A 70,363-nucleotide genomic window follows, 5' to 3' on the forward strand; every position below is an offset into this window, starting at 1 on the left:
ATCTTTGTCATAGGTGCAAAAGTTTCCTCATAATCAATCCCATAGCGTTGTGTATATCCTTTGGCAACCAACCTCGCCTTGTATCTATTAATAGTTCCATCTGTATTAAGCTTCAGAGTAAATACCCAACGACATCCTACAGTCTTCTTTCCAACCTACATAGGTACTAGCTCCCATGTTGTATTCTTTTGAAGAGCTTCCAATTCTTCAATCATCGCCTTTGTCCATTTTGGATCCATCAATGCATCCTGCACGTTACTAGGAATAGATACAGTAAATAATTGATCAACAACAAGTACATGTGACCCAGAAATTCTATGGTTAGACATAAAATTAGCTATAGGGTATTTAGCTTTGACTTTGATATCGATCTGGTTCATATTGTTTCTTAGGAATTCCCTTGGTAACTCTTTGTGATTTCCTAGGTTCGACATTGTCTAACCCAGAGGACTCATTAAAGTTTAGGGGTACCTGAGGTGGATCATTCTGACTGGGATCTTCAGTTGGTGATGCAGAACGGGGAATATCTTGTGTGTGAGCTTCAGATAAGTCTTGATTTTGATTCAAACTATCCAGGAAAGTCGTCTATTCTGTCTTGGAATTCACAACACTCTGTTCGGTAGTTACATTTTCTATTTCGGAATTCGCAACACTTCATTAGGCAATCGCATTCTGTTCGGCAGTCGCATTTTCTGTTTCGGAATTCGCAACACTTCGTTCGGCAGTGGCATTGTCTGTTTCAAAATTCACAATGCTCTGTTCGGCAACTGCATTTTCTGTTTCCGAATTTCTACCTTCAAATCTATCCTCCAAATTTTCCAAGTCTTCAAAGACATCAAAAACAATAATAGAATGAGGATTCCCTTCACAACCTCTCTCTCCCTGAAGGGAAGACTGAGAAGCTCCCCTGAGTAATAAGGCTCGGATTCATGAAAAGCAACATTAAGAGAGACATGTATAGTGCCAGTAAGAGGATCATAACATCGATAACCCTTCTGGAAGTCAGCATAACCAACAAAGATACACTTACGGGCAAGGGGATCAAGCTTGCTGCGTTGAGGCTTGGGAATACGAACATAGGTTGTGCACCCAAACACCCGGGGTTCCAAATTAGGCATAGAAGGGATGGTCAAAAGTGTATGAAGCTTCTGATGAGGAGTCTGAAACTCAATCACTCGTGAAGGAGTACAGTTGATAAGATATGCTGCTGATTTCACTGCTTCTCTCCCCAATAGGACCGAGGTATATTCATGCCAAACAAGGAAGCACGAACAACTTCCATCAACTGCCTATTCTTCCATTCTGCTAAACCATTCTGTTGAGGAGTATAAGAATTGGAGGTTTGATGACGAATTCCATGTGACTGGCAAAACTCAATCATAGGGCCATTCACAAACTCTCCACCATTGTCAGACTGAAACACTCTAATGGATTTTTGATACTAAGTTGCCACTATTTTGTGAAATTTGGTAAACATCCCAAATACATCACTCTTATTCTTCAGTAATGATACCCATGTGATGCGAGTACAATCATCAATAAACGTTACATAAAATCAAGCTCCAGAAAGAGAAGGAATTTTCGCAGGACCCCAGACATCAGAGTGAATTTTCATAAAAGGAACATGACTTTTATTAAGACTCGGTGAAAATGAAACACGGTGGCTCTTGGCTAGTTCACAAATGTCACAATGGAAATCCAAATCACTGACAATAGAAAACAAATGAGGTTGCAGCTTCTTAAGATAACTAAAAGATAGATGACCTAAACGGCAATGCCATAACCATACAGCTTCCTTGGCATTCTCTACCCCATTGATCTTATTAGCTTGCCCCAAAAGATGCTTCTAGTTCTCTCCAATCTCTGTCAGATCCAGGTAGTACAATTTCCCCATTCTAACGCCATAACCAAGGATCTGCAGAGTCAAAATGTCCTGAAACACACAGAAAGACTGATAGAAGGTCACAATACATGCAAGAGCTAAAATAATTTGACCAACAGACAGGAGATTATAAGCTAGTGATGGAACAACTAAGATAGATTCAAGGGTTAATGTATTAGACACTACAAGAGAAAACGAAAAATGTGATGAATAGAATTCCTCACAAAAAGTCTAAATTCCTCGCTTAAAGTGATGAGCGAGGAAATCAAGTCATCGCAAACTTTCCTCGCTTAAACCCCCTCACAGATTACTATATGCGAGGACTTTTGATTTCCTCACAAATGAACAATTGCGAGGAATGCATATTCCTCACAAATTAAGAATTGCGAGGAACACATATTCCTCACAAATTGAGAATTGCGAGGAACACAAATTCCTCTCATATTAATATTTGTGAGGCTCTTGTATGCTCATAGTTAAGAATATGTTGTTCATTTCACAATTCTATTTTTTTTTTATATGCTGTTATTTTACTTGCTGGAAGCCTTGAAGATAAACAACAAATAAAAGGCATAACTAAAGAATTACCAATAACACTTTTGGACTTATATTAAATAAAGAATAATTATTACATATAGTTATTCAATTGCAAGAACAAAAGATCTTGGAAGATGTTTAGTTCCTTAATAACATATACAAAAGATACTCTCTAAGTAGAGGTCCATGAAAATCAAGGCATCAATTTAAATCCTCCATATCAAGACACCTGGGAAGTCATCTATGCCTTCAACATTATCAATCCTGGTGCAAAGCATGCCATTGTTTTTGCTAGTAAAATAGACCCTATAATTTGTTAAAGATCATCCACTAAAAAGATTTTAATTTTGCTCGACTATTATTGGAAGCTTGTCACTCAAAGTCACTTGTATGACTGAAGATGAGTATCCAATGATATATATGCCTCTTCAACGAGCTTTGCCCTGAAATCTTTCATCCTCTTCTTCATTTTCTCCTACAGCAAAATGAAAAGAGATGACTACATAGCCGACAAACAAATTCATAAAATTTATATCATAAGTTTAGTAATAATCTGACATTGATCAACCCACAACAAAAGTTATACCACCACCAAAAACCTATCAAAACGTAGTACTTTATGGATGATATTAGCTTGAACAATAAATCCTATTCAACATAAATGAAAGCAGCACATTGAGGAGCTTGTATTGCATCTGAGCGTGGAATGGAACATTAGCTACATAACCAATAAAGCTTAATGACTCTAATGCATAGTATGAGTCTTGCCACCAACATAATCACACAACTAGCTAGCAGCAAAACAAATATCATAAGCAACACAAAGGTACGCATGCCCTGCAAATCAAAAGTATAATCTGGACTTACTTGAAGCAATAGTAGACAGCCCATTTCTTTCCACACAATTTAATAATATATTGTAAACTCATAGTCTGCTGATCAATTCAAAAACATGATCTGTTTTCTCTCTTTTTCTTTTTATTCACCTACTTAACTCTTGTTTCCCTTGCAAGAGAACCAACAAAAGCTTTAACTTATAAAGCAGCTTTGCATCTGGTCTTAACATGTGCATGCCCTATATATATATGCTCAACCACGTAAATTAAATCTAAGTAAATTTCCAAATGAATGAATAAAGCTATCTTGCACCAAACTACATAAAGGAACATCCAATTGAAATAGCAAAGATAATTAACATGACCGTTGTATATAGATACTAGCCGTGGCATATTGATTTTGAAACATTTTAGAATAAATCACCATTCACGTTGACACCTAACTCTCTAAGGACATTACAAGACATTTATAGTTCCAAAGTGTTGCAAAGAGTCACAAAGCAAGAAATAAATAAATAAATGAGCAGAAAAGCTAATACAAAGTCAAAAGAAAAATCAAACACTATGGCTGAGAAAAAATCAGCAAGAGGGAATCAATTAACTCAAGTCTCACTCACACATAAATACACACACACACATACCAATGTGTGTATATATTTCAGTTATAAGCCATAATTAGAGCATACCATAAGAGGTTCTCCCAGGTAGAAATGCCATGTTTCTGCACACAGTATGCGATGAAGGCTTGAAACATTCCTAGTTGGCAGCAAGAAGTAAATTGTTGTACTCACAGGGTAATCAACCTTGTTTGCAAATAAACCACATTTCTGTAACTAAAATGAACACCAAACTTTATGCAACAAACCAAACAAAAGAAAAGGAAATAGTTTAATAAAAGCAAAGCATTAACAAGCTCTATCAGGATTCATGTCCATCTATCTATATTGGCATAACCCTCCATATTTCAGATCCAATATTTCAGAGAAATCTGATACCCACAAAGCATAACAATGCAAACTTTATCCCACAAGAAAACTACCTCTTGCTATATTTGTTCTGAACTCTGAAGAATGATTTTCTCCAAAAAATTGTAGCTTTATTCCTACCACGGACAACAGTTCTTAAATCAAAATTATCCTGCAAATTCAAAACCACAAACCACAATAAATTGATTGAATTCAAAACAAGCCAATATTCAACACACTTGATTAAAATAGCAATGTCCAATATCTTCACAACCTTAATTAAAATCTGATACTTTCAGTATATGAGCGTATCAATCTTGCTAAACTAAGACTAACAATGTGCAATTATCAACCTAAACTTCAACATTAACTTAAACCGTTCAAACCCCTGCAGCAATTCACAAAATTAATGGAGAACTAGAACGAAATGGAACGGGAGAGAGAGAGAGAGAGAGAGTGTGTGTGTGTGTAAGACCCCGGAAATTCGTTATTAATGTCTTGGAATTTCCTTGAATTAATAAAGTGTTAGTTAGTACGATTTCATGGTTCGAGGGTGGAGTGAAGTTATTTTCGGGCGAGTAATTATTCGAAATGCACATTTTAGAGGGGTTACGAAGTCGACTTTTTATACGTATGGAATTTGAGGAAACTTTCTTCACGAAAGTTGTAGAGCTCGTCGATATGAGTTCGTGGATATGCGGAACGCAAGAATTAGAGTTCGTATGAAGAAGTTATTGCGTTTGGAAAAGTTTCCATTTTGGGTATATATATACCTAGCTATTTTTCCAAAAATAGTAGGGTTTCTATTTTTGGTGCAGTCGGCCTCTCTTTCTCTCTCCCCGACCCGAGTTGCCGCCTCTCCTTAGCCGGCCGATTTCTCCACCGTCCGGCCACCTTTTGCTTCGATTCCAAAAGGAATCCTGCTCTCCTCGGTCCCCTCTACACGTCTGTGGTGGTGATTCGTCGTGGGAAGCACCGTAGACGATGCTACAAGGCCGAGAAGTTGCATGACGGAGCTGCGAATCGCCTCAAATCGCCGGCCTTGGTTCTCCCAGCTTCGGCCACTATAGCTCGAGTTCTTTGAGGGCTTTTCTAGTCCAGAGGAATTAGAATCTACATCCAAGAAGGCTTGCTGCGATTTGATCTGTGGAGCTCGAATTTTGAAGATTGGGAATCTAGGGTTCTTTGAATTTCTTAACTTGCGAGGTAAATTCAGGCCAAATGGCTTTAATTCTGACTTTGTGCTAGTTATGAATGTTTCAATTGGAGTTGAGATGAAGAACTTTCATGTTGGAAGTTTTGTCAAATTTTAACTTTGGTTTGGTGGCGGTGCCACCACTGTGGTGGTGGTGTCCGGCGGCTTCCAGCCACCTCTGGGGCAGTTTCTGCTCCTTAATGCGATCTACTCATCGATACGAGGATTTTGATATATAGTTTGTAATTTTTGGAGATCTTATGATTAAGTTATGAATTTTACGATTTCGATCGATTCCGATCGTTCGATTTGTGATATGTGAGGATCCGACCGTTGGATCATCGTTTAATTTTTGTTATGAGTTGTTGGCTAAATTCAAATCACATTTGATTAGGTGTTTGATGGTTTAATTTGGCGGACGATTTGTGATTCATTTTTCGAGCTGTTAAGAAGACGCAGCGGGATTAGAGGTGAGTAAATCTCACGTGGTTCATTTACGAACGGATTTATTTATTACTCGGAATTACTTGTTTAATTGTTAAATCATTTTCGAAATAAATTATTTATTTTTAAATATATGAACTTGATCGACAACGGTTCATGGGTAAGTTAAAACAATGTTTTGATATAAAATGATTTTCGAGAGGAATAACTTATAAAACTATAGTTGGTATTAGTAGTCATTCCTGCGTGAATGACTACGTTGTCTACGTATATATATATTTACGTGGAATCTATATATTGGATGTCTTGATATTGTGATATGAGTGAATTGTGATTTATTCAGAATATCCTTTTGAACTGTTGCTTATTGTGTTGAATGAGTAGTTGTGTTGTTGAGACGAGTTAAAAGTTGGAGTTGAGTGTGTTTGTCGTGTCAAGGATTGAGGCAAGTATTATCGTAAAGGTGAACCTTGGCCAAAGTGACACATTACGATTCAGTTAGAGCTCTAGTCTATCTGCCAATGTACTTCTTGGGGAATAACTTTGAGTTATTGTGTGCCCTTTAGTACAATGTACTTCTTGGGGAATAACTTTGAGTTATTGTGTGCCCTTGAGTACAATATACTTCTTGGGGAATAACCTTAAGTTATTGTGTGCCCTTGGGTATATTTGTTTAAAAGAGAGTGTGGGTGTCATTTCTTTTGTCGTCGACCTTGTGGGACTTGGTTTCGAATGAATTGTGGAGGTGATATTATTTGTGAGATTGTGTATTCAGAATCGAAGGGTGAATTCTTGGTTTTAGTGTGAATGTTTGATTTATTTATATATGCATATATTTTCTTTTGCATTTCTATCGTGTGATTTCTTTATCTACTTTCTTCTTCATTTCAATTGTTTGATTTTAATGTAATCTCCTGAACTAAGTTTCTATGCAGGGATTACTATGATTTCTTTTGTTTGATTTATTTATATATGCATATATTTTCTTTTGCATTTCTTCATGTGAGTGATTGATGTAATTGTATGAGTGAGCGGTTTACAATTCATCATTTGAGCGATTGATGGAATTGTATTAAAATAGTATTTGGAGTTAATTGTGTAATTGGAGTTGTGGGAAAAGAGATCAAATGAATTGAGAGACAGAGAGTGTGGGTGTTAGTTGGGTTGAAATGATTGAGCATGATATTGATTATTATGAACTTGACGTTTGTGTTATGATGATTGCTTATTGATTTTGTTAGACAGAGATAGTGAAAGCATGTTTTTGTGGAATTAAATGTTAATGCTTTAATTGTCTCACGAATTGAGGAATTATAAGCATGAGTGACGTGAGTCACTTTAATTGAGTTTACTCATACGGGCTGAAAAACTTACCGGGTTTGTTTTGTTCATTCCCGGTGCACCATTTCTATGGTGTAGGGGTTTTTGTGTAGGTTAGATTATCGAGTGACCGTTATCGAAGCTGAGGTGAACTTTCCGTCACGTGGGTGTAAAAGGGCACTTATACTTGTAGTCTTCCGTTGTGCAGTGAGTTGGTGAGTGTGGTTACAGGTTGAATTGATATTCAGTTTAATTTGTAAACTATTGTAATGTAATATGTGACTCTAAAGAACGAGTCGGTATTAACATTGTGAGTTCAGTTTGGTTGTTGCTTGGTTTTAATGAAAAATTTTCTATGTGTTTCCTTGTGTGTTTTCGCGTTTCGAATTTGAATTACTGTATTCAAAATTCTGGGCGTGAGAGAGAGAGAGAGAGAGGAGTTGATGGAGAGGAAAGAGATCTGGTTGACCTTGGCCGGAAAACGGGTAATCAAGATCACAAACCCTGAAAATCTAGAAAGAAAATTGAATCAAAATTAGATCTTAAGTCCTATACAGACCCAAACTAAATCCACCTAAATCGAATCAAATTCGCACAAAACCAAATTACAATCAAAGATAAACACAATCGATGAGATTACCATAGATCAGAAAACAATGCAAAGTATCTCGAGATCTAACTAGTGCCAAGCAAATAAGGATTTAGAGGAACCAGAACGATGTCGAAGCCCTGCCACAGGTAAGGCAGAAGGACGTCGGCATCGAGAGAGAGAAAGAGCTACGGTAAATTGAGAAGTCTGAACCGAGTCCCCTTTTTTTTTTTTTGAGAATGCTGAACCGAGTCCCCTTGAATAAGAGAGTGCCCTTAAATTGAGAGAGACGGAGGGATGAGCCAATAGAGAGAATAGGTATAGAGAGTGAGATAAATTTTGGGTAGCGCCATCTTGTCCCGCCCAATAGATTGGGACAAATTTCAAAATTATTTGCAAGGATTTTGTGAGGAATTATAAACTTCCTTGTAAACTATGAGAATTTGTGAGGAATTTTTCCTCGCAGATTTTTAACTAAGCAACAACCATGTATTCCTCACAAATTGTAATTTTAGGCGAGGAATTATCGATCGTCGCAAATACTTTCCTCGCTTATGACCTGATTTCTTGTAGTGAGATAAAACAATAGAACCTTCTCCAGTGACCGGAGTTGGAGTACTATCAGCAGTAGAGACAACAACTTGAGGGGAATGTCTAAGGTTTTTCACAAGATTAGGGTCATTGGTCATATAATCAGATGCACCTGTATCAATTATCCATGTATTATTCAAAGTACCGTTACCCTTCATACCTGATTGCGCTACATTAGCGGAGACATTGTCTAGACGCTCTTCCTCTGTAGTAGCAATGGCGGCCTTGCCGAGATTCTTTCGTGGTTTCTTGGTGAAGTCCCACCAATCATTGTAACCAATCACTTCATAGCACCGCTCTTTGCTATGACCTAGTTCCCCACACACAATGCACTTTCTATTTGCATTTGGATTTGGTTTACCTAGAGGATGATGTGAAGAAGGACCTGAGAAGCCTGGAGGAGGACCTGGTTTGCATTGGACAACCATAACAGAAGATTCGGTAGGTATCGAATGCCCCATAGCCTGTTTCTCTGATTGCACCTTGCAAATGTAAGCATAGCTCTGCTCCAAAGAGAATTTAGGTTCCTTGCGCAGGATTTCTCTACGCACCTAATCATACTCTAGGTCAAGTCCACTCAAAAACATGTGAACACGCATCAGAGACATCGCTGAGGTCTCTTGAACTACAGCTGCAACATTATCATTATGAGAGGCCACCCTTTGATCAATCTCCTGGAACATCGCCACTAACTCATTATAGTAGGTAGGACTAGGCCGTCCATCTTGCTTTGCTTCAAAACACTTCTTGTTCAATTCAAAGATTCGGGTTTCATCAGAATCATCATAAAAAGTTTTCTCTACAACTTCCCTAATATCTTTTGTAGTAGGGAGACGAATATACTGGTTCATAAGAGAGGACTCCATGGAGTCAATGAGCCAACTTTTCACATTTTCATTGTTCGTGGCCCAAGCTTCATACTCTGCATAATTTAGGGCTGGTTCAGCCTTCACTCCGGTCAAATAATCAACCTTCCCTCGTGCTCCAATGTGCATCCGCATGAGAGGAGTCCATATGGTGTAGTTTGATTCATTCAAGACAACACTTGTTGGGAACGCAGAGTTGTCTTGTTGGGTGGTGTAGTGGTGATGGATGACTTGTGAGGATGACACCATTGCCTTCTCGGGATTTGACTGTTCGCCTTAAATTACAGGTCCGGCCATTAAGGAATTCGGGATTTTTGCAGGATTGGATTTTCTAGGGTTTCAAGATGGAGATGATTTTTTTTTGTTTTTTTTTCAAAAAAAGGTAGGGTGATGGTGGTTGGTGGTTTGGAATTCAATGGTGGTGATACGCAACGATTTGTGGTGTTCTTCAGGTTTCAGGATTCAAAGGTTGCAGCGCAAGTTCAAATGATTGAACCTGCTTTGATACCAAGTAGAAAAGAATACTTCAATACAGGGTTAATTGAATAATTCTATTCATCCTACAATGATGGTATATATACAAGTACAAAGGAGTAGTCTAACTCTAATAGGAAACAATTTTTCCATAATTACAGGATATCCTAATTAAATAAAATCCTAATTACATACAGATTTACAGCGATTCTACAAATTAAACTTATTAACAGCGATTTACAGCGATTCTACAAATTAAACTTATTAACTAAACAGAGTTCAAGTCGTCACAGTTACAGCACAAAAAAAAAAAAAAAAAAAAAAAAAAACCGTCATTATCGTTGAAAGAGAGGAGAAGAGCTATTAGGTAGTCTCTTGTTAAAACATAGCTATTCCAGGTTATTTTCTTCGATCGCTGTATTGTTTTGATATTTGAGGAACAATGATTCATTAGTGGCTTTATTAATGACTCCTAAATTCTATAATTTTGTCCAGTTCCGTTGGAAAAGATATGGATAAAGTCGTTGGAATATATGAAGATACAATTACCAGTATTTCCCAAACACTATTTTCTTAAGAATGAGTGAATGATCATGCATCCATCCTTTCATTAATTAGCTTTTGAAAATGTGTTAGTCCTTACTATTGTGATTTGAATAAGAGGTCCAATATTGCTTGAAGTTTGATTGAGATGATTAATTATTGGATTAATCTCTTAGCTAATTTTAGTGCATGAACCCTAACTGCCTTACCGTATAAGGCATTCACCATTTATGAAACTAATGATGGGGAAGTTAGATTTACTTCTTTCGTCAACCTTTCAACAAGATGGGTTTGAAAATTATTCCTTCGTTAAAGGAAAAAGGACGTCCTGTGTCTTCGTCAACAATATATATTATTGTACCAATTGCAAGTACCGCCATGCATAGTATCGGCTCCAGTGTTTCATCTCCTGAATTCGTCGTATGGCTCTCCTAGCCCATTTTAGGTCATGGTTTCAATAGTTTCGTTGATCGGGTTTGCGTAGGAACAATATCCTCATCCATACTTGAGACACCCATGAGTCCACAACTACCATAACTACTACTTCAACAACTCTGTGCTCTTATAATTAAGGAACGAGTAGTAGTGCGGCTGGGCGACTTGATAAAAGGATAACTCAAGATTCAGGCTACCAATACCAAACTTTTACAGCGAAAGAAGTAATCCATAGAAAGATTTGGCACCATAAATTCTGTGGTTAGTGATATCTGTAAATCGGTGGTGTCTGTCAAGACTCAAGAGAAGAATGAACAAAGTAGTTAATGGCATGAAAACATATCCAAGGGAAGTTCAACGGTAAAACCGTAAATTAATATGCTGCCTTAATCTTTCTTTGTCTCGAACCCCATACCCCTATCAGAGTAAGTAAAGGGTGATCCCAAAACGGAATTCACCGGTGGTGGTTGGTTGAAGCTCGGCAAGGTTGTCGCTCCCTTCTTGTCAAGTTCTAGGCTGAATGAGCGGTTAAATTGTACATTGAAGTTGTATCGCTCGCTCGGTATCGCTCGAGACAATGTGAAATTAAAAAGTCTTCATTATGCATTTTTCTCTTGATAGTCTACTATGGATTTAGAAAAGAAAATATAATGTTTCTTACAATCCATGTAGGAATTATATAAAGCCGTCTTGGCATGTTATTTCTTTTTTTTGTACGTACATCATATTTTTCGTGTATAATAATCCAAATGATTTGCACTGCGTACAACATATGCAATCAACGATTTAATCAGAAAGGGCAAAGAGTAAAAATAATCACGTTTTTATTCTTCTTATTATTTTTTTTTATGAAATTTGAGGTTTGATGTAACAAAAATTTTTTTGATAGAGCAAACAAACTTATCATGTGACGATAACATACTCATTGTTACTCATTGTTACTCTTTGAGTTTGATAACTCTATTATATCAAAAATGTTTCAATTTGAGTTCGTCAGCAGTATTAGAAACACTTTTAGTATTCATGTTCTTTTTGATAATTACATACAACCACAATATTTTGCATTCATTTTAGTAAATGCCTCCAAACTGTTTTTCATTCTCACAACAATTCATTGCTTCTTCCCACAGCAAAACCAAAAACTCTTCTAGCCACAGTATTTTGGCCACAATCATACTGGGGCCTTAAAGTTTCTGGATCCGGTGGATCTTGTGGGCCAAAAAGAAAAGAGGCCTCATTGTGGGCAGAAAAAGATGAACGATCCAAAAAGAGAAACAAATAGCAGGCCAAGACCAAAGAATTGGGCCCATAAACCGCAGAAGGTCCCAAAAACCCAGGCCCATATCTCCCTATGTTTACCCTAAAAACGAGTATAAATTCCACACAATCACTTCCACCCATCAAAGTGTTAGGGTTTACATAAGAGCGCAGGCGATAAGAGTTTAGCACACCAAGCTTGTATCTCTCGCCGCCGACTCTCCACCGCAACCATGGTACCTCCTCCTCCTCCTCCTTCTCCGTTTCAGTTCTCTGCTCCTCTGTTTCTGATCTCTTTCGTTGTTTGCAGATCATTTCAGAGAAGAACCGCCGCGAGATCTCCAAGTACCTCTTCCAAGGTTGGCAAGCAAATCTCTAATCTCAATCACTGCTCGCGCTTCGTGTAATTGAAGTGATGGATTAATCGTTTTGATGTTTTGATTTTGGTTTTGGTCAGAGGGAGTGTGCTATGCGAAGAAGGACTACAACATGCCGAAGCATCCAGAGATCGACGTGCCGAATCTGCAGGTGATTAAGCTGATGCAGAGCTTCAAGTCCAAGGAGTATGTGAGGGAGACCTTCGCCTGGATGCACTATTACTGGTACCTCACCAATGATGGCATTGAGTTCTTGAGGAACTACCTCAACCTGCCCTCGGAGATTGTGCCCAACACTCTCAAGAAGCAGGCCAAGCCCGCCGGCCGACCTTTTGGCGGCCCACCAGGCGACCGCCCTCGGTACTTGACCTATTTCATCATCCTTTTTAGGGTTTTTTGCAGATTTATATTACTGTGATGTGGTTTTGTGAATTGTGTTGAATTACAATGTAGAGAAGCGATTTGATACATGATGGCTGTGCCTTTGAATTTGTGAATTAGTTCCTTGGTTCGGCTTATTTTGAAGTATGAAATGATAATTCAATTTGTGCAGTTATATAATGGCAACTAGATAAGATGACTGATGAAATTTGATACTATCTAAACTGCGAAACTGTTAGGTTTGTATTGGGAATTGGAAGGTTGACGTGTTGGTTTGTTAGTTGTTTTGTAGGTTTGATACTGGTCTAGTTCTGTGTTCAGTTTCATTCGATTGTTTTAGGTTTAGTTTCTGGTGCATTTGTTCAACACTGATCGACTGGAATTTGATTTGGTTTTTGTTGATGTGCATTAGTGGCCCACCTCGCTTTGGTGATGGAGAGCGCAGATTTGGAGGTGACCGTGATGGTTACCGTGGAGGTCCTCGTGGTGGACCAGGAGGTGACTTTGGCGGGGACAAGGGAGGAGCCCCTGCTGACTACAGACCTTCTTTCGGGGTAATTTTTCTGTTGCTTAGTTTTTTCCTTGTTAGTTTCAGGTTCTATTTTTGTTTGCCAAGTAATTTCATGAACAAATAGTACTTGTTGGTTATGGTGAATAGAAAAGCCTAGTTGAATCATATCAATACAACTTGAAACAGTATTGCTAATGAGAATAAAATGGCTTTTGCAAGATAATCTACTAGTTTCAGATAAACATGGAAAACTAACCTAGAGATGGCTATAACATGGGTATAATACGATTGTTTTTGTTTTAGTTTCTGATCTAACGTTAATATGATGACTTGGGGACAATTGATAAGTCATTTGAGAAAATCTCTTAATACGAAGTAGTATATAGTTATTCATATCTGTTTGCTTTAGTTGTTATATTCTACTTAGTTTTACTCACTCGGTTTTTTTTCAAAATCTGCAGGGTGCTCCAACAAGACCTGCCTTCGGTCGTGGAGCTGGTGGTTTTGGTTCTGGCTCAGCAAGCTCTAATCTTTCTTAAGATAGGATGTTGCTTCAACAGTTGCTTGGTTTCCTGAGTTTGTATTTCAAGAACAGACAACTTTCTTTTTTAGGAAACAATAGCAGTTTTGTTCAATTGCTAGTATTGGGATTGTATTCGAAGTTTATGTTATTCTACTTTGTCTTTTGAACCCAACTTCGGGAAAGCAATTTCATCTTGGCTTATCTATAATATGTGATAAATTTTATTATGGTTTTTCTGCTTGATCAATACCTTGGCTCCCAATTTTTGGTTTTATTATGGTTTTCCTGCCATCATTTTTGCCTCATTAATTTTCCATGTCTTAATAGTGTTCAGATGTGTACTATGTAGTTTCAAAATCCTTTCAACTATGTTTTATGAACCTCATTATCTATATACAAAGTGAAGCAGTGCTTGTATTACATGTCCTTGCATAATGAGATGTGTAGTTTTACATTTGGGAAGGTCAAAAAGAAAGAAAAAGGACAAATGATCTGCCTTGTGTAGCAGCATTGGCAAATGTTGGCCGTGGATTGTCACCCTCCTTTGCCCAGTAATTGCAGACCCATTAGTTTCTCCCTCTGATTGGCAGTAACATGCTTTTCGTTTTGAAGTACATGGAGACCCCCTTCCCACTCAGGCCATAGATTTAGATTTGGCAACCGAACTCGGGGATTATAGCCTCTAGTAGTAGTAGAGTTGATCATCTTTGATGAGTGCTGGCGTATGCAATGTAATGAAATCAAATTGCCAGTCCTGTCACAAAAAAACGGAAAAAAGTCTCCTCTTCCCGTCTTTCTTCCTTCTCTCTAAAACTAGAGAGAGAAGGTAGACCTCGTCCTCTCCTCCCCCCTCTAGCTTAGATCTAGATCTCTTTGGATCTTGATTGCCGGCTAGAGAGTAGGGGGAGTGTGTTCGTCGTTCGGGCAGCTAGTCTCGGGTTTTGTTTTCCTGTTTTACGGCTTGTTTCCCAACCCAACCTCAGAGATCTAGGCTATGTTTGGTATGGCTGTTCTTTGAGAAAAAGCTAGCTTCTGCTTATTTCTGAAAATAAGTGGTTGAAAAGCAAAGCTGCTGAGTGTTTGGTAAACTAGCTTTTTAGAAGTGCTGTCAGTGGCAAAAGCAGTGACAAAGTGTTTGGTAAACTAAACTGGCTTATACTTTTTATTTGTGGAATGACTAAATTGGACATTATAGATTATTTTGCATTAATTATTTAGTAAATGATTAATATTTGTATAAATTTCATTAGAGCAATCCTGGCCATCCATTTCCTCCACCATTTGATTAGGGTCGTCCATTGTTAATTGCAATAATCTATATATATATGAGCCTTGATCAATAGGAACACCAGAAGGATCGAGAGAGGGAGAGAACCAGAGTTGGCCCGAGACGCACCGCTACCCGGCTGGCTCTCCACCGCCAGGTCACCTCCGGCCGGCGCTCATACACCATCGTCTTCGTCTCGCTGTCGCCAGCAGCCCTCTGTCCTTAGATCGTCCATGCATTGAACGGAGATGGAGAATCGACGACGAGAAGCCCCGAACTTTCTCCGGCCACCACTGCAACTTCCGGCGACCGATTAAGCTGAATTTGGTATGGAAACCCATCTCCTCGTCATGCTTAACACCCCAGTATGATTAGTTTTCCGATTTAATCAACTTTTGACGAATTTGTTTCTGGGTTGCTTCTGCCTCCGTCGCTGTTCCTCGACGCCGACAGCTTTCCGAGCTCTTCCCGGCTTCATTTTGGCTTGGTTGCATCAGTAGGAGGAAGCTGGCCACAATTGGAGTAGAAAGCCACGAACTTGCTGGGTTGCAAACGTCGAACTCCATTACCGGTTGAGCTTGTAGGACGGAATTGATCAACTCGGCGTCGACTAGGCTATCTCCGGCAATTGTGTTCTTCGTCATCGAGGTTTCATCTGCAAATTCTACCCCAGAAGGTAAATTTGAGGTTCTGTACTTCTGGGTACCCTTGATAGATTTGTTGAACTGTGATGAGGGAGAGAGATGGGGAACAGTGACGAAAATGGTTGAGCTGAAATTGTTTCAGCTTGGAAGTGCAATTTTCGGCATTTTGGAGGTTTCATTAATCTACAGTAACTATCGCTACAGTTTTTCGGTGGCTTCTGGCTTCTGGAAGCTGCATTCTTCAGCTTCTGCTTATCTAAGGAAGCCACAGCAGCTTCTGAAAAAAGCTGCCAGAAAGCTCAGTTACCAAACGCCATTTTGAACTGGGCTTATAAGCACAGGAGCTGAAAAGCTCCCCCAAACATAGCCCTAGTCTGATTCATGAAGATCGTCGCTGGAATCATCACCTCAATCCTCTTCTCATCCTTTTTCTTACTTTTCTTCAACCCACCCTACCCACATCCAGAAATCATTCCTCCTTCCTTGGCCAATTGCAACAAGTCTCATACCTTCTATTTCGCTAGAAGAAAGTCCCCGAAACTGTACGGTGCTATGGACTCTAGAATGACCCAGTCCCTTCGAGGGACAATTGTGTGGGGGGATCAGCCGAGATTCCACCATGGGTGCTGGATAGAAGGCTTGCAGCTTCATGCTACCGAGCAGGGGAAGGAAGACGGCGAAGGATCCATCTCAACCTCTCTGACAGCGGCGTCTTCCCTAATGGCGAAGATGTGTTCTATGTGGTTCTCGGTTACCACTGACCTGGGCTGGGCCCATGTATTTCTAGGTTGTTTACTGGGCCATGTTTGGACCCATTGTTTCTGTTGTATGTGTATCCCTCGTGGATTTGTTTGTATCTCTCTGGGCTAGTTGTCCGTTTTAATGAATTTTCCTTCCTTTGATAATAAAAAGAGAAAAAGAAATCAAATTGCCAAATCACGTTTTGGTATCTTACCAGTCGGCTGTCAAACAATAAATGTCCTAGTCAATGGCACTGTTGCGTTTCCTGATGACCTTTTTGTTGGGCCGATATTAAGGCCATCACTTTCATAGTTTCATTATATATTGGCCGGCCAATATTATAATTAGAGCTGCACAATGCTGGTTTTGTTTAAATTCTCGGTTCTGTAACCTCATTACCAATTAATATGGGGATTTTTGGCAAGAAAGCAGCATCTGGATTCTCTGCCTCTTCCACAGCAGAACAAGTTACTCAAGGAATTGATGGAACTGGTCTTACTGCCATTGTTACAGGTCATAAATTTTCTACTACTGTGTTTTCAAGCTTATTATGTCATTCTGTATTTTCGTTCTTTCTATAGATGAAAAGGCTCAAAAGCTTATGTATCCAAACAAAATTAGAATAAGAATTCAGCATGTCACAACTAAACTTAATTGACATCAACTGATATATAGAATTCAGTATGATTAATATCAGTATCTTCCCCTGTATGTATTATAAGTATAATACTAGAAACCAGTGAATTTGAAATATATCTTGAGTTCTATTTCTCCTAATGTTTATTGCTTTACAATTACAACATCTACATGGTCTTAAACTGCTCGTTAGCCTATGGATGCCCAAATATGTTTCCTTGCTTCAAAGTTAGGCCGTTAAATGTTCAGTGTAATCTAAATTTTTATTCAATTTTAGGAGCCACAAATGGTATTGGCCTAGAGACAGCGCGTGTTCTTGCATTGCGTGGTGTTCACGTAGTAATGGCAGTAAGGAACATGGATGCCGGTACCAATGTCAAAGAAGCAATCCTCAAAGAAATCCCTGATGCAAAAATTGATATTATGGAGTTAGATCTCAGCTCATTGGCATCTGTCAGAAAATTTGGAGCAGAGTTTGATTCCAGAGGCCTTCCCTTGAATATCCTTATGTAAGATCAGCAATCATGTTCTGATTTTTTCTTTCTTACATTGATTCTCTTATATGTACTCAGTGCGGTGAAAAGCTCGTATAGAAACAACTTATATTTCTTCCTTCGTTCCCAGTAACAATGCAGGGGTTATGGCAGATAAGTTCAAGCTATCACAAGACAACATAGAACTCAATTTTGCGACCAACCATTTAGGTCTGTTGCCTACAAATTTTGGCATGGTTGTTTTCTACAAGCTCTAATGAATCTATACATTTGTTAATTGAACTATCCAATATGCAGGTCATTTTCTTCTCACAAATCTGTTGTTGGAGAACATGAAACACACATCGAGAGAAAGCGGCATCGAGGGGAGAATTGTTAATGTATCATCTCTTGGCCATACATATGTATACAACGAAGGAATTCGTTTCGATTGTTTCAATGATGAATCGAGGTAACACCATCAATAGCAGCATGTCTTTGATCAACCATCTTGCGGCGTTTGTTGGTTTTAGATCAGTTAAATGTGTTTTACTTGCTACTTGACAGATACAACAAGTATGTTGCATATGGAGAATCGAAGCTGGCTAATATATTGCATGCTAATGAGCTTACAACGCTCTTCAAGGTATTGACCTTAAGCTTCAAGTACATACTAGCTTCTTGGTTGAAGAGATATCTTATTTTCAAAATATTGTCTAAACAGGAAGAAGGAATTGAGATGACTGCTAATTCTCTTCATCCTGGAGCAATTCACACAAATATTATACGCAATGATATGTTTTTAAAGTGTAAGCTAGCTTCATCTGCTTACTTTTCCAGTGTGAATGCGTCTGCTTTTTAACTGATTCACCTATTATTCGGCTTCACACAGGTCTTCTCAGTGTGTTGGGTATATTTGTGGCCAAAACTACTCAGCAGGTACTTCTTTAGGCTTCACAGTATATGTAGCATCATTGTTTAGGTGCAACGCTACGTGGAGTCATGAACCACATCTATGATAGCATCACTCATGACATGATCCACAAAGACAAGGGGTCTCAACTCTATTAGAGATATGATCTATGATGTGATTCAAATAATTAATTTTCATTGAACCTGTTTGTGCAGGGAGCGGCAACCACATGCTTTGTGGCACTGAATCCACAAGTGAAGGGAGTAAGCGGAGAATACTTTGTGGACTGTAACATTGCCAAACCGAGCTCTCAGGCCAAAGATGCAGATTTGGCTAGGAGACTCTGGATTTTTAGCTCGAATTTGACCAATCTCAAGTAGCATACAGGTTCTAATGTCTGTTGCATCACTGCTTATGAAAATCAATTGGCAACTCGTGTGCATCATAGTTGTAATTTGAAATAGTGGTCAAGAATCTGTTTTTGCCAAAGGCATTGTTCCATGGTATAAGGAGACTGACCAAAGAAAAAAAATGTATTAAGGAGAAATCAAATACTAGAAGCTGAGAATAAAAGCAGAAGCACTTCTGCAACATTAGACACTATCCAATAAAATTCCAATTTCCATAAACTAATGCAAGTTTACAGAAACTGAAAGAAGACTCCTCCGATCTAACTACACATAAAAAAAATAAAAAAAAATAAAAAATAAAGGCTAAAGTTGTATTACTGGGGTATCAAATCAACATATGATGTATGGAAAACGCAAATGTAGAAGAATATTAGTGCAGCTGGTCTCGGGTACATTAACTTCAGTGATGGAGATATGTACACATTCAACACCGGTGAACCAGCCTTTTTTCGTTTATATATATATTTTTTGTCATGTTGTGGAACAGCAAAGTTAACACTAAGAAAAAGGATTCAACTGTGGAATATGCTTATGATCTAGATCTACAAAGTAAACAGATGCATACAGCATTTACGCTACTAAAAGACACATAGCATTTGAACAAATAAACAAAAATACTAGCAATGGACAAGATAATCATTGAAATTTCACAGTAAACTGATACTGACCTTCGAAGTACATGAAGACTCCAACCTTTTGGCACCATGGCTTGCACTACCTCACAATGACAACAGGCATGACCTTCTTCCTCAGATTAAGCTTACCCTTCTTGACAGTGGTTGACCATGTCACTAACACAAGAAGATGGAACTAGTTCAGATGACCCTTGATTCCCTTGACTGAAATGATGTACAGGTTCTTAGATCCTGTATTGTCAGCACAGTTCACTATGGCTGCCACTGGTAGACCAACAAGTCCTAAATAAACTTTTTTGAGCAGACCACCTAATAATCATTATTTAGTAGGAGAAAACTCCCCACAAATTTATACAGACGCTTTGCGCCTTTGCATTAGTTTCACAATATCTAAATCGACAACTGGTATTAAGAGTTACAAAACCACAACTGGAAGACACTACTGAAGGAAATATTTCTGTACATGCACATTGCATTGTTCATGTCACTACTAACTCTAGACAGTACACACATTTTTAAAGGTCTAACAAAAAGAGTGTTTCTCAGTCAACTTCTTCCATCTGGCTTTCCTCAACCTTATTCTCCTCCAATGGAGGCATGTCGACATCATCAACTAGTTCAGGGTCATCATCTTCATCAATGCTGAGACCCAGTTTCAGCATCCTGTGAATCCTCCCAGCAAACCTGTTGGGATCATCAAGGCTGAACCCCGAACTCAACAGAGCGGTCTCATAGAGCAGCAGCACAATGTCCTTCACCGACTTGTCATTCTCATCAGTCTCGACCCTCTTCCTCAGCTCCTCCACTATAGGATTGTCTGGATTAATCTCCATAGTCTTCTTGCTAGACATGTATGCTCCCATGCTGTTGTCCCTCAAAGCCTGAGCTTTCATAATTCTCTCCATGTTAGCTGTCCACCCATACTCTCCGGTCACCAAGACACAAGGTGAGTCGACAACTCTGTCAGAAACCACCACCTTCTGCGCCGTATCCCCAAGAAACTCCTTGGTCTTCTTGCACAGCTTCTCAAACGACTTCTTCTTCTCCTCTCTCTGCTTCTTCTCCTCTTCCGACTCATCCTCAAGCTGAAGCCCTTCTTTCGTTACAGACACAAGCTTCTTCCCATCATACTCCTTCAACTGTCCAACAGCATACTCATCAATCGGCTCAACCATAAACAACACCTCATATCCCTTCTTCTTAAGCCTCTCCAGAAACGGCGAGTTCTCGACAGCCTTCTTGCTCTCACCGGTAATGTAGTATATGTTCTTCTGGCCTTCCTTCATCCTCGTGACATAGTCCTTAAAGCTGGTCATCTCATCAGTGCTTTTGGTGGAGTAGTACCTGAGCAAATCAGCCAGCTTTGCCCTGTTCTGGCTGTCCTCATGGATACCCAACTTGAGGTTCTTCGAGAAAGCCTCATAGAATTTAGTATACTCCTCCTTATTTTCTGCAACCTCATTGAACATCTCGAGGCACTTCTTCACCAGATTCTTCCTAACCACCTTGAGAATCTTGTTCTGTTGCAGCATCTCACGCGAAATGTTGAGCGGCAGATCATCAGAATCCACAACGCCCTTCACAAATCCAAGGTACTCCGGCATCAGCTCCTCACAATTTTCCATTATAAACACCCTGCCACTATGCCAAAAAGGCCTTCAGACGACACGCATCAGACGACATAAGTTTCGTTTTATGTCGTCTGAGTTTTTCAGACGACATAATTTTTTTTTCTGTTGTCTGAATATACACTAAAACCATACTGGTTTAATTTGGAAAAATGGTGAGCATTCAGACAACACATTTGTGTAGTTGTAGAAGGTGGTGATTTCCTATCTCAAATTTGGATAAATGGTGAGCATTCAGACAACACATTTGTGTAGTTGTAGAAGGTGTTGATTTTCTATCTCAAATTTGGATAAATGGTGAGCATTCAGACAACACATTTGTGTAGTTGTAGAAGGTGGTGATTTCCTATCAAAATTGGAGGGATATCCAAAAATTGATTGAGTCTTTTCCCTCTCAAATAGCCACGCTCTAGTTGACTAGAATTTGTGACATTCAGACAACATTTAAATGTCATCTGAGTGTGGAGCTTGTTTTAAAATTTTCCAAGTTATTTTGACTCGTGCTTTTGGACATATATAGATCCCTCGTGTTTAAGTATAATGTATTTGAGAGAGATTGATGAGAGAGATGTGTTCTTATTATTGAGAATAGGAGCCCTATATATAGGGATTACAAAGTGCTAGTTCTAATGTTACAAGGAATACCAATCCGTGTAGGATTGGGAAATCTAGAACCTTCTCTCCTATTCCTATTCCTAGTTTGATAAGGCACACTAAACTTGATTTTCCTTCAACACTCCCCCTTGTGCCGCTCAAACTTGGTGGTGACGCTTCATCCGTTGCCTCGTTAAAAACCTTGCCAGGTAACAAAAACCCTGTGGGACAAAAATAATCCTGGTCGAAGGACAAAAAGAGCACAACACGTCCTTCACTCTTCGAGATCGAACATGTAGACATCATAACTCCCCCTGATGTCGATATCTCCCCCTGATTGCTACAATCGTGGGAGTTCGGATAACTTTCTCAATCCGATGCTCTTCACATGTTTCTCGAAGGTGGATTTAGGTAACGACTTAGTGAATAAGTCCGCTACATTATCCTCTGATCGGATTTGTTTCACTTCAATCTTTAGAAGTGATTGTTATTGCTGATTATAAAAGAACTTGGGCGATATATGCTTGGTGTTGTCGCCCTTGATGAAACCTAACTTCATTTGTTCAATACAAGCTGCATTATCCTCATAAATGCATGTAGGTTCATCTGTGGTAGACTTCAAACCACAACTTCCTTGAATATGTCGAATCACAGACTTTAGCCATATACATTCACAAACGGCTTCATGTAGAGCAATAATCTTTGCATGATTCGAGGAAGTAGCAACAAGGGTCTGTTTCGTAGACCTCCAAGATATCGCAGTGCTTCCCATGGTAAAGACATAACCAGTTTGGGAGCGACCTTTGTGAGGGTCAGAGAGGTACCCTGCATCAGCAAAACCCATCAAGACATCATTGTCGTTTTGATGGAGGGGAGTAGGGTGAGGCCGGCCACCCTTGGTGTTGGTGGCGGCGTCGGCGGCAATATGGCCGGCCACTTTGTCATGGTGGACGGTGGCTCCATGCCTAATGGGGTCCGATCCCATTCTTCCGTCATTCCTCTTCTCTCTGTAGGGATAAAATAGGCCCATATCAATCGTACCTCTTAGGTATCGAAAAATTGTCTTTACACCAATCCAATGGCGGCGTGTTGGCGCAGAGCTATGTCGAGCTAACAAGTTCACTGTGAATGAGATATCCGGTCTTGTGCATTGAGCTAAGTACAATAATGCGCCTATTGTACTTAAATAGGGCACTTCGGCCTCTAAGGGTTCTTCGTCCTCATCCCTTGGACAAAACGGATCTTTTCCGGGCTCAAGACTACGGCCGATCATGGGAGTACTCGCAGGCTTTGCTTTATCTTCATTAAAGCGCCTTAGAATTTTCTGAGTATATGCAGACTGATGGATCAAAATCCCATCACTACGGTGCTCGAGTTCTAAACCGAGACAAAACCGTGTTTTCCCAAGATCTTTCATCTCAAATTTGGATTTCAAGTAATTAGCAGTTTCCTTTAACTCATCTAGAGTTCCAATTAGGTTCATGTTATCGACATAAACTGCTACGATTGCAAATCCGGAACTTGTTCTTTTAATGAACACGCATGGGCATATTTCATTGTTGATATATCCCTTCCCAATCAAGTAGTCACTTAGACGGTTATACCACATCCGTCCAGATTGTTTTAATCCATATAGTGAGCGTTTTAATCTTATTGAAAAACGCGCTCCGTGGTTTAGAGCCACTTGATTTGGGTAATTGAAGTCCATCTGGAACCTTCATATATATCTCTGAATCTAGATCCCCATAGAGATATGTTGTAACCACATCCATAAGCTGCATGTCAAGTTTTTCGGAAACTACCAAACTGACAAGGTAGCGGAACGTTATAACGTCCATTACGGGAGAATATGTCTCCTCGTAGTCGATTCCAGGGCGTTTGTGAGAAACCTTGCGCCACAAGGCGGGCTTTATATCTTACCACCTCATTTTTCTCATTACGCTTTCTAACAAAGACCCATTTATGGCCAACAGGCTTTACACTTGGGGGTGTCTGCGTTACAGGCCCAAATACCTGTCTCTTTGTTAGTGAATCCAATTCAACCTGGATCGCATCTTTCCATTTAGGCTAATCTGCTCTTCGTTGACATTCTTCAACAGAGCGAGGTTCGATATCATCATATTCTATAATCCCTTTCGCAATATGATATGCAAATGCATCATCAATTGCCATAGAATTTCTATCCATCATCTCATGTACACTAGTGTAATTTATGGAGATCTCTCTATTCTCTGGAGTTGGTCTTGACATTGGAGCGTCCCCCAATGATGTCTCTTGGACATAACCATAATCCGGAATATTCTCATGAGATGGATTATTTATATCGATGATTAATGGATTATTCTGTGCCAAACTCGCTTTCTTTCTTGGGCGAGAATCCATCGAACCTATAGGCCTCCCGCGCTTCCTGGCAGGAGCCATGGGCCTAGCCACAACGTCACCATCACTGTGAGAGGGGACGTTGGCGCCATGCTCAAATCCTCTTGAGTTAGCGTCATGTCCTCTAGTTTTAGGGACATCAATCCTTGCAGGCACGTTTGCAGCAGGTATGTGTGATCTCGTCACTTTAGCGATATCAGAAAACGCATCAGGTATCGATTCTGCTACGTTCTGAAGATCGAGAATTCTCCGCACTTCAATTTCAGACTGTGCGGTTCGGGGATCAAGATGAGACAGAGTGGGGACAGACCACGACAATTCCGGTCGTTCCTGTTGAACATTGGTGTTCTTATCTCCCCCTAACGATGGGAAGACTGTCTCATCGAAGTGACAATCCGCAAATCTTGCGGTAAAGAGATCGCCTGTCAAGGGTTCTATGTAGCGGATAATCGTTGGAGAATCATAACCAACGTAAACGCCTAATCGTCGTTGAGGACCCATTTTGGTGTGCTGTGGAGGCGCAATTGGCACATAAACTGCGCACCCAAATATGCGTAAGTGTGAGACATTGGGCTCATACCCAGTCACCATCTGGGACGCAGAAAAGGGTTGAGTGGCAGTGGGCCTCAGACGAATAAGCACAGCTGCATGCAATATTGCATAGCCCCAAGCAGAAACAGGGAGATTGGTGCGCATTACCAATGCCCTAGCGACCATTTGTAGTCATTTAATGGCGGCTTCTGCGAGACCATTTTGGGTGTGAACATGAGGAACAAGATGTTCAACATCAATCCCAATGGACATGCAATAATCATCAAAAGTCTTTGATGTAAACTCTCCAGCATTGTCTAATCTTATAGACTTAATAGGATGATACGGGTGGTGAGCCCTTAACTTAATTATTTGTGCTAGGAGTTTAGCAAATGCAGCGTTCCTTGTGGACAATAGCATGACATGTGACCAGCGTGTCGATGCATCAACCAATACCATAAAATATTGAAATGGTCCGCATGATGGTTGAATAGGTCCACAAATATCACCTTGGATTCTTTGCAAGAATGGTATATTTTCTTTAGTGTCCTTTGCATAGGATGGTCTCGATCCTAACTTTGCTAAAGAGCAGGCTTTGCAGAACGAATGATGGGCTTTATAAACAACCAATGAGGATTTTGGTTGAGCCACAAAGGCACAAGTGACTTTAGAAGTAAAAGTTGGAGACAAAGGAGCCTTGGTGGCGTCAATGCCACCCTGAGGCCGCAGGGGGAAGGCGGCGCCGGCCAAGGATGGCCGGATTTGGGGGTGAACGGCGCCGTGAGGCGCAGGGGCTCCTTCGGTGTCCAAAAACCAAGTTTTACTTCTTTTCGTTCTGAAAAAGGGATGTCCGTGTGAAGTCTTTAATATACGGATCATCATGTCACGACCTGGGTGTCCCAAACGGTCGTGCCAAAGCCTATATGTGTCGGAATCCCATAAATCATCTCTCATGACATGGTTGGATTCAATGACTCGAATAGTGGTTGCATACAACCCACTAGAGCGACACATAAGTTTCTCTAAGACTCGTTTATGTCCGTAGTCATTAGAGGTGATGCAAAGGAACTCTTGTCCATTCTCACAATGTGTTTCCACATGAAAACCATTGGCTCTTACATCTTGTAAGTAATAAAGTTCGAAAAATATGTCCATGACATGAGATAAAATAAATCGATACTTTATTAATAATAGCCAATGATTACATCAAAGTTTCTTGACCAAAATCTAATCCAATATAAAAATCAAACCGTAGACAAATCGTAGTCACTCAATCCTTTCGGTAATTTCAATTTAGTTGTGACCAGGTAAGGTAAGGCGAGATTTTGGTGGAGCGTTGCTCACTTTTAAAACCGTTCTCTCAGATCCAACCTTGCGTAGACATCACAAGTACTCTTGAGTACGCCTAGAGGGAAAGAGTTAATACAATAAGTCATTTTATTGATTTAAGGCATAATAGCCATTACATAATTCTTGGAAAAATAAAAGACTATAAATAAAAATCTGCGGCATTTTGTCTTCATTGCCAGATTTAAAGTCTTTGTGATCTCGAAGTCTTGATCACCATGATGCGACTACCTTCGTAGGTACATTGCAAGTTCAGGTCCATTGATCAGATGTTCCATATCAGAAATAGACACCATAAAGAGGATTCTCCCTTGATTGAGGCGCATTGGCGCAATGTGCATAGTCCCTAGGACTGGTGGCGTTGGAAAGTGATATCCATGGCCAACGTTGGCTCCATGGTTTCCAACCCTATGTCCCTAAAAATCACGCCTCCTACGGTCGTGTGATTGTCGCCTTGAGAGATTACCTTCTTGAGCATTTCGATCGTATGGATCATGACGTCGATGGTGACTTTCTCTAGTCATAGGACGATGCTCTTGATAGCTATCTTGAAGCCTATCAAATCTTCTTTGCACAAGTTCATTGCCATGTCTTTCAGCAGTGGCCATAGCTTCAATAAGCTGTTGGAAACTTGTGATCCGTCTTGCATTTACATGAGTCCGGAATAAGTCAGAGGACCTCATAGTATAGACGGGGAAGGTATTGAGGGTTTTCTCAATCAATTGGTCTTCTGTGATTGTTTTTCCACAGAGACGCATCATTGCTCTGATGCTGAGAGCTTCCGAATAAAATTGCATGACAGTGTCAAATTTAGAGAAGCGAAGATCTTTCCATTCTGCTTTTGTATTCGGAAGTATGGAGTCACGAACATTGCCATATCATTCGCGAAGCGCATGCCAAAGCTTTATGGCGCTATCCTCATTTATGAACTCAAACTGTAGGTCACTATCCATGTGACGTTTCATGAAGGCAAGTGCCTTGGAATTATCTTTCTCAGTTTGAGGGTCTGGAGCTGTTTCTATAGGACAAAGCTCTTGGATAATATGCAATAAATCACGGGCAATAAGGTGGATCTCGATATCAATGACCCAAATTAAGTACCTTTTGCCTGCATAATCCAATGGAACAAAATCGAGTTTGTTCATGTTTGACATCCTGAAAGATGAAACAAGAACAAGTTAGTTTCGGAGACAATGCTTCCACGAAAACTAATATAAATAAGATTTCAGAGCTATGCTACCAAGAAATCTATTTCCAAGAATAATTGGATTAGACCGAAACAATGATGTTTGTATGGTCAAAATAGATGCTCACGAACGCTCTTAGTCCGTAGCATACGAACGCTCTTAGTTCGTTAAATCGATGCTTACGGACTCTCTTAGTCCGAAGTCTTATGAACGCTCTTAGTTCGTTAATTGCGTGAATCCCCACGATTCCGCTTTTCAAGAATCGAACCCACGTTATAAGAAAGGTGGGATGTAGAAGAAGGGAGGTTTTCAAGTCCCCGAGAAAAGAAGAAGAAATATAAATTCCGAATTATAGGAACTTCAAAACTTACTCTTTTGAATACTTACTTGGTGAAAATTCGGAGCAGATTCTGTTCTGAACAGCTTGTACCTCGATTGGTGTACAGATCTCAATATGACTCCGATAAGGCTGAAATTCGGAGGTTAGATGGAAGAGACAGAGACGAACAACTTTGATGAAGAAAGTTTTTCGATCTGAGCTTCCGAACTAGACGTTTAGATGCTTGCAAGAAGACGGATGTGCACAGGAACGGGAAAAAGATGCAGTGGGTGTGCGTTGGCTTGTTTGCGCAGCAGGGATGCTTCGGTGGCAGCAGGCTGGAACGCAGGGCTGCAGGAAGGGGGCAGCAGGGGCTGCTGTGCAAGGTTGCAAGCACACGGGCGCTCGGGCTGCAGCGAAGGCTCGGCTAGCTCGGGCTAGGGGCTGCTTTGTGAATGATTTTTGGTTTTCTGTTTTGTGGTTAGAGTCGTGCTGATAACGTGTTTAAGTATAATGTATTTGAGAGAGATTGATGAGAGAGATGTGTTCTTATTATTGAGAATAGGAGCCCTATATATAGGGATTACAAAGTGCTAGTTCTAATGTTACAAGGAATACCAATCCGTGTAGGATTGGGAAATCTAGAACCTTCTCTCCTATTCCTATTCCTAGTTTGATAAGGCACACTAAACTTGATTTTCCTTCAACACCTCGCAATTTATCAGCTCTCTCAGCTTGACCTAGAACTCGCAAAACTGAAAACCTCAAAAACCAGCCTCTCTCTTTCTCACTCAGCTCTCTCAGAACTCGATTCTCACTCTCTCCTAATTCGTCTTCTCGCTCTCTCGATTCTTCTTCTTAGTCTCTCGACCTCTATTCTCAACCTGACCCCAAACTTGACCTCCTCCTCCATTCTCTAGCTCAGACCCGGACCCAGCCTCCTCCACATCCGCATCCGCCTCCGACCCCAACCCTAACCTCCTCCTCCTTTCTCCTTCTTCGTCTCAGAAACAATGAACCCGAAGAACACCCCCACAGAGACCACCGGCGAGTCTTGATTCCTGGGAACCATCTCCGCCTCATCAATTCGAAACCTCCACCCCAGATCCATCTCAACCAAGCATGGAAAATCCTTCTTCAGCCCCAAAATTGCCCCACCAAATGCCGAAAAAAGCCTCTTTCACCTAACCCTTACATCCAAGCCGACCACGATTCAGCTTTCGCTACCAAGCCGCTACCAGTACCGTTCGATTTGCCCAAATCTCCGACCTCTGCTGCTCAGAACATTCCGGTGAAGGTACTTAAGAAATGGAGTACCTTATTTACTACTTTATGTTCTATAATTTGAAATTGGAGCATGAATTTGGAAAGTTGAGTCTCGAAATTGATGGATATGAAAATCCCAGGTACATGTCTCTTGTTTTTCTACTTTATTTTGGTAAGTTGAAATGTAGAATGTAATCGGGTATCTGACATGTGTTCGTGACTGTTTGTTTGGGATGATTATTTGTCGGAGCAGGAGAACACTGAAGTGAAACAGTTTTAACTATCAGTTCGATCTGTTGCTCTTTTCTTAGAGGTACCTATTTCGTTTTCTTATTTAAATTCTTTTGGAAACTATAGGGCAACATTTGGTCTCTTTGGTCTTTGTGTACTAATGTCTGTTGTCGATTTCTTCTTTATCACATGTATATAATGAACAAATTAGAGATTTGCTTGATTCAACCATGCGGAACCTTGAAGTGGAGATTTTCTTTATTTAGTTGTTTCACTCATTGTTGCTTTCATTTTCTGGGTTTTGCAGATAGATGAAAATGTGCAAAGGGGAATCATGAACCACAGATCCTTGAAGCACCCCAATATTGTTGAATTTAAAGAGGTTAGTAAGAAGTAATGAATTTTGTGCGTGCTCATGTGGAATTGACCAATGTTAGAAATGATTTTGCTTCTTCCCCTGAATTGCATATTCCTTTTGTTTGGATTAACATATACTGATGCTATGTTCTGTATCATTTTCCCATAAGCATTGTATATTGAAGTATCATGGTCATTTATGCTTAAATTGGTAGCTGAAATCATATACCTCTATTAAAGCTATGATCTTTACTTCATCCACTCTTTATTAATATGGAGTGGAGCCTATTTCTGACAGATTGGGTGTTTAAGAGTTTTGGGGTCTCTTTCATCCAGGTCCTGCTGACACCAACTCATCAAGGTATAGTAATGGAGTATGCTGAAGGAGGAGAACTGTATGAGAGAATTTGCAAGGCTGGTAAATTTAGTGAGGATGATGCAAAGTAATTTTCGAGGGGGTGAGTTTTATTACATGGAAAGCGGCCCCTTTACAATTTCCAGAAAAAGAAAAACGATCCATCTTATCTTAAAGTACTTTTTTATTGGTATGCTGCTATATGAGGAATTTCTTTTAGTTTTCATTTCCCTTTCTTATTAGGGTCTCTGCATTTCTCTTTATAGAGAATAACAATCCCTGAAATTAAGAGCCATCCTTGGTTTGTAAAGAACTTACCTTTGGAAATGATGGAAGGAGGAAGTTGGGAAAGCAATGAGGTGAACAATTTATCCCAAAGTGTTGAAGAAGTTCAGTCTATAATACAACAGGCAGAGAGATGAGGAATGGGCCTTGGCAAAGACGCAGGGGCTTGAAGCCACCAAGAAAAAGAATGCTGAGAATAGGAAGCTTATTTACAACAAATCCAAACAGTACACCAAGGAGTACGCGGAGAAGGTACATCTTGTTTGGTTTATTATATTAATTTTCACTCTGCTTTGAATTGATTTGCCCAGCTATTTGTTTTTGTTTTTTTTCCGAGTGTTATTTCACTTGCTTGTCTTAAGGTAGTTGTTCAATGAAATAATGATTCTTTCTATTGCCAGGTTTCTGATTGCCAAGTTCATTCTCTATGTATGCTGTTTCTCTTTCATTAGGGTTGTTTCTTCTAGGCAAACCTACCATGGCAGTTTCAGTTGCAGCTGCTGGGGTAATCCTCGGCTAGCCTTTCTCAAACCTGCCATGACAATTCTACATTGGTTATGGTAAGTATATCCTATATGGCTATATTCCATCTAACTTTGTTATAGCTACCTGTGGTATATGCTTTGGTGAAAAAAAATGCTAGAAAAGAATATTGTCCTGTATGGGTGTTTGGAAACAAATGAACAAGAGAGTAAATGAACTGATAGATCGAGTTACAGAATGCTACAGATGCTGTGTTTTTGTTTTGATGACATGCTAGAGTTCAAGTTGCATGCAAGAAGTATGTTGCAACAGGTGCTTTTCTTCTGACTCTTGTATTAAAAAAATATAGTCTGATATTGACAAGTATCTATGTATTCTCACCGTTTTGTTTTGCTTTCCTTTTAATTAACAGTTTATTTGCCGATGCTGAGATTGAGGATTTCATCCAAATGGACTTGGTAAGTAAGATAATCCTTTAATATTTTGTATCATTGTTTGCCTGTTGAAAGTGATAGAATTTACATAGGAATTGGCATACTGGGCTCACTAGTTTCCAGATCCAGCGACCTGTTTCTGTAAAACTGTAATTTTCTGTTAATAATTTGAAGCTATTTTCTTCTGAGAATTTGTAGTGGACTTGTTAAAGAGTATTTCAGACTTGGAATCTCCTAAAAACAATTTTTCTATAATTAGTTATGATTTTTCAAAGTTACAGGTCTATTCCAGGAATTTCTGAAAACAGTATCACTGTCATGTTCTTTCTGCAGCACTGCTATATTGTCGTGCTGATTAGCTTTCCTTTGATAGTTTAGAGGAATATCATTTTTCTTCCACCCTTTTCTGAGAGTACCAAGTGCACTTTTCCTATGCATTTGTATAGCATGATATACCTTATTAATCTTGCGTAAGAGTCGCTTCACATTGTTGTCTACGATTTGATCTGTGTAGGCTGTTAATGGGTGGCTATGGATTGTATCTTGGATACCGAAAATGATATTATGATTATGTGGTATGAAAATACAATCAACCGCAGCATAGAAGTAGTAACTGAAACAAGATTATGTTGTGTTCATGATATGTTGTGATGATTTCAGGAGGAGAAGGCCAAGGTCAAAGACTTGCACCCCGAGCTTCTAGCTGGGATGTTCTTTTTCTTTTTGCTGGAACAACTGGTGGAGCAACAACTCTTCTGACTTCTCACAAACCCAATCTGGGAAGCAGCTTCACGTCAATGATTTCTATCGATCTCTATTGCTCTACTGTGGTAGATGAAGTAACTACAAGTAATTGTTTAGTTTCTTCAATTTTTTTATTTTTTCTTGAGTGGACATCTGCATTTGTTCTTGTTTTGACCATTGGATATGAGTCCTGGCCATTATAACCATTAGTATCCAGTAATTTATGCCAAGTTTCCAAACATTTTTGTTATGAATCTGTTTATTTCTATATAAGAAACTAAAATAGGCAACTATTACATCAAAATATCTTCTCGTCTAAGCACATGAGTACCCCTAGTATGTTTGGTCATGTTATATTAGTTCATTTCTACAAGAGTGGCATCTTAATTGAGATTTCCTTTTAACATGTTATGTTTGTTTCTCCCCTATTTTGGTGATAATCATGCATGCTTCTGTGTAGGAAGCTGTCAAGGGACAATTATGGAGATTATGTGATCCCCAAGGGAAGCCACCAGGTGTAATACAGTAGTACAACTAGCTAGATCCTATATTTAACTTGTGTCTAGTAGAAATTTTTCCTTCATTAAGAATTTGGACTTGTTTGCAGATTCAAATTAGTAGATATGAGCCATTTTGAACTGATGCTCATGATTAGGTTTGTGTACATGAGACAATGATGGATTAGTGGAAATTGCAATGAATGGTTTTGGATGTGGATTTTATAGTTTCATGAATGAGCAATTTTAATTTCCAGATGCATGTATACCAGTTGTAACAGGAGACTAATAATGTGTTATCTCAAATTGCAAGCTACAACAAAAGCACACCAAAATGTGTGGTTGCAGCTAAACAAAAACAACACAAAAATCAAATAGAAGTCTATTGTATTTTTGGCATTGGGACGACAGAAAATTGTAGTCTAAAGGGCAAAACAACAACATAAGTTAGACGAAAGTGTTGGCTAAAACGTATAATAACAACAAATAAGTGTGGTTGGAATCAATCATAGACAATATAAAAGACCTCATAAAAGATCTTTCACACAATACTTAAGTGTCGTATGTATGTACCCTAGAACGACACTTAATTGTCCTCTGATGCTCTTTACGACCACATATAATTGTCTTTTAAAGTAAATTAGCACAACCTTTAAATGTTGTTGTATGAGAGAAGACACTACATACGAGTCTTCATATTTCTTATTTAAGGGCATTCAGACCACACAAATAAGTCTTGCAAATATGCTTCACACAATAGTATTTAAAAAATACTGTGGTTGTTTTGTCTATCAGACAATACAAAACTGTTGTTTAAATGCTTTTAAAGATACAGATCACAATGTTCCCAGAATGCAAAACTCATCAGACAACACAAGATTTTTATTTTTTTATGTCGTCTGATTTTTCAGACGACAGAAGTGTTCTGTCGTCTGATGCCCCCAAGAGACGACACCGTACTAGACGACACATTTTTGTTCGTTCAGACGACAGAACAGTTCTGTCGTCTGAAGGCCTTTTTGGCATAGTGTGCGCACATAAAGCTTGATGTTGTTCGGCTTCTTCCTCGTGTCAAACAGATCAAAAGGTGCTCTTTTAGGCAAGAAGAGGATTGACTTGAACTCGAGCTGGCCTTCCACAGCGAAATGCTTCCAAGCAAGAGGGTCTTCCCAATCATTGGTAAGGCTCTTGTAGAAAGAGCAATACTCCTCCTTCGAAACCTCCTCCGGCTTCCTCAGCCAAATCGGCTTCTGCTTGTTGAGTAGCTCCCACTCATGTACCACCTCCATCACCTTCTTCTTCTTCGGCTTCCCTTCCTTGTCTTTGTCCTCATCAACTTCCTCAACATCACCCTCCTCTGTATTCTTGGCTTCCCCTGCATCATCTTCATCATCACTAATCTCTTTCTCCACGGTCTTCTTCACCCATAGGTAAATCGGGTAGCTTATAAACTCGGAATGCTTCTTCACAAGCTCCTTGAGCTTCCTCTCGTCCAAGAAATCGAGCTGGTCTTCCTTGAGATACAAAATCACCTTGGTCCCTCTACCAAGTGGCTCTCCATTAACATCCCTAGTAACAGTAAAAGACCCACCAGCCTGAGACTCCCACACATATTGATCATCATCATTGTGCTTAGTCACAACAATGACCTTCTCAGCCACCAAATAAGCAGAGTAGAATCCCACGCCGAACTGCCCGATCATGCTCACGTCAGCCCCGACCTGCAAAGCCTCCATAAACTCCTTGGTCCCGGACCTCGCAATCGTCCCCAAATTGTTCACCAATTCTGATTCAACGTCAAATTCATCAGTTCAATCGTTCCATCAAACTATTACAATGTACGAAAATAGTGTCCATTAAGTACCTGCTTTGGTCATGCCAACGCCGGTGTCGAAGATGGTGAGGGTTTTGTTGACCTTGTCTGGGATGATCCGGATGCATAGTTCGGGTTGAGACTCGAGCTTGCTGGGATCAGTCAAGCTCTCGAATCGGATCTTGTCCAATGCATCAGAGGCATTGCTGATGAGCTCGCGGAGGAAAATCTCTTTGTTGCTGTAGAAAGTGTTGATGATCAAACTCAGAAGCTGGTTGATCTCCGCCTGGAATGCGAAGGTCTCAACGTCAGCTTCCATCTCAATTTCAACCATTTTCACCAACTCGAACTCAAAATTTTACAATGCTTTGATAGTGTTTACTCTTTTTTTGTCTTTGTGAATATTTATAATGGGAGAGAGTGAGAGGTTTGGATGAGGTTCTGGTGGGTTCTTTGCCGACCCAGCGAGTCGGTTATAGATGAATCTATCTTGGTGCTTCTAGTTTCTGGATGTCACTCCTAGTTTAGAACTTTCCCGCCAGCGCCTATTTTTGCTACAGCTGTGTTTTGCTTCTGTACGTGGCATTCTAAGCAGAGGGATAAATTGTGGCATTTGACTCTTGACTGTTTTTTCTTATCCGTTGATTGTTTCTGGGCCAGATATCAACTATTTCTTTTGGGTCCAGAACCAATCAATAGAGTAGGCTCAGAAGAGATAGCTGATATCCGGCCCGGATCTCCTTGAGCACTTAAACTTTTGAATTATGTCAAATCGAATAGCATTTTGAAAATTATGTTTTAGTAATAGTGAGTTCATGGCATGGAAGAATTTGAATGAAAATAGGAATTGTAATGGTTTGACATGTTTCGACGTGTCATTGGGTCACTTTCTGAATTTCATGTGTTTGTGAGCTTAGTATCCATAGAGCATGACTTTTAGAATATGAACTTACAAAACATTGAAATATGGAATGGATGTTCTTTCTTTTTAATTAAAAAATTGTAAAATGAAAATATGTTGGAGATTTTGGTATTCCGTTAATTGAAGCACATCTAAAAATAATGATTTATCAATGGTGAGATAATTCTATTGAGGTTTTGCATGTTTTGCCACGTCGAGAGGTGTTATGGAGGTACAAGTAGAATGCAATGACAATGCCAAAACATGTCAAGCCTTTGTAATAGTATTTTTTTTCTTGAAATTAATATGTACCATAAGCTCATTATTCATAGAGCATGATTTTTAGAACATATTTCAATTATCGGAACACCGAAAACCTTAAACAGTTTTTTATTTTATAAAATTTATTATTTTCTAACTTTGAAAAAATCGTTAAAGATATTTGCGTCTTGATTTTTTAGTTCCAACAGTTAGAGAAGTGTTTAAAAATTATTATTTGATGGTAAAAAAAATTTGGTGAGAAAATAAGAAATTGCGACTTTGGCCAAAACATCATGTGTTGTAGTCCATGGTTTTGAATTTTTGAGAAACTATTAGAGTCCAATTTTCAACTCTATGAATTGCAATTAGTTTATAGTTTTCTTTTATTTTTTTTATCAAATAAATAACCTTATAGATTGAAATTCAATAGAGTTGATTACAATTATATTGTAACATATCTATAAAACATTATTGGAGTGTTGTCAAACCTTAAGCCAAAATGACCATTACATATCATTCCGCTGTTATCCATTGACAGATTAAGAAGATGTGGTAGTACCCGCAATTGTAGGGCTGGGCATAAACCGAGCCGGAAGTGCAAAACTGGCCGAACCGCCCTTGAAAACCGGCTCGGGGACCGAACCGGACTGAATATAGTGAAAAAAGTCATTTTTCCGAACCGGACCGGCTTTTTCCGGTTCGGGACTGGGTTCAGTCATTGAACCGACCGGATTAAAACCGAACCGGCCGAATAATTAAATATTTAATTTTTATTTAAATTTATATAATTTTTATATAAATTAATACTTTTTTAATGGTTGTGGAGTTTTCATTGGTTGAAATTAGGTTACACATGGAACCTAATGCACCTGATTCCTCTCAATTAAAAAAAAAAACCTAACTCTAAAGTCAAACTTTGAGGCTATCTCTCTGACTCTCTCACGTCGCTCTCATCTTTCTCTCATCTCTCTGACGTCGCTCTCACCTGTCTCATCTCTCTCCTCTCTCATCTCTCTTGTATATCTCTCATCTCTCTCAGACTCATACTTGGGACGACGACCCCTTCGACCCTCTCATCTCATATCTCTCAGACTCTCATACTGAGGACGACGACCAACGTCGATCAACGCCGACTAAGGACGACGACCAACGACCCTGCCGATCATCCGAAATCGAACCGGGCCGACCTGAAAATTCGGGTCACCCGATTCTTTCGGCCCAGCCCATTAAGAATCAGTTTCCGGTCCAAAAATTAAGCCCACCGAAGAATGTGGATCGGATGCGGTTTTGGCCCATAACCGACCCGGGCCGACCCGCGCCCACCCCTACGCAATTGTACATAGAGATAGACAATGCTCTGCTATTAGGAAATAGCTTGAATCCTCGTTCAGTATTATTCTAGAAGATTCGCTAGTACTGCCTATGATCACCAGAAGCATATTTAGTTGAAACAATCCACCGAGATCCCAAATGCCAAAATCTAAAGTATTTGGGCTCATGAGTGTGGGCCACATTTGGACCCAAATTCAAGCAACATTCTCAAAAACTTTAGACACCCAAAACTCCCAGACTGATTTAGGTCTTAGTAGGCTTGGGCCTTCCAATTAATATGGGCACCCAAGTGGAGCTGGGCCTCCCAGTTGATCTGAGAATATTTAAATAGTGTTATATTTAATAGACAAGTCATTTACAATTTAATAGTAATAAATTATTAATTAGAGCCCAAGTAAGATGTTAAAATTAATGACAAGATGATGTCTTGGCTAAGATGCAGCATGAATACATCAAGTGCATTCATCTCTCTCTCTCTCTCTCTCTCTGTTTTTTCTTCTCCTGTTTATTTTAATTGTTATTGAACCTGGTTCCTGGTAGCATTCATGTTAGAAACCCAAATATTCTGTGTCAGTAGAGAAATTGTTTATTCTCCCTAAACCTAACACAAATTGTAAGGGCACAAAAATCAAAGAGATTATTCAAAAAAAAAAAAATCAAAGAGATGAAAATACTGAGAAAATTCATTCAACTGGTTACCATTTTTTCCAAGTGAGTTAAATGCATCAGTCATGGTGACAACAACCCTCTGTAGGAACCTTTGCCAATATTGCATCAGAAGTCTAGTATCGTGGATTCATGGGTAGTTGGTGACTGAAAAAGTTTGACAGAGACTACATAAACCAATCCTTTACGGTTTACCGGAGACTTAAGTTGCCGTCAAGTAGCTATCTTTTGGAGTGTGTCACACTTCATCATAAAGCCTCAACAACAGCAACACCCTAGAACATGTCGACTCTGACTCTAAGATGTAATACAGTGTGCGGTGATATTAAGATTTCACATTTTGGTGCGAGTAGAAATTTTGATATTTCAAATGTATGGAAGTTGTTGAGGGTGGATACCGCCCGCATCAAAATGTGCACGACTCTAATAGAAAACAAAAGAAGTTGGAAGTCTAGAGTCTAATGCTTGATTTGTTGGTCAAAGTAAAAAGATTTGTTGGTCAAAGTAAAAAGACGCGTGTGCTCCATGATGTAACCCAGTCCAACTCCTTCATCTCTCCCATTACTTTTTACAACTTGTTGTTTGTTAAAAATTTTGAAACCAAGAAAAGTCGGAGTCACCTTAAAAAAAAAAGTCACGGATTTTGCAAACCGTTTCCAGACCGAAAGCTCTAGAAAAGTTGAAGAAAGCTAGCTTTTTGCAGTGCATTGCATTCAGAGTTTCACAGAAAACCCGTTACTCGTTATCCAAAAATCACATATTCAGCTAAATTTGGCTGAGGATCACGAGCACCATTAAAGCCCAGCACAACCCACTTGAGGGTTTTTGAACCCATCACAGAAAGGAGCTTCCTTTGGGTGGTTTGTGTTTTCAAGTAGATTGAACATGGCTGCCAAGGAATCAAGCTCTGCTGCTTCAGCGGATTCTAAAATCAAAAGGGTGCTCACGCATAATGGTCGATATGCGCAGTACAATGTGTTTGGGAACTTGTTTGAGGTCTCTAGCAAGTATGTCCCGCCAATTAGGCCAATTGGTAGAGGTGCTTATGGCATTGTCTGGTAAGTTTTTGCTTAAAGGTTTGATCTTTTTGGCTTCTTTAGCTCCCAAATTGCTTTGTTTTAGAATTGGGTAAATTTGAGTACTATTTATGTGGTGAAATGGTGAATCATATTCAGGAGCATTATGAAGAAAACATGTACGAAATAGAGCAACTAGGGATTATTTAACTGATATAATTTTTTGGATTGGTATGATTTGTTATTCCAGCTTTCTTTGTTGGAGTTATTTGATCTCTCCGCTTAGAGTTTTGTTGGTACTGTACTACTATACTAACCTATAGAAGTTGGCACATACAATGTCAACCAATTAGTTTTCTCAGATTCTTATATCAATTTGGTGATAAATGAGCTAGTTTTGTGATTATAGTTGATTCTTGTTAGCTGAGCAGGCTCAAGTTCTAGACTTCATGCTTTTTTTCAGCTCAACATCCGTTCTCGAGAGCAAATTAGTCTACAATACTGCTTATAACGCTGATGAATGGCTTGTTTCTTTTGACAAAGTATGATCGTTGGTTAATATAGTGGTGGGTTACAATTTTCTCTTCTCTTCTTTCTAGTGCTGCTGTTAATTCAGACACACATGAGGAAGTTGCCATTAAGAAGATCGGTAATGCTTTTGACAACATAATAGATGCCAAGAGGACTTTAAGAGAAATCAAGCTTCTTCGCCATATGAACCATGAAAATGTAAGTTTCATTTTTTGATTTATAACTGAACTTATAAGGAAGTCTATGATAAAATTCATGCTGATATAGTGATATGTGGCTATGCATTTAAGGATGAATTATGCCAAATTTCCTCAGTCCACTTGCAATGCATAATTTCACATATCCAAGTACTGAACTACTAATTGACTTGGTGTTCCAAAGCCTTTGTTTAGCATCTGGCAAGGGCAACATTAGACAAGTGCCTAAAAGGTTCTGTAAAATGGTACATCATTTATCCCATACTTCATACTCAGATAGGTGTTTCTTCTGGGTATCAGTAAGTGCACCTCACTGGCCATGAGGGGGAGAAACATCTTATACAACCTCTCAGTGTGCTATGAATTTTTGCACCTCATTCTTGTCTTTCTGGTTTTTGTATTATAAAACAAAAATGTGAATTATGGGTGAGCATTTCTAAATTTTTGTAGCCATATCCCAGACTGGTTCATTCACATGTGCCCTTATGAGTTTATTTTCTGTTGGACTTCATATGTTACTTCTATTTGGGTCTGCTCAGAATTACAGCTCAGCTAATTTCCTCCACAGGTTATTGGCCTCAAGGACATCGTACGACCGCCCAAAAAAGACAACTTCAATGATGTATACATTGTTTATGAATTAATGGACACTGATCTTCATCAGATCATTCGTTCTGACCAACAACTAACTGATGATCATTGTCAGGTTTGCAACAATGATATCAATGAGGCTTCATACATGTCATTGTTCTTATACATTTCAAATTCTCAATATATATCTCGTTGTTGCAGTAATTATTACATACCTTTGAGATGAAGGTTTCAAAATTGAACTTCCTAAATTTGATGCTTGATGAGAATGGATTATACATTTTTATAAAAGGTTGAAAACACCATGCATGTAGTGATTAGATAATGTTGATAGAAGGGAACTCATCTTATGTTTAATATGTTAAGATTTTGTTATTTAAATTTTAAAGAAAAAAGTCTCATTTTAAAAATTGTTTAACTGTTAGGAATATATATATATATATATATTTTTTTTTTTTCTGCGAATCAATGGGATTTCTGAATTATGTTTACCTTTCCTGCCTGTGAGTCATAGATGGGAATCCGATTTCCTATGAAGTAATGATGTCCCCTTTAGTCTGTGATTATGTGCTTCAATTTTTGATTGATTTAGTGTGCGTTTGCTTGTCTCATTGTTGGAGTGTTCCTGATGAACTAACTCTAGATTCTTATCCTGGAAAATGCAGTACTTTCTGTATCAGCTGTTAAGAGGACTAAAATATATTCACTCTGCCAATGTGTTGCACCGGGATCTGAAGCCAAGTAATCTGCTTCTTAATGCTAATTGTGACCTTAAAATTGGAGATTTTGGACTAGCCAGAACAACATCCGAGACGGATTTCATGACTGAATATGTTGTCACTCGTTGGTACCGAGCACCAGAGTTGCTTCTTAATTGTTCAGAGTACACTGCTGCAATTGATATATGGTCTGTTGGTTGCATACTCGGTGAAATCATAACCAGAGAACCTTTGTTTCCTGGGAAGGATTACGTTCATCAGCTGAGGCTTATCACCGAGGTACTACTTTTAGAGCTTTCAAATGAACATAAAATTTAATCAAGCATTATATTCAGTGTCCTACTGATCTAAGATTGAAGTTACATCAGTAAAAACTGAATATAAAAAGGAAAAGGGGTAACCTAGTTTGATAGGTGTCCATTCTTGAACCCTCTTCTCTCTGAATTTTCTGATTCTCTTTGTCTGGAGAGTTCCTTTCCCATCCTAGCACAAGCTAGGTGTCTAGGTAGGTTGCTGTGCCTAGACAGAGTTGAGTTGAAATATTCTGAAGTGTTCCATGATCCCTAGCTCAGGTGGCAGGGGATAGGTGGGGGTTAAGGGTAGAGATCCTTGGTTCAGACCTCCTTGTGATAAAAAAAAAAATTTTATTTTATAGTGGACATTCCCAAATACCACCATAACCAAACAAAACAGCCTAGTTATTGTTGACTGATAGTCTGATAATTAGGGGATTATAGGCCGGGAAATGGTTGGTGCTTGGTTGTTTCTTCCTGAGTTCTAATTTCAAAAGCTACTAATTTCAGTAATTTGTTATAAGATATGCAGGTTAGATAGATGTTCATATGTTCAAAATTTTATTATGCAAAATGTCAAGCTGGTGGTCTACTATGTCTGCAAATTTTTCAGTGAGCAAATTTGTGGGGTGTTTTGTTTTTCCTTCCTAGTGGGAAGTTCTTTACAAGTGGTAGACAGATGTACATGGAACATAATATGTGATATTATTTTGGTTGTTTAAAGTTAATAGGTTCACCTGATGATGCGAGCCTTGGATTTCTTCGAAGTGATAATACCCGCAGATATGTAAAACAGCTCCCGCAATTCCGGAGGCAACAGTTCTCTGCTAGATTCCCTAATATGTCTCCTGGGGCTTTGGATTTGCTAGAGAAAATGCTCGTCTTTGATCCCACCAGACGCATTACTGGTACAAGAAATGGGTTTAAGCTTTCTAGAGCTTTTGCAAAGTATTGGATCATATTGAGTCAATGTTTTTTTTTTTTCCTGACTCATGGTTATATATCTGTTTGCAGTTGACGAGGCACTTTGTCACCCATACTTGTCGTCCCTTCACGACAACAATGATGAGCCTGTTTGCCCCAGGGCTTTCCATTTTGATTTTGAGCAACCATCATGCACTGAAGAGCACATCAAAGAGCTCATCTGGAGGGAAGCAGTGAAGTATAATCCAGAGCCAACTCATTAGAGGGCTTGCTTTTCTAGGTCTGTAGATACATATTATGAATCAGTCCCTCTGTAACAATGAATCATCAATCACATTCGGAATAGCTATAAAGATTGTGTACTTGTAACTGGAATAGCTATAAAGATTGTGTACTAGTAACTTGAATTCAACTGATGTACTAGGAGCTGAGTTACTTGAGAATGCCCCAAGTCGGTTGTTGTTATGCTCTTACTTGAGCTTTCAAGACTCTAGAGCATAGTAGAAGTGCAATCGGGGCACAAAGATTGTGGATGCTGTTTTAATTTAGATATGGATTTTTAAGCGTAACCACTTGTGTAAAATTAATAGATGTGAAGCCTGTTTCCATTTGTTGATTGAAACTTGCACATTTTAGATTATTGCTTGCTTCTTTGTTTGTTGTAATGATGGATTTGGTGGTTCCTTGTTCTGAGAATGTGTTTTGGCAATGGTTTGGGGATCCCAACCTTCATCGAAACAGTCTCTTAAGATATATTACAAATATTAAGTTTAATTTGTCATCGACCAAGAGTGAAAATACATGATCTTACAGGAAACTTTCATTCAATCTGGTGTGCGATTACATTGTTGCTTTTTGGCTATAAATAGTTCATCTATCTTGAAAAGAAATCATTGTTATGGCAATGTCTCACACAGCTAGTTGATTTTACTTCTAAGATTCTTTTTCTCAATGGTTTTGGAAGTGCAATGTTGTGAGGACAGTAGAATCTGTCACCAGTACTTTCCTCTGTAAGAGCAGAGCTGAAGTTGCATATTATCAACCGGAAGACTTTCTTCTGGGAAATCACATGCCCCGATCTTCTCCGGACCCTGGTCTGCTAGAAGCTCACACGGCTGAGGAACCACTCTGCTTGAAATCCCAGCAACGTCAGTACAGTTCCAAGGTACTTTCTTTCCCTTCTTTGCCATTGTAATTGTAACATTAGATATGCAAATCCCAGTAAATGGATCTCCAGTTATTCCCCCCAGTTTACCTGCCATTGTTACATTCTCAGCCACCATATCATGATAATTTATGTTCTGGATCACTGGAAGCGCATTAGGATCATAGCCATCATCTGCATGTGATCCATAGTCTCCTGCAATCCAAAATACATACTTCATGGTTTTCATGGTCATCCCTCTGACATATATGTCTTTCACAAAGCCTCCTCTTCCTACAGCAGTTTTGATTCTGACTCCTGATTCCGTGTTAATGGCAAGGATATCCTCAGCCCTGACATCTTGGATCCCACCAGACATCTCACTTCCGAGTGCAATCACAGCACTAAATGGAGAAATGCATGTCAAACGTCTGATCACAAGCGCTTTGGTTGGCATCCCAAAGGCAATACCATACTCATCCCAACCACTCTTTACGGCTATACAATCATCTCCAGAGACAATGTAACAGTCCTCAATTCGAGTATTTGTGCAAGAGTCTAAACAATAAAAACCAATAGTTTGATTAGCAATTGAGGAGCATTCATACTAGTTTGACATCAAACTTCGATTTGCATTTTGTGCAGATGAGCAAGAATTTAGTACATATACACATGCTTACCGGGGTTGATCCCATCTGTGTTTGGAGACGTTACTGGTGCAAGGATTGTAAGGCCTTGAACTAGAACATTGCTGCATTTTTCATCTTTTGTTAGAACAAATCTCAGAATTCAAAAGACTCAAACTTTATGAGTTTGAGAGTTGTTTTATGCAAGTTGACTGAACAAGTTTGTTACCCTTTTACTTATCTCTTGCAGTTCTTACAGCATTAGACATAAAAAAGTAGCAATTAGAGAGTAAGAACAAAGCCATTTGCAGAGCCAGAGAATGAAGTTACCTGCTGTAAACAGGATGAACATTCCATGATGGAGAATTAACCAAAGTAAGGTTCGAAATTTGGATATTTTCTGAGAACATGATTTCAATCAGGTAAGGCCGAGTGTACTTTAACTCCCCCTTGTGGAATTTTTGCCACCATAGTTCACCTTGACCATCAATTGTGCCATTTTCCCCTAATATAAAATGTACCTCATAAACTCAGCAAAATACTCTAATTTTCTCAATTGTATTATTCATAATTGAAGCATATTTCGTGCTTGTTACCTGTTACTACAACATCAGTGAGGTTGGTTCCAAATATCAGACTGATGAATCTTCCTCCAGCAGTATCCCTTCCTCTACCGTACGATGGAAGTGGATCAATCACTGGCCATTCATTCTCATCCTAGCACAATAATGAAGATAACATTATCATAGAGTCATCAAATTTGCAGCCATTCGATCAAACACAAAAAATGACAAAAGGTTATTGTCTAAAGAGGGTTAGGTTGTCTAACCTGAGAGGCAAGAAGAACAGCATCCTTGTGGAGATAGAGAGTGAAATGGCTCGTGAGGTTGAAGCTCCCAGTTAACCATTTCCCAGCAGGAACAAAAAGTTGGGATCCACCTTGTGAGTCATATTGACTCAGATGCTGAATTGCTGCCTGAAAAGCCTTGGTGTTTGATGTGATACCATCACCAACTCCTCCAAAATCTGCCAGTGATGCACTTTGGGCTCTGCAACTTATGGCTGAGTACTCAAAGCTGTCCACATTCTTAGCCTTCCGGCTTTCAACTCCGTTTGTGCACAATGAAACCAGAACCAGTAGTACCACCATAGCCATCTTAGGTAACTGTCACATTGAAAGCACAGCCAGCACGTTTAATGTGATTTCAGTAACTGCCATTTTTTTTCTTTGAGAAACAACCAAAACAAATATTGTAAATCACAATATGAGAGAGTCCCACATACCAAAAATTGTAAAGGAGAGAACTTTATGCATAAAGATTTTTTTTTGTGTTCCAATGAAAATGATGAACATCAAAGAGCAATGCCTTTGGTCTGTGAAACCAAATTTGTGGAGCTAAAGAGGAGAGAAAGAATGAATGAAATGGAAGAGGGGTTACCTGAGCTTTTGGGGGAGTCCTCCAAAGTCCCATCACACAAAAGGTAGTTTCTCAAACATGGTATTTTGGTTTGTTGCAGAACCAAAGTATATATAGAGTCAAAAACTGTGCAGTTTGTGTTCTGTGTTTATCAGTTACTTTCACGCCACTGATTTTTCTGTCTTGTTTGAGAATGAAACCTAATTACATAAGCAATGCCTAAACTCTAAAAGTGCTGTAATCAGAGACCCAATACCTCAATTATGGGGTGTTTTATACTGTCTTCGGATTACTAAAATTTTTGAGCCAAGAATCGAGAGTCATTGAATTAATTCATTGTGTGGAGCAAATCTTAAATAATGATTAATTTAATGACTTTCGAGACTTTGAAGCACTACAGAATTTTGGGTCAATTATAGGGTTTATTAGTTTCCTTTCTTCTCATCCCTAGCTAAAGTTTGTATATATCCACGTCTCAAAGAATCATTCTCTGAGAATCTGTCACAACTCAAAGTTAAAAAGAAACAAGGATATAAAAAAGAAAACTTTGTATTTTAGTAGTGTGAGTTGAGATCTGTGTGACATGTAAATAGATTATGATAATGCTACCCTTAGCTTCATCTCAATTCTAATTTCTTTTGGTTCTTGGTGCATTGCAGCAAGAGTCAATATGATTCAAGCAAGATCTGAGGGCATCATTGTGAGATCACATGCTCAGTTTTGAAATCAGAAAAAGAGGAAGTTGAAGCAGGCCAACAGTGTGTTCCAATATGCCAATATGGAGTCAGAAAGATATATCATCTTTATGATAATGATGGTGACTATGTGGAACACACAATGACACAATATGAACTGTGCGCACTAAAGAAAGCACTCCCACTTTCCCCATTGCAATTTCTTCTTTGAAAACTGATCATCGCATTTGCTATTTCTGGATGGAGCTGAAATCATCTTTTTCTCACTAGAGATAGTTAGTTCAATCCTACCCCATACCCATCACTTTCTCCCCAATTTGTTTAAAACCACAAGTTTGGAAACAACTCAACAGGTACATATACCAGATTACCCAACCATGTGTACTAGGCATTATCCAAAGTAATGTACCTAATGCATGTTAATGGCAGTGGTGAGGTCATATGGGAATGGGATTATGGGTTTCTTGAGTGCCTGGTGGTGTACCAAAATGAATGGATTTGTTACAAGCCTAAGATCCACTATGGCTTGGACAGTTGGACCAAAAAGAGGAAATGTCTTTCATTTTCAGTAATCCCATACACTAGTTGTGTTACAGGGAATGTTACTAGAGACCATTTTTACAGACGATTCAATTTATGAAAACCAGTTTAGTAATAGAGTTTGGACATATGAGGTCTTTTGCGTAGATTAATCCCTTCAGATTTTGCATAGGCCGGGTTTGAAAGCCGCAAAGTAGGATTATTAGTAGTTTTGGTCGAAACTGGAAAAGTACAGGAAAAAAAAAAAATTGGCTGCCTGTGGATCTATGATGTGATTGGGTCCACAAATTCACGGTACATTTGTCAGATTCGTATTGTATGATTGTGTAGCATATAATGTCATTATCTCCCCGTGACACTTTGATTTATGGCCAGCTCTTCACGGGCACTACTAAGTAGTGGAGGCTAGAGAATCCTTCTCTTTAGTTATCACAATCTTCTGCATTATATAGGCACCAAGCCACCAACTTTTATCTGTTACTAAACTTAAGGGAACATGAGAATCTTAATTGTGGTCACTGGCCAGAAAAAAGACAGAAAATTATATCATATGAAGAGCATAAATTGTTCATAACAATATGTATGTGGGTTCATCTAAACATCCCATTTTAAACTATTTTGTATATCTACTACATTAGTAAAAACGTGTAACAACGCATTGAGGAGTTGTTAATACATTATTTTATACATGTTTTTGTTCTTTTATTTAGTTATATATATTAATCTTATATATGCATATTTGAATGTTGACGTTTCCATGCCACAATTGATAAAGAACCTAGGGCGTATTGCTCAAATTAAGCCTCAAACAATTAGTCCGGCTATCCGACCCGAGAAATAGTAATATCTCGGAAGACATTGATACAAAAGTTCATGACTTTAACAATGAACTCATGCTCTAACAATTTTCACACTAAAATTTCAACTCTCCATACTTAATATCCCACAGTTTGATCAACAATAATTTGTTAATACCTTAAAAACATTACTACACACCTAGTAGATGCGATATACAATTTTAATTTATAAGTGGAAAGTGGGTTCTTAGGGACAGTAAGGTTCTCAGACTCATGACCTGATTGCAGTACTAAGTGATGAAAAGATTATCACCTGCATTTAATTTGTCATGTCTCCCAAATAGCAACGGTTTAGTATGAACTATGAATCATATTGAAGATGGATGCTGTTTAGCATGAGCTATGAAACTTATAACTGAGAAGAAACTATTGAATCTACAGTGGACATCATGCATTACATGTGCTTCTGAACGTAAAAAATACATGCTCCTTTGGAAGAGTAACTTTTGATGCATATATACCTTGTCAACTTCAATGGCTACATCGCACCACCAGAAAAAAAAAAAAAAAAAAGCTTCAATGGCTAGATATATATGTAAAGGGGAAAACGATATTGCAGGATACACAACATTATTTAATGGAGTGAGCGAGATTTGATTGCAATACAAGGCAAGAAGTTAAGACGAGCTAGATTCAGCAGGAGAATTAACCTCTCCCAAACTAGCAATTAGTTGTAAATGCCAAACATTATTAGCTAGTAGCTACTATGACCCTGATCCTCAAGCGTTGTAAAAATTTATTGTAACCAAAGAAAATAGCCATCAATGCATCATTCTATCTAACTATTAAATTATGTATAGTTTATACACATGCATGCAATCATGTGGAGAGTTCAATACATATTACTAAACTGTTGCAATTTGTTTCAGTGTCTAGGGCAATTAAATGTTGAGAGTTCTTTTGGGACAATGAGTCAGGGACCTACTAGCTTAGATTGGAGAAAGCAAGGTCGAATTAGCTCAGTATCCAAAATGCTCACCCTAAACGAAACCCAACTAGAGCTAGGCCTATTTTGTTGGTCTAGCCGAATAAGTCTAGAAAATTGCAAGGCCGATTAACTTCTCCTAGTTAGTTTACAGCCCAATAATATGATACAGCTGTATCATTACGAGTGGTGCTTTTGCCCCCAAACATTTAATCTTCACACCAGCACTTCAATTATAAGAACTTAATTTCTAATCTCTTATATATCATAGTCATGGTCTCTCAATTTTCTAAGCTCTAAAAGCAAATAAAAGGACTCCATTCCATATAGAGGTGATATCTGGAATCTGGATGCCAGCTAAGTAGCTGGTCTAGCGAGCGCGCACGCACACATATTGTACTTGGAGCATGGACATACCTTTCGGTCTTTCACTACAACAAAACTGCTCTATATATAGCCACCATCAATATCCATTTTCATGCAAAACAGCTAAAAATTATATGTAGTATTAAGTTATTAATTCAGGTGTGCATATGTACATCAATGTATAAGTTAAGTTCTTAATTGATCGAAGGCTCACACTACTGCAGCGCGCATGCATATGATATGAATACATATGCAGCCAATGCTTGAAAGCTGATTAAATTACAATTATAGATATGCATGCATTAATCTATTGAATGTTTAATCAACTACGCCAGTTAGGCATGATCAATTTCAAGCATATATAATCTATTTGCTCGGAGCTTCATTAAAATCTGTCCCAGATGACAGCTTCATGAGTCAGTTCATCTTGTCCAATTACATATGAACTAGCATCTCATCAACAATAAGTTCTATTTTTCATTTGGTCGGTATGCTAGCAATACCATCAAGTTTTAGTATAATTTATTTAATTTACTTCAGCAAGTAGCTGGTGATTACTAGGATGTACTAACTCGATCAGGACCTGGTTTCTGAGGGCTCAAATGATAGCTTCAACACAACCCAGGCGACCTAGCTAGATGTTCAGAAGAGGCAACAAGCCAAGCATGTAATCATATGTATGTAATTGAATTTGAATCTAGCTGAGGTCTGTGAGTATTTGCCAAATTAGCTACCTGGCCTTTTTAACTGGTTTATCTAGCTTACTATGTTGGCAGTAAGTGTATATTATCTTCTCCAAAGTTTATAGGGAGAGGGTGATAATTTTACAGTAAGAGATAACCCTAAAATAATCTGTATGTTTAGACAAAATGATTACAATTAAAAAAAGTGGGTCAGAATTATAAAATGTAAATAAGGAACTTAATTATTTTATGGGGTCGAATCTAAAGACATAGCTTAGAAAGTACACCCAGAACTTGAATTCAACATTTCTATTGGTTATGAAGGAGTCTCAAAACAGTTAAAAATTTCTACTCTTTAGGGTTCTTCATAATAAACAAATCAGAAAGGAAAAGATCAGAAGAATGCCTGCTCGATTTTAACATTAGTACTGGTCGGAATTAAACAAGTAAACTAATCAATCTTTTTTAAAGATAAACAGAAAGTGTCGCTTTTGGCTTTCCAAATCTGACCAAGAAGAATAGACAAACTTATAGTTCTATATAATTCAGCCATATCAGAATAAAACACCAAAACAAACTTACTACATATTTATAGAATTGTATACATCAGTCAAACTTAATTAATTAAGAAAACCCACATGTGGAACCTAAATTTGCAAACAGAAGGCAAACCCACAAACTTACATCTATATATAATCCTCTATATCATGCACTTTCACCAAATCTTGGAGTTCATGATAGCTAGAGTAGTTGATTACTTATTATCTCTCTACACCCCACTCGATCTTCTTCGTCCAACCCTCGAAGAAACCCTTGCAAATACAACACTCGTCGGGACTGATATATCCCTTTTATTTAACACAGTATTTTGTTTATTTCCGGAACCCATAAAACTATATATTCAATATTATTGATTGTTATTGACCGAAGTAGGGAGCTAGAGGAAATAGAGGCATCACTTATCTCCAAACAAGTACCCAAGTGATGAATCACCGCCAGGAACTGATTTAACTTTTGTTGTTGGACGATCCTGAATTATCATGTGCAGATCCATGATTAACTTTCCGAGTTATATAATATATGTAAATATAGAAAATCTACAACATATATGACAGTAAACTTACAGTTAAGAAGTTTCCAGAATTTGGGCCTTCAGCTCTTCGATAGTTGTTGGAATTGGAAGGAGTCTGATGATCTGAAGGTTTTTGATCTTCAGTGGTGGTGGTATCGATGCCGTATGGCGGCAATACTGGCTTAGCAGCGGGAGGTGGAGTTTGTGGCTCCTCTGAGCCAAACAAGTAGCCCAATGAACTTTGTCCACCGCCAGAGCTCCCACCTCTACTCATGGCTTCTCAGGAATCAGAACTTCAGAAATGGGATGAGAAGGAAAGAGGGAGCCCTAATATATATACTGAGGATGATGATGCATACCTAATTTGTCATTAAATTTATTATTAAATAGTAATATCAACTTTAATCGCACCATGCATAGTAATTTACAAGACGGAAAGGGACATCCGATGTATATATGTATGGAACTGTCTTTGTACAAGGAGATATAAGTGCATCACAGAATTTTGGTAATTAGGGTTTTGTTTCGGTGGACTTGTGCAATTCTCAACCCTTAATCATTATTGCGTTGTACTTTGAAATCCACCAAAACACCTTTCTCAAAGAAAAAAAAAAACGTTTAAGAAAACACAAGGAGAAAGCATATACAAGGCATGAAACAGACCTTTTTTTTTTTTTTAAATAAAAGTTAAATTCATTAGATCAACAGCCAATAGGCTAGAGTCTACCATAACTTACATAAGCAAAACTCAGCAAGAAAATCGTAACTAAACTATCTAAGCTAGAGCAAATCATTAAAATCTCTGGGACGCATACCCTATATATATTCAAATCTGTTTTATTATAAATTTCCTAGTTAGAGTTAGGACGATTAGATTGATCTATATTTCTATAATCGTTGCTTTGAAAGGTGGCTGAACGGAATTATAAGTTGGTTGAAGGAACTTGAATTTGATTAACCTTTAAAACAATAGTAACCTCTTATAAATCGGGATTAGTGATAAATGATTATTGCACAACTGGACAAGAACTTAACTCTTAGTAGTTTTTTTTTTTTTTTTTTTGACTTTGGCAAGGGGAACCCAAAGGCTTCCTAAGCCCAAGATAAACCCCTTCGGCGCATGTGGAATGCTCCAACTGTGCATTGCAGCACAGTGTCTGGCCACTTTGACAGCTTCGGGATTCGAACCTAGGTTGGGGAGCACACCCAACTAGGCAAGAACCACTAGGCCACTTGCAGTGGTTAACTCTTAGTAGTTGACGAAGTAGTGTTAGCTCAGTGGTTAGAGCACCCACTATCTAATGACGAAGTCATGAGTTCGAGTCATTATGGGGGTAGGAGTGAAATCATTTGATCTTCTTTAATTTTATAAAGAAGAACAAAAAAAAAAAAAAACTCTTAGTAGTTGACCATTGTTGGAAGATCCCTAAGCCCACAGATTACCAATTACACCTTGATTCTTTCTTTGTTCTCTTAGTGGTTTTATAACGGGAGAAATTAACTATAGGGCTGATCATCAAATAGGTAAATCAATTAATCACTGTTAACTAATTTACCATGACATAATCAATTAACTGTCCTTAACTCGACAGGGTCAGGTGGGTTGGTCCTAAACTACATTATTTAAAGAGCTAATAAAGCAAATGCTACTTAAAAATTGGGGTTAAATCAAGAAAATATATGGAGGGTGAGTCATTGAGTAGTCTAGCTAACTGTCTAATTAACAAGATCTATTACATGGATGAGATGGAATCTTAAAAATTGAAACGGTCAGCGCGGCATAAAAATATAATATAATTATCTTGGAAGCTTAATTTTCTGTTTAGATTTCCAATATTAATTCCTTAATTTGATGAGTTGCATTTCTCTGGCTCATTGGGAAGTTCTACATAAAAATATGATAGAAAGTCATCAGTTCAATTTAGATGAATACTACCACAAATCAGATCAATGCAGCTATCTAATACTGCTTCAGTATTTCTCGTATATTAATGTGCTCCGAGTGTGGTCTTTTTTCGCTCTCTGAATTAAGGACTACTTGAAATACATGAAAATTGGCAGATTGAATAAATTGAAGTGGCAAGGAGATGACTGATGAACGTGTTGAGGTCTTGTCAGCAATTGGCTGTTTATTTGTTTGAAGTACCTTTTACAGGTAGTTGATGATGGAGCAAGATATGATGACACCTATGGCCCTGAGTGTTGCATAATAATTGTACGTCAAACCAGTATGTAATTGTCTCATCAGTGTTCGATCGATGTGATAAATTTCGACGAATAATATCTACTTATATCTATCTTCCCAGCTTCTGAAGCTGCATTTGATCGTGAACACTTTTTTTTTTTTTGGCAAAGGATCGTGAACACTTGATGGTCAGTACTACCAGCAATTCACTCATGGAGGAGTTGGATGTCGATCTGTGGTGACAAATTGTTCTAGTCTAGAAATAATATTTGAATCATGAAATGCGAACTCTGTCGACCACTATTGATTTCCTCGTCGATCAGTACTTATGAAGAAAATTTCCACATTGATATTGCATGTGATGACAGTGACCAAGCTAGCTAGCTAGCTAGCTCAGCAGTACTTTCAGTACTAAAATAAGTAGTATTGATCGAGCATTGTGGATTATGGTATTGTTTGCAATGTGAAAACAACTGGCTACTGCTTTTAGTTGGGGAAAGGGAGAAACCCAAAAATGACCAAAGGTGAACCATTTTTTTGGGTATTTTTTGTATATTACCTTACTTGGTAGTTGATGTAACAAAATGACTAATCTATCACATAATTTTATTAAATAACGTAACTGTGTCACATCAGCCGCCACGTGAGGTGGGATGTAAGTAGTACTCAAAAAGGTGGTTCACCTAGCTTTGCTCATGACTAAAGGAGATCATAGGATAAAAGCAAATGAGAGGCTTTGTGGGGGAGGGGACAATGATTACTCATGAATCATGATAGGTGTTTGTCATCTATAAACAATAGGTTGGAATTTTTTGTAGAGTTATCACTCGGTTGGTTCGAATCGGTTATAGATCCTACCCACTTCAAAACCAAAACTTTCGATTTCAAAATGGAGCTACCAATTACCAACTAAAATTTTAGGTATTTAATCATATCTACCAAATTAGGTATTTCGATAATATAAATTATAATGAACAATACTAGATTTTTTTAATTGTTAAGTTGTCGGAAACTATGTATATATTCATCTGCTTATTTGATTATAAATCTCTTATGTACATATGACATCAAGTTTTAGTCATTTTCAATAAAACTAGTTATTTAACAATCTTTTAACAGGTTGCTTAAAATACATGTACTACTAATGTAGTATTACTGTTAGTATAATTTTAATACTATTATGAAAATAATTATGTTTATATTTCTTAATATACATGTATGTGTATTGAAAAATACAGTATATATAGCTAATATTTAGATAATCGGTAGATTCGTTACTTATCAAAACCAATCCAACTTTTTCAGTAATATTCGATTTCGGTTTTATCGGTTTCTATTACTAAAATGTTAGTTTACCAAACATAAAATATTAGTTAGTGTTCAGTCGGTTCGATAATTACTATATCAAATGACAACCTCAGTTTATTGTATACTTAATTGCTATAGAAACAACAACATTAACTACCACTAGCAATCTAGCATATCGAACATGCAATGTTGTGTATCTTGATTTTTCTTTATAATATGCTTATCTAAACTCTAAAATTTCGTAAATGCTACAAAAATCACAATCCTAAATTGATATTTCTCATCCTTCTTTTCTTGTCCCTCTACTTCTCATCCTCCTCTTTCCCTTTTTCAAAACCTTAAGTATATATATTGTATTGATTGACAGTGTTGGTATATAAGAACATATAGCACCTGAAATGAAACATCAAAGGTTTACGAACTAAAACTAACTTAACCATTTAATTGAGTTTAATGAAAATTAAATAAAAAATTTGCAACACCTAAACTCAAGTTGGAGAAATTTGATATAACATGAGGGTTTACCCTGAAAAGACGCGGAGTCCATCCTTTAGTTCCTTGGATCATTTGACCCTAGACACTATAGCATCGTCCCGAACCTATAAGATTTCCCAGGAATCCAAGATTACCTTACCCCTAATTTCCAATCAAAAATGAATTATCTGAACGGAAGAGGATCCTCTCCTGAGTTCTATTTTTAGCTGAGCTAGCTGAACTTTTGTTTATGTAATGCCATGTGTTAAAAGATGAATCTAACAACCCAATAAAATTTATATTTTGACATATAATTAGAGCTTGCCATGTGGATGCAATCAAATCTAACGGTTTAAAATAGCTAATGGACAATCTCAGACTGCATCATCTTCATCATCATCTGCAACCAAGTGTTCTTTGTCTTCAATCTTCACCAACTACCCTCTTCTCTCACTCTTTGTCTTTTGAACCTAGTTCTTCAATTTTGGATCTGACCCAGTTCATAGTTTTCAATTTGTATTGCCATTTTTGATTGTTAGCTTCATAATCTTGGTTTTTGGATAAGAGATCTTGAAGGGATATATTCATTCAAATTTGGCTGAGGGAAGAGTGATAAAGTAATTTGAGGTTCACATCCAAAACCAATTGGCAATGGATGGAGTGGCCCAAATCCTTATAAACTCATAAGCAAAGTCTCATTTTCCCCATGTGGGATGACATATATTCTCAACACGCCCCACACGTGTGGCCAATTTTCAAGCCATACATGCGGACAACTTTGGGTGACGTGAAATCCATGTGGCCGTTAGGCATGCACACGTGGGTAACTCGATTCTGATACCATGATAAAGTAATCTGGGGTTCACATCCAAAACCAATTGGCAATGGATGGAGTGGCCCAAATCCTTATAAATCCATAGGCAAAGTCTCATTTTTTCCATGTGGGATGACATATATTCTCAACAAAGAAAAGCTTAAAATCATCTTCTCTTTTTGGACTGAGCCAACCACAAATCAAAAAAATAAAATAAAGATATAGTGAATGGATTGAGTATCAGCAGGAACGCATGAGCAAGAAGACTAAGGTGGTTGATTACATTGGTGCAGAAGAAAGGAAAAGAAGAAAGAGAGAGAGAGAGAGAGAGCAACCAGTGTGAAAGAAGAAAAGGAAATAAAATAGAAAAGTAAAAGCCAGATTTATTGTAGGCCATTAGATCTAATAATGGACACGTGTCATCATTTCTTTAAAAGCTCGAGAAGCTCAGGTGAAAAAGTTGATCAGGACTTCAGGAGAGAGGATCCGCTCCCTGTGGGAACCTCATGGCAGAGATAATTAAAGGCAATGACTAAAATATCGAGTATCGAGGAAATATCGATGGTTCGGAAAATGGAAATTTCGATGGAAATATCGAGAAAGTTTCGATATCGATAAATTTTAGAAAAAAATGATGGAAATTAGGAGAATATCATTGAAATTTTAAGTGAAACTTTGTGAACTACTTATTTGATCAATTATCTATTATATTGGGAAGAAAGAAAAAAAAACAAACGGTGATCAAGCTTCATTTCATAGTGAATTATAGTAATTTAGAATAAATGTTTGAAGTTTCCCGTATAATATTTAGTACTTTTAAAATATATAATTCTAATTAGAAATTTTATAAAGTTGTAAAGCTATTCAATCAATAAATACAAATGAATTAATATTTCTACAACATGGCAAAATTATTTAGGAATGTTAGAGTCAAAAATAAAAATCTATAATTGCTGAAGGCCTAAAACTATATCTTAGAAATTAGAGGTTTAAATTAATTGTCTAAAGAAATTAGTAATTTATTCTATTAAAATGACTATTAATAAAAAAAAAAGCATAGAAGTACTAAATTGAATCCCAGTCGAGTTGGCCACTTGGCTGGGGTGCTTTTTCACTTCATACTGAAGGAGACGGGTTCGAATCCCATCTCTGTCAAGGTTTTCCTTATATTTTGTTTGAGGAATATTCGCGAATATTCCATAAAATTTCGGATATATCGCATATTTTGGAAAATATCGCGATATTTCGAAAATATCGCACGAAATATTGAGGGAAGTCATCTAAAATATCGTAGCCTAAAAAAAACGAAAATTTCGCCGATATTTCGGCGAAAATATCGATTTTTTAGTCTATGATTAAAGGTAAAGAAATTGATAGAACTTGAGGCCGGACACCTAGTAATGAAGGAAGGATATATATAATCATATAATACAACTGGAAAAAGGGAGTAGATCGAGGTTATATAGGCATGGACCAATCTGTGAAACAAAAGTCTAGTACATGTATTCTCTTTACTCAACATGACACGTAAAAAATGCTAAAAAAGGAACTTGAGATGTAAAAGTATGAAACTAAAGGGGAAAGGGGTCCCAAATTAACAAAAGATGGGAGTCCTTTGTTGATGACCCCATGAGAGCATATGTAGTAATAGACACTGCTTGTCGAAAATCAAATTATAGATAAAGGCTGATATTATTTATAAGAATTGTCAATGCTTTCATAGTTTTTATGCAGTAATTGAAGACAATAAAAGTAAGTAATGTCGTTATATATTTGAAGATAAAATAAAAATACAAATAAATTATGCAAAGGAATTGACATTTGACAATAGAGTAGGGTCCAGCACCATTGGTTGAGCAATTATGCAGGCAAAAATTGGCTGTCGGATTGACTATGCAAGTGGGACCTATATCCAATCCTTAAACTGTTCACAGGTTGATACATCATCATTTTTCTTCTAGCTAACTGACCAATAGATAGCCTATTGGTATTTGAAACGCCCAGTGCTGCGTATAATAAATTTTTGTTGGGTGCATGGACTCCAAAGGATAGGAGTTTCCTATTATTATTATTTTTTTTAAAAGGACTGATGCTGCTGCCCTTAAACCTCGATTATGTATTCATGTAGTTAAGTAAATAATTATAGCCTATAATGTGTTTAATGGTGTTCAGGAATATTATGCTGTTGAGTAGCAACTTAGATGATTGAGTGCACAGTGTAATCTCATGAATTTTGCATAAGGGGCTTTCTCCAATATCGATGTAGGGAAGAAAATTTTCATTCTGAGTTCAGCGCATATTAAATAAGCCTTCAACTTCAACTAATAGGCCTTTGGAGGACAACTTCACAACCCAATCAGTCCTACTTCCACTCCTTGTTTGGACCAAGTTGAAATTTTGGATGAATTAATCATAACCCTTCGTTACAAATTCATGGTTGCAATTTCAAAGCCGAGTCTAATAGCATAAATTTGTGACCAAGCATATCGAGCATTGAAATGTTGGAATGTGAGATTCTACATCACTTGCCATTGTGCTAAGCACGCAGTACGCCCTAAGCCTTGAAGGTAAAAAGGCACATAGTACGTAAGAGAGTAGGTAGCAAAATCACCATAGTTATAGTTTCACAAAACATCCAAAAACCTTTTGTCTAACACATCATTGCCTCATTGGTTATGTAAAAAATAGCTGGGATTAAAATGTAACGACATTCAAGCACCGGAGTTTTGAATTGAGTACCATGTTCAAGCAGTGGCGAATCCATTATTGAAATCTTGGGAGGGTTTGGGTTTCTTAAAAAAAAAAATAATAATAAATAAATTATAAAGAATTTCAATTGAGCGAGAGAATTTTATTAATTGAAGGAAAAAAAAAGATACACCTAATTAGAGGCGGGGGGGGGGGGGGGGGGGGGGGTGGGGACGGGGACTTAGTGAGCCTTACCCCTCAAATGTATATCTATACAAAATTAAAGAACAAAATAAATGTGCAATGCAATATAATAGCATAAACTAACTAAATCGAACTCTGTGACTTCCTAAAGCTTCAAACTCTTTGATCATCGACTCATTGTCAATAGATTCAGCATATTCCTTCTCAATGTCAAGGATCATACAATCACCAAGAAACTCATCTTCCATCTTATTTCTAAGTTTATTCTTAATGATGTTTAAAGCTGAAAATACTACTTTAGTTGTTGCCGTACGTAGAAACAAAAATAGTCAAAACTAGACAAATCAATCTATAAAGCATAGGAAATTTTTTTGACTTCCTTGTTTGAACCAATATTATGCACAAATCAGAAATGGATTGCAAATTATGGAATTTTGGACACTACGCATATCTTTCTCATAATATGCACACTCTAATTCTAGAACAAACATTTCACCATCAACAAAATCTTCAAGATAAAATTTATTTGCAAGATTGCATGCATCTTCAGGTTTTTGTTTTTGTTTATTATTATTATTTTTTTAACCAAATATTTCGGATGGGCTTGATAACCAAATATTTATTCAAAGCAACTACTTCTACCAATTTCAAATAAAAGGAAGTGCCTAGAAAAAAAAATTTGTCTAAATTACTGTCTATAGTCTCTCTCTCTTTTTTTCCCTCACCCCTTTCAGATCCTCTTTTTTTTTTTCCACGAACAATTATAGCTAATATTGTCAAATGTTCATTGTGAAGATAGGTTATATTATCGGTCATCTTTGTCATTAATGACACCATAATTAATACTTTTGTTGTTAGATCCGGAACTATGAGCAGCAAAAAAATAGGGCTAGAATTGAATAAGAATAAATATATCTTTTGACTGACACGCTGACTCAAGTGTCTCTTTTAAACCACAAAAAAAAAAAAAAAGATTAATGTTGCTTTGCATATCATCACTGGATATTGTCTTCATCGATCATAATAATTTAATATTACTACTGTTGTCATCTCTGTTGTCAGCAAGCAAAAGACTATTTGAACAAAACTATGTTTGTTAAATTGTTGGCTAGAGTGAGTGTTTTAGAATGCCAAACAAAAAAAAAAAGTATCTTCTAATGTTCCAATTATGTTCATTCGACCCAAAAGTTGTGGTTGCACAGTTGTGTGCAGTCCCGCTTTAAGCTTGCATGTCCTTTGAATGCCAATTTAGGATGGCCTGCCTTTGGAGTATTGATTTATGTGATTCTGTATTTGTCCTATCTCTGTTTCTTTGTTAGTACATTTTGAATGAGAACCTCACCTATCTACCGCAAAGAAGGTAATATGTGCTGAGCATTAATTTGTGATAATAGTTACTAGGAATTTCTAATTTGAAGCTCTTTAAATTGAATGAATTCTTCGAAAGTGAGATTATTTTTTACAACAAATATTGGTTAAGAAATGTTAATGTTAAATTAGAAGTGACAACAGAGATGACAACAGTAACCACATGAATGCCCTAGTTGGGAGAAGAATGCTCAATATGCTGAATTGGATGAGAATGAGGAGATGTTGCTTATGTCGTATGTCAAGGAGAATGATGCAAGAAGGGAGAGTGTGTGGTTTTTGGACTCCGGATGCAACAACCACATGTGTGGTACAAAGGAATGGTTCTCTGACTTTGATGACAAGTTCAGGAAATCAGTGAGGCTAGGAGACAATTCAAAAATGATGGTGATGGGAAAAGGCAACATCAAGCTGGAAATCGATGGCCTAACTCAGGTAGTTACCTCGGTCTATTTTGTGCCTGATTTGAAAAGTAATTTACTGAGTGTTGGACAATTGCAACAAAGAGGTCTTGCTATATTGATTAAGAATGATATGTGCAATCTTTATCATCCAACTAGAGGCTTAGTCATGCAATCTAGAATGACAGCAAATAGGATGTTTGTTGTTTTGGCTTCGGTTATGCCTTGAGCTACTACATGTTTGCAAGCTGTTTCTAATGATGATACGCAGCTTTGGCGTGAGAGATTTGCACACTTGAGCCTCAAGGGCCTTAGAAATCTTCTGTACGTACAAGAGGATGGTGGTGGGTTTACCAAAGCTTGCAGCCTCGATAAAAGTATGTTCTGATTGTATGAAAGGGAAGCAAAATAGAGAGGTTATTCCAAAAAGAAGTTTGTGGAGGGCATCACAGACTCTTCAACTTGTTCACACTGATATTTGTGGACCAATAAAGCCAGAGTCTCATAGTGGAAGAAGGTATATGATTAATTTCATTGATGATCATAGCCGAAAAACTTGGACTTATTTCTTAACAAAGAAGTTAGAAGCTCTTGGGGTGTTTAAGAAGTTTCGTGCAAAGGTTGAAAGAGAGAGTGGCAATGTCATCAAATTGACAGAGGCGGCGAGTTCACCTCCTCTGAGTTTAATCAATTTTGTAGTGAGAATGGGATTGCTAGACAGTTTACCGCATCATACATACCACAGCAGAACGGTGTGGCGGAACGAAAGAATTAAACAGTCATGAATTTGGTGCGCAACATGCTTACAGGAAGGAAGATTCCCAAAGACTTTTGGTCAGAAGCAGTAAATTGGGCTATTCATGTCCTAAATCAGAGTTCATCTGTAGTAGGGAAGGAGGTAACACCTGAAGAAGCTTGGAGTGGCAACAAACCCTCTGTTGACTACTTTCGAGTTTTCAGATGCGTTGCCTACGTCCATGTTCCTGATGCAAAGATATCAAAATTGGAGGACAAGAGTATCAAGTGCGCCCTATTGGGAGTTAGAGAAGAGTCTAAGGCGTACAGGTTATACAACCCGGATTCAAAGAAAATAATAACAAGCAGAGATGTGGTGTTTACTGAAAATGAGTTTTGGGATTGGAAGAGAAGTGAAGAGGAACAAAAGAAAGATATTCTGGAATGGGGAGATGAAGAGGAAGAAAGTGAAGAAATCCAAAGTGGTGATGAAGAAGAAGTTACAGAAGACAGTATCACTCCAACAAGTTTAGCAGGATAAACAAGTGTTCAAGCACCTGCTAATCCAATTCAAGGGAGGAACAGGTGTGAACCAGTTTGGATGCAAGATTACGAGTCCGGTGAAGGGTTATCTGAGGAGGAGAATGAAGCTCAAAATCTGGTTATGTTTACTACCTTTGAAGACCCTGAAACTTTTGAAGAGGTCGTGAAGATTGATAAATGGAAAGAAGCAATGAAACAGCAAATCAAGGCCATTGAAGAAAACCAAACTTGGGAGTTAACTAAACTGCCGAAAGGTGCCAAGAAGATTGGGGTGAAGTGGGTGTTTAGAACGAAGCTAAATGAGAAGGGAGAAGTAGACAAGTTCAAGGCTCGGCTTGTTGCGAAAGGCTATGCATAGCAACATGGAATTGGCTATCAAGAGGTGTTTGCTCTGGTGGCTAGATGGGACACAATCAGAGTCATCCTTGCTTTAGTAGCTCAAAAAGGCTGGTGTGTTTATCAGTTAGACGTAAAAAGTGCTTTTCTACATGGGGAGTTGACTGAGGATGTGTTTGTTGATTAGCCAAGAGGGTTTGAAAGAAAAGGTGAAGAACACAAGGTGTATAAACTGAGGAAGGCACTATATGGGCTCAAGCAAGCTCCCCGGGCTTGGTACAGCAAAATTGAAGGTTATTTTATCAAAGAAGGGTTCGAGAAATGCTACTGTGAGCACACTATATTTGTGAAGACTGAGGTTGGAGGTAACATTCTTATAGTAAGTCTCCATGTGGATGACTTGATTTTTACTAGCAATAGTGGAGATATGTTTGTGAGATTTAAGCACTCAATGATGAAGGAGTTTGCTATGTCCGATCTTGGAAAAATGAAGTACTTTTTTGGAGTTGAAGTCATTCAAAAGAAGCAAGGGATATTCATCAATCAAAGAAAGTATGCACTTGAGGTATTAGGGCGATTTGAAATGTATGATAGCAACTTAGTGAAGAATCCAATTGTCCCTGGGTGTAGATTGTCTAAAATTAAAGGAGGAGCTGCTGTGGATGCCACGGTGTAGAAGCAAATGATTGGAAGTTTAATGTATTTAACGGTTACAAGGCCAGATCTCATGTTTTCAGTGAGTTTGATCAGCAGGTACATGGAAAGGCCTACTAAGCTTCATTTACAAGCAGTCAAGAGAGTCTTTAGGTACCTAAAAGGTATGGTTGGTTTGGGAATTGTGTATAGAAGAAGAGTTGAAGGTGACTTGAGAGGATATGCAGACTCAGATTATGCTGGTGATGTTAATGATCACAAGAGTACATCGGGCTATGTATTCATGATTGGGTCTGGAGCTGTCTCATGGTCATCAAAGAAGCAGCCGATGATGTCTCTATCAACAACTGAAGCTGAATTCATATTAGCTGCTCATTGTGCTTGTCAAGCTGTGTGGCTAAGGAGAGTGCTTGAAAAAATGGGACAACCACAAAGTAAGTGCACTACACTCTGTTGTGATAATAATTCAGCTATTAAACTTTCTAAAAATCCAATTCTACATGGAAGAAGTAAGCACATAGATGTGAGATTTCACTTTCTACTTGACTTAACGAGGGATGGAGTTGTTGAATTAGAGTACTACAATATTGAAGAGCAAATCTCGGACATCATGACAAAGCCACTGAAATTAGAGTCCTTTATGAAGCGTCGTGACAGACTGGGAATGAGATTGGAGTTGGAATAAACTGCTTGCACTTCTGTGCAATGTAGTTTAAGGGAGGATATGTGAGGCATACAGTTGGTCTTATTTTACTGTTTTACTTGCTGTGTTTCTGTTAATAACCAAATCCCTATTTCTTGGGGTTTATTGTTAGTGCAGTTAGTGTTGTTATCGTTTGAATCGGTCTTAGACCTTGACTCATGTTTAGGGATAATGTTCAACGTGGTGTTTAGTTTGTTTTCCCATTCCTGTAAACGGCTTGTATAAAAGCCAACCTTTGTGATTCAATAAAAGGGTGCTTCATCCTCAAAACTATCTTGTGATTTGGTATTATAATTCTTAACAGATAGAGGCTTCCTGAAGAAACTAAGAACTTGGGATTTTTGCTTATATTATGAGGGGACACGGCAGGGCTGTAAGCTCTTTGTCTCGCTCAACCCTAGCTATCTCTCGATCATTCTAAATTATCTACACACCAAAAACAAAAACAAAAACAAAAAATCATTCCATGGTCGGTGTAATTTGAATAAGAATCCAAGGGCCAAAGAGTCATTTCCGCTTCCCAGATCAACAACTGTAATTTGAATAAGAAGCCAGGGGCAAAACCGTCATTTCCCCTCCCCAGTGAATAGTTAGGAATAGTAAACTCAGCTTTAGATATATGTATAATTACACTTGTTACAGTGAACATTGTGCATTGACATTTACTTTTTATTTCTAAAAAAACAGATGAAAACAAAATCAGCAAGAAAATAGAAAATTTGTTTTAAATTAAAAGGAACAAAAATTGTATCCAAATTGCTATACACCTACACCCCAAGAAACTGATTTTAAGTAAACTGCACAGCAGGAACATGTTCATAACCCATCCTTGCTTGAAAAAGTTGTCAAGCTGATGCTTACAGAGTTAAGGCATGCAATTGACTTCCCTCTTCTCCTAAACTTCCTTCTGCTTCATTCTACATTTCCTTCGAAGCTTGTTGATTTCAGGTCCTCTCTGTTTTCTCCCTACCAATTAACCATTTCCTCCTTGGAAGAATGGACGATCAACTTTGAGAAGAATGAAGATCGTGCTTTTCTAAAATCTAGCTTGGCTGCTTAAAGTAGCTTTGATCCCATGGCGATCGGAGTTTCCGTTTTTTTGGTCCCAATATGGTACTGTTTCGGTCGAAACAATCTACTTGCCAGAAAATTTATCTCCTAAACTGGTACCGCTTATAACAGATTTCTTGGCAAACGGAGGTAAGAAAGATGTACTATAGTAGATGGCACTTCTTCTGAAACTGAAATTCGAGTAGTAAATTCTATTTCTTGACATGGTTTGATTAACTTCTTTACCATACAGATCGGTGATCTTCCTGTTCCAGTCTTCAAGATATGTTGGGTACATTTTATTCTCTCTGTCGGATCTGCTGTAAGTAACTAATATAGAATAGTCAAATCAAGCATCGTTATTTTGTTAATGAATAATCCCTTGTATGTCTCATGGTTGAATAGAGGTGTGAAATTTGCTTCAAGTTCTTATATTATTCACAGGCGGAAGTGGAGTTTTGGGCAACATGGGCGAACATAGCTCTGTCACCCTAAGTTCTTATATTGTGACAAATGCATGAGGACACGAGGTTTATCATTTAATTCCGGAGAGAAAATTCTATCATGTTGAACAAGATTCATGTTAAATGCACTATTGGGTGCGATCATACTAGCAATAATGCACTGGATCCCATCAAAACTTTGAAATTAAGCTTATTTGGGCAAGAGCAGTATTAGGATCACTACTAGAATTATGCTCATAGACATCACGACAATTAAATCGGTGAGAAATACACGCGATGTAAAAACATGTCATTAACATCGATTCCTCATATTCCGATTTGTATGTATATAATTGACATCAATTTTTAAAATAGCCGATGACTAATTTTTCATTTAAATTTTCGCAAAAACGTTGAGCGGCTAAGTTAAAAAAATTTTAAAGAAATGCGGGGGATGAAAAGTTCATTCCTACAATTAGACATATTTGAACTAAAATAGACTTTAGATTGCCCTAATTATTCGACTAGCACCCAACCTCCCTCTCGTCCTCTTCGTTCTCCGCCTCTGACCTTCTCCGCCTCTGACCAAAACCCTCTTCTTCGTTCTCCGCCTTAGATTGCCCTAACTATTCGACTAGCACCCAACCTCCCTCTCGTCCTCTTCGTTCTCCGCCTCTGACCAAAACCCTCTTCTTCTTTCTCTGCCTTAGATTGCCCTAACTATTTGACTAGCACCCAACCTCCCCCTCGTCCTCTTCGTTCTCCACCTCTGACCAAAACCGTTTCTTCGTTCTTCGCCTCCAACCAAAACACGACCCTCCTCGTCCTCCTTCTTTTCCATCTCGGACCAGCTCATCTGCTCGACGATGGAATGCCGCATCTCTTCTCTCTCTCTCTCTCTCTTTCCTTCTCTCTCCTGCAAAACTGGTGGCTCTGGTTATCTGGACTTCCAGCTATCCACCTCTGGTTATCCATATTCGCTGGTGAGTCGGTGACATTGCTGGTAAGTCAAATTTTTGGAATTCTAGGTTTTAGTCTTCCAATCGAATGTCTGACTCTCACAATCTCACAATTTCCAGGTCCACAATTTCAATCGAAGGCTATAACTCTTCCTCTTGCTGTGAAGCCGCAAAGCAGAAATTTTGGGTTCGAAGCTTGGTGATTCTTCAACTTCGAAGCTTGATGATTCTTCAACCTCGAAGCTTGGTGATTCTTCAAGCTCGATTTATGGGTTTTGGATTCAGTGATTCTTCAAGCTTGGTGATTCTTCAACTCTTCACTCTTGTTAAGTTTCTGGGCGCATTGTCATTTGTATGATGGTATCAAACTGTGAATTGTTTCTGGGTTTAATGTTTTCAATCGATCTGTTCTGGGTTTTCAGTTGAAGTATCGAGCTCGTGGTCAACTGGTCTTGCTTTTGGAGTCTTGGTTCGATTTAGAAATTTTCAAGCTCAGGTAAGTTGCTGCCTTGCTTTTGGTTTGAATAATGAATGATTGAATATTTGAATGAATGAATGTACAAATTTCTCTTGGTTTGATTTCAGTATGTCAGTATGATCAAATTGTATATGTGTGTGTGTGTGTGTGTTTACGCCATTGCAGTTGTTGATGTTGTCATTCTTTTTAATGATAGGATCCAAAGGAGGAGGCTAAATCAGAGACAAGGGATTGGATAAACACTGTGGTATATAACTCGAAAGCTTTTGCCTTGTTGGTTTAATTTTTATCTAATTGTGTGTCGCAGAAGGCCTGTGACTAGACAAAGCAGTATGTTGTGAGATGTGTCTGCTCCATTTACACTTCAAATTAAATTATCATTGCACCATGTTTACATTTTATGCATCGTCTATGTTTAAGGCTTTGTGTTTGGGTTCGATGCTTGAGGATTAATGACCTATTCTTTTAAGGCTTTTGTTCACCTGCGTCTAGTGTGATGGCATGTGAAACTTTAGGTAAAGTGCTATTATTTATTTATGTTATCTCCATGTCTAGTGATGTTTTTTAGGTGGAGTTCTTAACTGGATATTGGTTGAACTGTTGCCATTATTTTTCTTGATATATTAAGACTATCCTGCACAGAGTTCTAGTGCCTAGAAAGCCTTGTGTTATATTCAATGTGTTTAAGACCATGATGAGGTTTATTATGTTTGTACGTTTTCCTCGAAAAGCAACTAATGTTCTGTAGTTTTGGTGTATGGTGTCATTGCTTCTCCGTTTATGATATGTGGAAGAGCCAAAAGATGAAATGGATACTAAAGAATACTTAATTATGCAGGAATATAGATATAATTAGGTTCTCTGTTATGATTCAGGTTCTCACCATTGGATCTCTTTATCAGGATGATTCTGCTGCACTTAGGAGTGTTGCTTCTGCCTGGAACACTGAACTGACACCGCTCCCGAAGCCCTTGCTTGTGGTCAATATAGGAGGCCCTTCTGGTAAACTTTTGCACCTAAACCTCTGTTATGATTCCATTTTGTCCTTTTATTAGGATATAATTAAGTTCGATTGCTATGTTTATAATTATCTTTGATATTTATGGAATTCATTACGAAACATAAAAAAGTATCCTGACATTGCTAACAAAACTTGCCAACACATTTTTCCTTGTACTTTAAGATTTAGTATATATAGCTTGCTAGCTTAGCTAGAGAGAAACATTAAATCTTAGTTTCTAAGTTGACAACTTCACTACACATACAAACTGATCAACTATACATAGAAGAAGTGATCAAGAAGTAAACTGCAATAGTAGTAATGGCAGATTGGGGACCGGTGGTGATAGCGGTGGTGTTGTTTGTGCTGTTAAGTCCAAGGCTACTGTTTCAGCTGCTGGGGAAGAGCAGAGTGGTGGGGTTTGGCAACATGCAAACCAGCGGACTATAGTTGTCTTCTATGCTCTTAAGAACATGTGCCTCTGTTTCTAGTGACAAATATGTCCAATTTTGTTTCCACTGCCACTTATTTACTTCTTTCTTTTTATTTAGATGACTATGGTAGTAATCTAATTTTGTAGGTAGAATCCATCTCCCTTGATGAAGCTGCAAGGTTATTACTTGGATCCATACACAATGCATCCGAAATGAGAAGTAAGAAATCTATACTTGCTTTTGTTTATTCTTGAATCTTTTTGACATATTACTTAAGGAGCTGAAACTCTTGCCTTTTCTCTACTTGATGAAGCAGCTAAAGTAAGGCGGATTTATGATATTGCAAATGTTTCGTCCTCCATGAATCTTATGAAAAGGTAAAACTTGTAGAACTTGTGATAGAGAAATATTAGAATTCATAATCTCCTAAACAACTAGTATAATGTACTGCCAAGCTAAACTGTGCCCCTTGTTCAAAAATATGTAGACCCACGCAGCAGATACAAGGAAGCCTGCATATAAATGGTTGGTGGTTGGTTACTTGATACATAAATAACAATATTACCAGTCTTTGCTTGTGCTTACTACTATTGTGAATATGCCTTTTAAGCTGGCCTTCTAATTAGTTGTCATTAACACACAGATTTCACCAAGTTATAAAGGAATTACTTCAAACTGTCTCTTACTCAAGGTGAGTCTATAGTTATAAGTTTTATGATCTTGTCTAATTGGAGCAAATTTATATCGATATATTTTCTTACTAAATTGAAATTGTGCTGCATAACCTCTAAGATGTAGAATTTACTTATTTAAGAGTTCAAGCATTACCATTGTCAGGCATTGCATACTTGAAAGTTAAGATTGGTGTCAAACAATTATTTATGTGAGTCGGTAATCATTTTCTTGTACTATGAAACAATGGCTACACCTTCAGCTAGAAAAATTAAATTCCATCTAATTGATATATACATATTATGCAGGAGCATTAGAATGGGCCTGCCCCAGCTAGAAGTGTTCTGGCGTGGATCCTAATATAAATTTGAAAGTGTCTTTATATGTGCAGGTCTTTCAACCTGTCTTTTGGTGAGCAATGTTACAAGTAGACCTGTAAATGGACCGGATTTTGATCCGGACCCGCTCCAGATCCGTGACTATTGGACGGGTTTGGATCGAACATTTTGATCCGTTGATCCGTTAATGATCCGAATCCGTTAACCCGTTTAATAAACGGATCGGATTTGGATTTAGGTCGATCCGATCCGTTAATGATCCGACCCGTTTTAGTAATAATAAAATATTATTTTTATTAATATATTATTATTTTTAAAAAATATAAAATATAATATAATTTTACTTTTGGTGATACTCTTCATGTAGATCATATTATTTTAATATTTTATTAATATCTTATGAGGTATCATGATATAAATTTAATATTAGTATTTAAAATTTAAAAATATTTGAAATTATAAACGGATCGGGTATCCGTTAATCCGACGGATACGGATTTGGATCGAGGTATCAATGATCCACCGGGTTAACGGAGCGGGTTTGGATCGAATTTTTTTTTTAGTAAACGGATTTGGATTTAGGTCGATCCGATCCAAAACCGGTCCATTTACAGGCCTAGTTACAAGCAAGGAGGATGTTAGTTATTACCACACGTATGGTTCAGAAGTTTTGGTCACTAGCTTTGTGTATAACTCTTTAAGTTCAACAAGAAGCTTAGTAGTTTTAGGTATTTTGATGCTTATAATTTTGCAAAACTTTTGGTTGGTGTTACAATTCTGATTGTTGGTTTGTAATTGAAATGAGTTCATATTGGTATCTTACAAATTTTCAATTTATAAAGGACATGATGTAAAGGACATGATGTATATACGCGTATTTCAAATTAGTATTAAACTACAAAAATGATGTTATTAAAGAGATGATACATCAGATTGGAAACAAAAATCAATGTCTCTTTATTCAGTGCACCAATTATTAAGTAAGAAACGATGTAACATAACCCAATGGACATTGATTTGTTAAGAAAGAAACGATGTAAAACAACGCAATGGACATTGATATTGTGTAAGAAACGATGTAAAACAAATCAATGGACATCGATTTATTAAATGAAAAACGATGTCTAGAATAAGTATGAACATCGGTGCCAACCTCAAAAACTGATGTTTATTAGAAAAATGGACATCGCTTCATAAAAGGAAACAATGTTTAATAGATTAATGAACATCGGTCGGGTAATACAAAAGAATGTAGATTTAATCTTAAATAATGTGATATTTGGCAAGTTCCCGTAAAACTTATAAACAGCAAGCAAACTTCAAAAACACCGGTGTGTAAGAGAATATAACACATCGTTTCTAGAATGAGTAATGACGTTAAAATGAATACTAGTGCTATTGGACATTTCGTTAAGCATTAAATGCATAAATATGAAGGTTTAACAATATCTAAAAACACCAATTTATGATCATAATAGCAGTTTAACATCGATTCTGGAACATAATCCGATGTTTATTATTATATGGGACATCGGTTAAAAACCGATGTCTATTTTTTGCGATATTTTACATCACCCACTAACACATGGGTACAAAATTTTTTTTACATCGGTTTTTGGCTGATGTATAAGAGGAAAATTCTAGTAGTGGATGGGTGACCTCCTGCGAAGTCCTCGTGTTGCACCCTCTTTTAAAGTTAAAAACGGACCAAGGGTTTAGAATGCATTTACACACACCTGAGAGAAACTAGAGCTTTCTTCACCTTGTTCGGCTGAATGCGCTGTCACCTTTGTTGGACGGGCCTTGTCGACTCCATGTGGGTCTGGGGAGATGCCGGGTCCCTCGATCGTCGTCTTGTTCGTAGTTGGGGAGATCGCTGTGGTGGTTTGTGCAGTGAGGAAAAGGGATCGGAGATTGTGGCGGTGGTCGAGTCTTGGTCTGTCCCTCGCGGGTTTGATCGGCGGAAGAGATTTGTGTTACGCGGTCAAAGGTTGCTGGGGGGTGACGGGATCACGATAGTGTGGTTGGGCTCTAATCAAACGGATATAATCCGATTGGATTCCTTGAATCTGATTTGGGAAAGGCCTGTCTGGCGGCATGTGGTCTTCATGTTCTCTTGGATGAAGCATGGGCTTAGGCTGGCTTTTATTATTTATGTTTTTACTTTTGTTTATTTTATTTAGTTAGTGTTGTCTCGCTTTTGGCGTGTAATAAATCTCTGCATATATCTTGTAGGGGTAGTCAAGCTAAATGTTCGTGCCTGCACTCTTAGTGCCTTGTCTGGTCTAGTGAGGAGATAATCCATTGTTAAATGGTTGTAATCCCCTAGTAGCAGAATGAAATTAAGTGTCGTCGGAGTTATTTTTTGGCGGCAACACAATAGGAAAGCTGTAATTTTAGTAATTATGTTTCGTTGTAATCGAGTTATCTTTCCGTTATGTCAAAGCAAATGGAGTAGCCAGCAGTGCACTCTTTGCTAATTTGTGCTTGTTAGAATACATGTATTTTGTAGAGTCTCCTGATATTATTTTGGGATGTTCTCTAGATGCTTCTTGTAGGGGTTTAGGCTCAATGCCTACCCTTGTATTTGGCAATTTCATTAATCAAAGCTTGAATGCAGTTGCACCAGCCATTCTTTAAAAAATAAAAAAATGCACTGAGAGCCGTTTTTATTAGATATTAACTAAAGACTAAACAACTTAAAACAAAATTGGAAAACTTTATCCGGTAGTCCATATTTATTCAATGGGGGTGTAGAATGGAACATGACTCGATCATGTACATCATCAGTGTTGAATAAAAAAAATTAGGTAACCATTGTTAAGCTTTTGACAACTTGTACCTAGAGTTTAAGTAACTATTGTTACCAAAAAAAAATTGACAAAGGTTACTGAAAATTTCACTCTTTTTTCTTGTCATTCTTT

General features: G+C 38.0%; 7 protein-coding genes and 1 long non-coding RNA gene across 10 annotated transcripts; 4 read left to right on the top strand and 4 right to left on the bottom strand.

Annotated features, from left to right (window-relative positions):
• The first annotated feature begins 12,058 nt into the window (after window positions 1–12,058).
• LOC112180894 (40S ribosomal protein S10-1) lies at window positions 12,059–13,958 on the top strand. The gene is made up of 5 exons (XM_024319472.2): window positions 12,059–12,170; window positions 12,245–12,293; window positions 12,392–12,671; window positions 13,105–13,246; window positions 13,665–13,958. Exons 1-5 carry the CDS (start codon window positions 12,168–12,170, stop codon window positions 13,740–13,742), a joined length of 552 nt encoding a protein of 183 aa, XP_024175240.1. The 5' UTR covers window positions 12,059–12,167; the 3' UTR covers window positions 13,743–13,958.
• A 2,639-nt stretch (window positions 13,959–16,597) lies between these two features.
• On the top strand, window positions 16,598–18,889 carry LOC112180480 (short-chain dehydrogenase TIC 32, chloroplastic). Its single transcript, XM_024319040.2, has 8 exons — window positions 16,598–16,891; window positions 17,292–17,523; window positions 17,639–17,718; window positions 17,806–17,959; window positions 18,055–18,133; window positions 18,212–18,296; window positions 18,380–18,426; window positions 18,616–18,889. The coding sequence occupies exons 1-8, from the start codon at window positions 16,786–16,788 to the stop codon at window positions 18,778–18,780; spliced, it is 948 nt and encodes a 315-aa protein (XP_024174808.1). The 5' UTR covers window positions 16,598–16,785; the 3' UTR covers window positions 18,781–18,889.
• A 1,075-nt stretch (window positions 18,890–19,964) lies between these two features.
• LOC121050397 (heat shock protein 82-like) lies at window positions 19,965–33,319 on the bottom strand. The gene is made up of 2 exons (XM_040510152.1): window positions 33,113–33,319; window positions 19,965–21,081 (listed from the first exon to the last, which is right to left on the bottom strand). The coding sequence occupies exon 2, from the start codon at window positions 21,068–21,070 to the stop codon at window positions 19,988–19,990; it is 1,083 nt and encodes a 360-aa protein (XP_040366086.1). The 5' UTR covers window positions 21,071–21,081; window positions 33,113–33,319; the 3' UTR covers window positions 19,965–19,987.
• On the top strand, window positions 29,226–29,721 carry LOC121050398. The gene is made up of 2 exons (XR_005802856.1): window positions 29,226–29,309; window positions 29,621–29,721. It is a non-coding gene; the product is annotated as an uncharacterized LOC121050398 (long non-coding RNA).
• Window positions 33,320–33,354: 35 nt separating the features above from the next.
• LOC112180479 (heat shock protein 83) lies at window positions 33,355–34,229 on the bottom strand. Its single transcript, XM_040511340.1, has 3 exons — window positions 33,947–34,229; window positions 33,434–33,868; window positions 33,355–33,389 (listed from the first exon to the last, which is right to left on the bottom strand). Exons 1-3 carry the CDS (start codon window positions 34,227–34,229, stop codon window positions 33,355–33,357), a joined length of 753 nt encoding a protein of 250 aa, XP_040367274.1.
• Window positions 34,230–37,628: 3,399 nt separating this feature from the next.
• Window positions 37,629–41,942, top strand: LOC112176483 (mitogen-activated protein kinase 4). 2 transcript variants are annotated; one of them, XR_002926957.2, is made up of 6 exons: window positions 37,629–38,113; window positions 38,671–38,800; window positions 39,368–39,505; window positions 40,056–40,388; window positions 41,134–41,310; window positions 41,417–41,558. XR_002926957.2 is itself a non-coding variant. In XM_024314423.2 (6 exons), the coding sequence occupies exons 1-6, from the start codon at window positions 37,941–37,943 to the stop codon at window positions 41,587–41,589; spliced, it is 1,131 nt and encodes a 376-aa protein (XP_024170191.1). In that variant the 5' UTR covers window positions 37,632–37,940; the 3' UTR covers window positions 41,590–41,942. The 2 variants fall into 2 exon arrangements, 1 of the variants encoding a protein (XP_024170191.1); XM_024314423.2 differs by having other exon boundaries at window positions 37,632–38,113; window positions 41,127–41,310; window positions 41,417–41,942.
• A 176-nt stretch (window positions 41,943–42,118) lies between these two features.
• Window positions 42,119–44,753, bottom strand: LOC112176482 (probable polygalacturonase). 2 transcript variants are annotated; one of them, XM_024314421.2, is made up of 6 exons: window positions 44,536–44,753; window positions 43,926–44,261; window positions 43,693–43,813; window positions 43,427–43,601; window positions 43,151–43,221; window positions 42,119–43,028 (listed from the first exon to the last, which is right to left on the bottom strand). In XM_024314421.2, exons 1-6 carry the CDS (start codon window positions 44,566–44,568, stop codon window positions 42,319–42,321), a joined length of 1,446 nt encoding a protein of 481 aa, XP_024170189.1. In that variant the 5' UTR covers window positions 44,569–44,753; the 3' UTR covers window positions 42,119–42,318. The 2 variants fall into 2 exon arrangements, with proteins under 2 accessions (XP_024170189.1, XP_024170190.1); XM_024314422.2 differs by lacking the exon at window positions 44,536–44,753 and adding an exon at window positions 44,381–44,518.
• A 4,346-nt stretch (window positions 44,754–49,099) lies between these two features.
• On the bottom strand, window positions 49,100–49,969 carry LOC112179580 (protein SPIRAL1-like 5). Its single transcript, XM_024318043.2, has 2 exons — window positions 49,705–49,969; window positions 49,100–49,610 (listed from the first exon to the last, which is right to left on the bottom strand). Exons 1-2 carry the CDS (start codon window positions 49,924–49,926, stop codon window positions 49,536–49,538), a joined length of 297 nt encoding a protein of 98 aa, XP_024173811.1. The 5' UTR covers window positions 49,927–49,969; the 3' UTR covers window positions 49,100–49,535.
• Window positions 49,970–70,363: the final 20,394 nt, after the last annotated feature.

Source organism: Rosa chinensis, chromosome 7 (assembly GCF_002994745.2).
Source record: "Rosa chinensis cultivar Old Blush chromosome 7, RchiOBHm-V2, whole genome shotgun sequence".
NCBI lineage: Eukaryota > Viridiplantae > Streptophyta > Magnoliopsida > Rosales > Rosaceae > Rosa > Rosa chinensis.

Coding starts and splice junctions, on each gene's coding strand:
- LOC112180480 (XM_024319040.2), top strand. CDS start 16,786: ATGGGGATTTTTGGCAAGAAAGCAGCATCTGGATTCTCTGCCTCTTCC. Junction 17,719..17,805: donor TTTTGCGACCAACCATTTAG/GTCTGTTGCCTA, acceptor TCCAATATGCAG/GTCATTTTCTTCTCACAAAT. Junction 18,134..18,211: donor AGCTTACAACGCTCTTCAAG/GTATTGACCTTA, acceptor TTGTCTAAACAG/GAAGAAGGAATTGAGATGAC.
- LOC121050397 (XM_040510152.1), bottom strand. CDS start 21,070: ATGGAAAATTGTGAGGAGCTGATGCCGGAGTACCTTGGATTTGTGAAG.
- LOC112180894 (XM_024319472.2), top strand. Junction 12,294..12,391: donor CTCCAAGTACCTCTTCCAAG/GTTGGCAAGCAA, acceptor GGTTTTGGTCAG/AGGGAGTGTGCTATGCGAAG. Junction 12,672..13,104: donor CCACCAGGCGACCGCCCTCG/GTACTTGACCTA, acceptor GATGTGCATTAG/TGGCCCACCTCGCTTTGGTG.
- LOC112179580 (XM_024318043.2), bottom strand. CDS start 49,926: ATGAGTAGAGGTGGGAGCTCTGGCGGTGGACAAAGTTCATTGGGCTAC. Junction 49,611..49,704: donor ATTCTGGAAACTTCTTAACT/GTAAGTTTACTG, acceptor ATGATAATTCAG/GATCGTCCAACAACAAAAGT.
- LOC112176482 (XM_024314421.2), bottom strand. CDS start 44,568: ATGGGACTTTGGAGGACTCCCCCAAAAGCTCAG. Junction 44,262..44,535: donor GGACTCCCCCAAAAGCTCAG/GTAACCCCTCTT, acceptor TCAATGTGACAG/TTACCTAAGATGGCTATGGT. Junction 43,222..43,426: donor GTTCATCCTGTTTACAGCAG/GTAACTTCATTC, acceptor TGAAAAATGCAG/CAATGTTCTAGTTCAAGGCC.
- LOC112176483 (XM_024314423.2), top strand. CDS start 37,941: ATGGCTGCCAAGGAATCAAGCTCTGCTGCTTCAGCGGATTCTAAAATC. Junction 39,506..40,055: donor TAACTGATGATCATTGTCAG/GTTTGCAACAAT, acceptor TGGAAAATGCAG/TACTTTCTGTATCAGCTGTT. Junction 40,389..41,126: donor AGCTGAGGCTTATCACCGAG/GTACTACTTTTA, acceptor GGTTGTTTAAAG/TTAATAGGTTCACCTGATGA.
- LOC112180479 (XM_040511340.1), bottom strand. CDS start 34,229: ATGGTTGAAATTGAGATGGAAGCTGACGTTGAGACCTTCGCATTCCAG. Junction 33,869..33,946: donor CGTTGGCATGACCAAAGCAG/GTACTTAATGGA, acceptor ACGTTGAATCAG/AATTGGTGAACAATTTGGGG. Junction 33,390..33,433: donor AGCCAAGAATACAGAGGAGG/GTGATGTTGAGG, acceptor AAGGAAGGGAAG/CCGAAGAAGAAGAAGGTGAT.